This window comes from Triticum aestivum, chromosome 4A (genome assembly GCF_018294505.1).
Source record: "Triticum aestivum cultivar Chinese Spring chromosome 4A, IWGSC CS RefSeq v2.1, whole genome shotgun sequence".
Taxonomy (NCBI): domain Eukaryota; kingdom Viridiplantae; phylum Streptophyta; class Magnoliopsida; order Poales; family Poaceae; genus Triticum; species Triticum aestivum.
The window spans coordinates 114,489,214-114,561,302 of record NC_057803.1 but is presented as its reverse complement, the minus strand read 5'-3'; the positions used below and the strand labels follow the sequence as shown (position 1 = coordinate 114,561,302).

The 72,089-nt window shown below is 44.6% G+C and overlaps 3 protein-coding genes and 1 non-coding gene across 4 annotated transcripts; 1 reads left to right on the top strand and 3 right to left on the bottom strand.

The window, feature by feature from the left end:
• Positions 1 to 58,001: 58,001 nt before the first annotated feature.
• TRNAR-UCG (transfer RNA arginine (anticodon UCG)) lies at positions 58,002 to 58,075 on the bottom strand. Its single transcript has one exon. It is a non-coding gene; the product is annotated as a tRNA-Arg (tRNA).
• A 127-nt stretch (positions 58,076 to 58,202) lies between these two features.
• On the top strand, positions 58,203 to 61,173 carry LOC123085490 (UDP-glucuronic acid decarboxylase 1). The gene is made up of 7 exons (XM_044507125.1): positions 58,203 to 58,878; positions 59,091 to 59,238; positions 59,376 to 59,455; positions 60,142 to 60,225; positions 60,313 to 60,387; positions 60,514 to 60,606; positions 60,721 to 61,173. Exons 1-7 carry the CDS (start codon positions 58,309 to 58,311, stop codon positions 60,910 to 60,912), a joined length of 1,242 nt encoding a protein of 413 aa, XP_044363060.1. The 5' UTR covers positions 58,203 to 58,308; the 3' UTR covers positions 60,913 to 61,173.
• Positions 61,174 to 61,175: 2 nt separating this feature from the next.
• On the bottom strand, positions 61,176 to 62,409 carry LOC123085491 (dirigent protein 25-like). The gene has a single exon (XM_044507126.1). The coding sequence runs from the start codon at positions 62,378 to 62,380 to the stop codon at positions 61,532 to 61,534; it is 849 nt and encodes a 282-aa protein (XP_044363061.1). The 5' UTR covers positions 62,381 to 62,409; the 3' UTR covers positions 61,176 to 61,531.
• A 396-nt stretch (positions 62,410 to 62,805) lies between these two features.
• LOC123085489 (uncharacterized) lies at positions 62,806 to 69,954 on the bottom strand. The gene is made up of 5 exons (XM_044507124.1): positions 69,635 to 69,954; positions 67,570 to 67,625; positions 64,470 to 66,443; positions 63,789 to 64,053; positions 62,806 to 63,706 (listed from the first exon to the last, which is right to left on the bottom strand). Exons 1-5 carry the CDS (start codon positions 69,735 to 69,737, stop codon positions 63,072 to 63,074), a joined length of 3,033 nt encoding a protein of 1,010 aa, XP_044363059.1. The 5' UTR covers positions 69,738 to 69,954; the 3' UTR covers positions 62,806 to 63,071.
• Between the last annotated feature and the right edge of the window lie 2,135 nt (positions 69,955 to 72,089).

The window sequence follows — 72,089 nt, the reverse complement described above, 5'->3', positions numbered from 1 at the left end:
CATCAATAGATACCAATGTGATGGATGCACTAGAGCTATAAGTATATGAAAGCTCAAAAAGAAACTAAGTGGGTGTGCATCCAACTTGCTTGCTCACGAAGACCTAAGGCATTTTGAGGAAGCCCGTCATTGGAATATACAAGCCAAGTTCTATAATGAAAATTCCCACTAGTATATGAAAGTGGTAACAAAGGAGACTCTCTACTATGAAGATCATGGTGCTACTTTGAAGCACAAGTGTGGTAAAAGGATAGTAGCATTTTCCCTTCTCTCTTTTTCTCTTTTTTTATTTGGGCCTTTTCTATTTTTTATGGCCTCTTTTTTTCGTCTGGAGTCTCATCCCAACTTGTGGGGGGATCATAGTCTCCATCATCCTTTCCTCACCGGGACAATGCTCTAATAATGATAATCATCACACTTTTATTTTCTTACAACTCAAGAATTACAACTCGATACTTAGAACAAAATATGACTCTATGTGAATGCCTCCGGTGGTGTACCGGGATATGCAATGACTCATGAGTGACATGTATGAAAGAATTATGAACGGTGGCTTTGCCACAAATACAATGTCAACTACATGATCATGCAAAGAAATATGACAATGACGGTGCATGTCATAGTAAACAGAACGGTGGAAAGTTGCATGGCAATATATCTCGGAATGGCTATGGAAATGCCATGATAGGTAGGTATGGTGGCTGTTTTGAGGAAGGTATATGGTGGGTGTATGATACCGGCGAAAGGTGCGCGGTATTAGAGAGGCTGGCAATGGTGGAAGGGTGAGAGTGTGTATGATCCATGGACTCAACATTAGTCATAAAGAACTCATATACTTATTGCAAAAATCTACAAGTTTTCAAAGCAAAGTATTACACGCATGCTCCTAGGGGGATAGATTGGTAGGAAAAGACCATCGCTCGTCCCCGACCGCCACTCATAAGGAAGACAATCAATAAATAAATCATGCTCCAACTTCATCACATAACGGTTCACCATACGTGCATGCTACGGGAATCACAAACTTTAACACAAGTATTTCTCAAATTCACAACTACTCAACTAGCATGACTCTAATATCACCATCTCCATATCTCAAAACAATTATCAAGTATCAAACTTCTCATAGTATTCAACACACTCATAAGAGAATTTTATTATTAATCTTGTATACCTAGCATATTAGGATTATTTAAGCAATTTACCATGATATTTAAGACTCTCAAAATAATCTAAGTGAATCATGAGAGATCAATAGTTTCTATAAAACAAATCCACCACCGTGCTCTAAAAGATATAAGTGAAGCACCAGAGCAAAACTATACAACTCAAAAGATATAAGTGAAGCACATAGAGTATTCTAATAATTTCCGAATCATGAGTGTCTCTGTCAAAAGGTGTGTACAACAAAGATGATTGTTGTAAACTAAAAAGAAAAGACTCAAATCATACAAGACGCTCCAAGCAAAACACATATCATGTGGTGAATAAAAATATAGCTCCAAGTAAAGTTACCAATAGAAGTAGACGAAAGAGGGGATGCCATCCGGGGAATCCCCAAGCTTTGGCTTTTAGGTGTCCTTATATTATCTTGGGGGTGTCATGGGAATCTCCAAGCTTAGGCTCTTGCCACTCCTTGTTCCATAATCCATCAAATCCTTACCCAAAACTTGAAAACTTCACAACACAAAACTTAAAGTAGAAAATCTCGTGAGCTCCGTAGGCGAAAGAAAACAAAAGACCACTTCAAGGTACTGTAATAAACTCATTCTTTATTTATATTGGTGTTAAACCTAATGTATTACAACTTCTCTATGGTTTATAAACTATTTTACTAGCCATAGATTCATCAAAATAAGCAAACAACACACAAAAAACAGAATCTGTCAAAAACAGAACAGTTTGTAGTAATCTGAAGCTAGCGCAAGATCTGGAACCCCAAAAATTCTAAAATAAATTTCTGGACGTGAGGAATTTATCTATTAATAATCTTCAAAAATAATTAACTAAATATCACCTTCCAAATAAAAATGGAAGCAGTTCTCGTGAGCGCTAAAGTTTCTGTTTTTTACAGCAAGATTAACAAGACTTTCCCCAAGTCTTCCCAACGGTTCTACTTGGCACAAACACTAATTAAACACAAAAAACACAACCAAAACAGAGGCTAGATAAATTATTTATTACTAAATATGAGAAAAAAGCAAGGAATAAAAATAAAATTTGGTTGCCTCCCAACAAGCGCTATCATTTAACGCCCCTGGCTAGGCATAAAAAGCAAGGATAGATCTAGGTATTGCCATCTTTGGTAGGCAATCCATAAGTGGATATCATAATAGATTCATAAGGTAATTTAATTTTCTTTCTAGGAAAGTGTGATGATTATAAGGTAGATCTAGGTATTGCCATCTTTTGTGGGCAATCCATAGCTGGCTCTCATAATAGATTCATATGGTAATTTAATTTTCTTTCTAGGAAAGTGTTCCATGCCTTTCCTTAACAGAAATTGGAATCTAATATTTCCTTCCTTCGTATCAATAAGTGCACCAATCGTTCTAAGGAAAGGTCTACCAAGAATAATAGGACATGAAGGATTGGAATCTATATCAAGAACGATAAAATCTACGGGCACATAATTCCTATTTGAAACAATAAGAACATCATTAATTCTTCCCATAGGTTTGTTAATAGTGGAATCCGCAAGGTGCAAGTTTAAAGAGCAATCATCAAAATCACGGAAACCTAACAAATCACACAAAGTATTTGGAGTCGTGGAAACACTAGCACCCAAATCACAGAAAGCATAGCATTCATCATATTTAATTTTAATTTTAATAGTTGGTTCCCACTCATCATAAAGTTTTCTAGGGATAGAAACTTCCAACTCAAGTTTTTCTTCATAAGATTGCATCAAAGCATCAACGATATGTTTGGTAAAAGATTTATTTTGGCTATAAGCATGAGGAGAATTTAGCACGGATTGCAACAAGGAAATACAATCTATCAAAGAGAAATTATCATAATTAAATTCCTTGAAATCCAAAATAGTAGGTTCATTAACATCTAGAGTTTTGATCTCTTCAATCCCACTTTTATCAAATTTAGCATCATGATCTAAAAACTCCGAATTTTTGGAACGCGCTCTAGGTAAAGGTGGATCATATTCAGTCTCGTTATTATCAAGGTTCTTATTGCAAAACTAAGATTTAATAGGGGACACATCAATAACTTTTAGATCTTCATCTTTATTATCATGGAAACTAGAAGAACACGCTCTTATAAAGGAATCTTTCTTAGCATGTATCCTAGCGGTTCTTTCTTTGCACTCATCAACAGAAATTCTCATGGCTTTGAGAGACTCACTGATATCATGCTTAGGAGGAATAGATCTAAGTTTCAAAGAATCAACATCAAGAGAAATTCTATCAACGTTCCTAGCCAACTCATCAATCTTAAGCAATTTTTCTTCAATCAAAGCATTGAAATTATTTTGCGAAGTAATAAATTCTTTAATATTAGATTTAAAATCAGAGGGCATCTTATTAAAATTTCCATAAGAATTGTTGTAGGAGTTACCATAATTATTAGAGGAATTGCTAGGATAAGGCTAGGATTAAAGTTTCCTCTATACGCATTGTTACCAAAATTGTTCCTACCAACAAAATTCACATCCATAGATTTATTATTATTATTATCAATCAAAGTAGACAAAGGAATGTCATTAGGATCAGAAGAAACACTTGTATTAGCAAATAATTTCATAAGTTCATCCATCTTTCCACTCAAAACATTAATTTCTTCTATCACATGCACTTTTTTATTAGTAGATCTTTCAGTGTGCCATTGAGAATAATTAACCATAATATTATCTATGAGTTTAGTAGCTTCTCCTAAAGTGATTTCCATAAAAGTGCCTCCCGCGGCCGAATCTAAAAGATTTCTAGAAGCAAAATTCAATCCGGCATAAATTTTTTGTATAATCATCCACAAATTTAAACCATGAGTACGGCAATTACGTATCATTAATTTCATCCTCTCCCAAGCTTGTGCAACATGTTCATGATCAAGTTGCTTAAAATTCATAATATCGTTTCTAAGAGAGATGATCTTAGTGGGAGGAAAATACTTAGAGATAAAAGCATCTTTGCACTTATTCGATGAATCAATACTATTTTTAGGCAAGGACGAAAACCAAGCTTTAGCACAATCTCTAGGCAAAAAAGTAAATAGCTTCAATTTAACAATATCATTGTCCAGAACTTTCTTCTTTTCCATATCACACAAATCAATGAAGCTATTTAGATGGGTAGCGGCATCTTCACTAGGAAGGCCGGAAAACGGATCTTTCATGACAAGATTCAGCAAGGCAGCATTAATTTCACAAGATTCAGCATCGGTAAGAGGAGCAATCGGATTGCTAATAAAACCATTGTTTTTGGTATTGGTAAAGTCACACAATTTAGTGTTGTCTTGATCCATCATGATAAGCAAGCAATCCAACACACAAGCAAACAAGAAACGGGCAAAAAGAGGCAAACGGAAAAGAGAGGGAGGATAGAGAGAGGGGGGCGAATAAAACGGCAAGGGTGAAGTGGGAGAGAGGAAAACAAGAGGAAAATGGCAAATAATGTAATGCGGGAGATAAGGGTTTGTGATGGGTACTTGGTATGTTGACTTATGCGTAGACCTCCCCGGCAACGGCGCCAGAAATCCTTCTTGCTACCTCTTGAGCACTGCGTTGGTTTTCCCTTGAAGAGGAAAGGGTGATGCAGCAAAGTGGCGTAAGTATTTCCCTCAGTTTTTGAGAACCAAGGTATCAATCCAGTAGGAGGCTACGCGCGAGTCCCTCGCACCTGCACAAAACAAATAAATCCTCGCAACCAATGCAATAAGGGGTTGTCAATCCCTACACGGTCACTTACGAGAGTGAGATCTAATAGATATTTTAAGATAATATTTTTGGTATTTTTACGATAAAGATGCAAAGTAAAATAAAATCAATGAAAATAACTAAGTATTGGAAGATTTAATATGATGAAGATAGACCCGAGGGCCATAGGTTTCAGTAGTGGCTTCTCTCAAGAGCATAAGTATTTTATGGTGGGTGAACAAATTACTGTTGAGCAATTGACAGAATTGAGCATAGTTATGAGAATATCTAGGTATGATCATGTATATAGGCATCACGTCCAAGACAAGTACACCGACTCCTGCCTGCATCTACTACTATTACTCCACACATCAACCGCTATCCAGCATGCATCTAGAGTATTAAGTTCAAGAGAATAGAGTAATGTTTTAAGCAAGATGACATGATGTAGAGGGATAAACTCATGCAATATGATGAAAATCCCATCTTGTTATCCTCGATGGCAACAATACAATACGTGCCTTGTTGCCCTACTGTCACTGGGAAAGGACACCGCAAGATTGAACCCAAAGCTAAGCACTTCTCCCATTGCAAGAAAGATCAATCTAGTAGGGCAAACCAAACTGACAATTCAAAGAGACTTGCCAAGATAATCAATCATACATAAAAGAATTCACAGAAGATTCAAATAATGTTCATAGATAAACTTGATCATAAACCCACAATTCATCGGTCTCAACAAACACACCGCAAAAGAAGATTACATTGAATAGATCTCCACAAGAGAGGGGGAGAACTTTGTATTGAGATCCAAAAAGAGAGAAGAAGCCATCTAGCTAACAACTATGGACCCAAAGGTCTGAGGTAAACTACTCACACTTCATCAGAGAGGCTATGGTGTTGATGTAGAAGCCCTCCATGATCGATGCCCCCTCCGCCGGAGCTCCGGAATAGGCCCCAAGATGGGATCTCGTGGATACAAAAAGTTACGGCGGTGGAATTAGGGTTTTGGCTCCATATCTGATTGTTTGGGGGTACGTAGGTATATATAGGAGGAAGAAGTACGTCGGTGGAGTAACAGGGGGCCCACGAGGGTGGAGGGCGTGCCTGGGGGGGTAGGCGCGCCCCCCTACCTCGTGGCCTCCCTGTTGGTTGCTTGACGTAGGGTCCAAGTCTCCTGGGTCTTGTTCGTTCCAAAAATCACGTCCCCGAAGGTTTCATTCCGTTTGGACTTCGTTTGATATTCCTTTTCTTCGAAACCCTAAAATAGGCAAAAAAACAGCAATTCTGGGTTGGGCCCCCGGTTAGTAGGTTAGTCCCAAAAATAATATAAAAGTGTATAATAAAGCCCAATAATGTCCAAAACAGTAGATAATATAGCATGGAGCAATCAAAAATTATAGATACGTTGGAGACGTATCAATCATCATTATTAGAGCATTGTCCCGTGTGAGGAAAAAAAGAGAAAGGCCAAAAAAAGAGAAGGAAAAAAACAAAAAAATGAGAGAAAAAGAGAGAAGGGGCAATGCTACTATCCTTTTACCACACTTTTGCTTCAAAGTAGCACCGTGGTCTTCATGATAGAGAGTCTCTTATTCTGTCACTTTCATATACTAGTGGGAATTTTCATTATAGAACTTGGCTTGCATATTCCAACAATGGGCTTCCTCAAATGCCCTAGGTCTTCATGAGCAAGCAAGTTGGATGCACACCCACTTAGTTTCTTTTGTTGAGCTTGAAGGAAATATGCCCTAGAGGCAATAATAAAGTTATTATTTATTTCCTTATATCACGATAAATGTTTATTATTCGTGCTAGAATTGTATTAACCAGAAACATGATACATGTGTGAATACATAGACAAACATAGTGTCACTAGTATGCCTCTACTTGACTAGCTCGTTAATCAAAGATGGTTAAGTTTCCTAACCATAGATAGGAGAATGATGTGATTGACTTGACCTATTCCGTTAGCTTAGCACTTGATCATTTAGTATGTTGCTATTGCTTTCTTCATGACTTATACATGTTCCTATGACTATGAGATTATGCAACTCCCGTTTACCGGAGGAACACTTTGTGTGCTACCAAACGTCACAAAGTAACTGGGTGATTATAAAGGTCCTCTACAGGTGTCTCCAAAGGTACTTGTTGAGTTGGCGTATTTCGAGATTAGGATTTGTCACTCCGATTATCAGAGAGGTATCTCTGGGCCCTCTCAGTAATGCACATCACTATAAGCCTTGCAAGCAATGTGACTAATGAGTTAGTTGCGGGATGATGCATTACAGAACGAGTAAAGAGACTTGCCGGTAACGAGATTGAACTAGGTATTGAGATACCGACGATCGAATCTCGGGCAAGTAACATATCGTTGACAAAGGGAAGAACATATGTTGTTATGCGGTTTGACCGATAAAGATCTTCATAGAATATGTAGGAGCCAATATGAGCATCCAGGTTCCGCTATTAGTTATTGACCGGAGATGTGTCTCGGTCATGTCTACATAGTTCTCGAACCCGTAGGGTCCGCACGCTTAAAGTTTGGTGATGATCGGTATTATGAGTTGATACGTCTCCAACGTATCTATAATTTTTGATTGCTCCATGCTATATTATCTACTGTTTTGGACTATATTGGGCTTTATTTTCCACTTTCATATTATTTTTGGGACTAACCTATTAACCGGAGACCCAGCACAGAATTGCTGTTTTTTGCCTATTTCAGTGTTTCGGAGAAACATAATATCAAACGGAGTCCAAACGGAATGAAACCTTTGGAAACGTGATTTTCTCATCAGATAAGATCCAGGAGACTTGGACCCTCCGTCAAGAAAGCCACGAGGCAGCCACGAGGGTGGAGGGTGCCCCCCTAGGGCGCCCCCTGCCTCGTGGGCCCCTCGAAGCTCCACCGACGTACTTCTTCCTCCCATATATATCCACATACCCCCAAACGATTGGGGACGGAGCCAAAAACCTAATTCCACCGCCGCAACTTTCTGTATCCACGAGATCCCATCTTGGGGCCTGTTCCGGAGCTCCGCCGGAGGGGGCATCGATCATGAAAGGCTTCTACATCATTATCCAAGCCCCTTTGATGAAGTGTGAGTAGTTTATTTCAGACCTACGGGTCCATAGTTAGTAGCTAGATGGCTTCTTCTCTCTTTTTGGATCTCAATACAATGTTCTCCCCCTCTCTTGTGGTGATCTATTCGATGTAATCTTCTTTTTGCGGTGTGTTTGTTGAGACCGATGAATTGTGGGTTTATGATCCAGTCTATCTATGAATAATATTTGAATCTTCTCTGAATTCTTTTATGTATGATTGGTTATCTTTGCAAGTCTCTTCGAATTATCACTTTGGTTTGGCCTACTAGATTGGTTTTTCTTGCCATGGGAGAAGTTCTTAGCTTTGGGTTCGATCTTGCGGTGTCCTTTCCCAGTGACAGAAGGGGCAGCAAGGCACGTATTGTATCGTTTCCATCGAGGATAACAAGATGGAGTTTTTATCATATTGCATGAAACTATCCCTCTACATCATGTCATCTTGCTTAAGGCGTTACTTTGTTTTTTAACTTAATACTCTAGATGCATGCTGGATAGCGGTCGATGAGTGGAGTAATAGTAGTAGATGCAGGCAGGAGTCGGTCTACTTGTCTCGGACGTGATGCCTATATACATGATCATACCTAGATATTCGCATAACTATGCTCAATTCTGTCAATTGCTCAACAGTAATTTGTTCACCCACCGTAGAATACTTATGCTCTTTAGAGAAGCCACTAGTGAAACCTATGGCCCCCATGTCTCTTTCTCATCATATCAATCTCCATTACTTTATTATTGCTTTGCTTTTACTTTGCTTTTACTTTTTACTTTGCATCTTTATACCAAAAATACCAAAAATATTATTTATCATCTCTATCAGATCTCACTTTCGTAAGTGACCATGAAGGGATTGACAACCCCTAAGCGCATTGGTTGCGTTGAGCTATTGTTTCTGTGTAGGTATGAGGGACTCGCGCGTAGCCTCCTACTGTATTGATACCTTGGTTCTCAAAAACTGAGGGAAATACTTACGCTACTTTGCTGCATCATCCTCTCCTCTTCGGGGAAATCCAATGCAGTGCTCAAGAGGTAGCAAGAAGAATTTCTGGCGCCGTTGCCGGGGAGTCTACGCAAAAGTCAACATACCAAGTACCCATCACAATCCCTATCTCCCGCGTTACATTATTTTCCATTTGCCTCTTGTTTTCCTCTCCCCCAATTCACCCTTGCCGTTTTATTCGCCCTCTCTCTCTTTCTATCCTCCCTCTCTCTCTATTTTCCTCTTTTTGCTCGTTTGCTTATTGTTTGCTTGTGTGTTGGATTGCTTGTTTATCGCGATGGGTCAAGATAATACTAAATTGTGTGACTTCACCAATACCAACAATAATGATTTCCCTAGCACACCGATTGCTCCTCTTACCGATGCTGAATCTTGTGAAATTAATGTTGCTTTCCTGAATCTTGTCATGAAAGATCCGTTCTCCGGCCTTCCTAGTGAAGATGTCGCTACCCATCTAATAGCTTCGTTGATTTGTGTGACATGCAAAAGAAGAAAGATGTCGATAATGATATTGTTAAATTGAAGCTATTTCCTTTTTCGCTTAGAGATCTTGCTAAAGCTTGGTTTTCATCTTTGCCTAAAAATAGTATTGATTCATGGAACAAGTGCAAAGATGTTTTTATCTCTAAGTATTTTCCTCCCGCTAAGATCATCTCTCTTAGAAACGATATTATGAATTTTAAGCAACTTGATCATGAACATGTTGCACAAACTTGGGAGAGAATGAAATTAATGATACGTAATTGCCCTACTCATGGTTTGAATTTGTGGATGATTATTCAAAAAAATTATGCCGGATTGAATTTTGCTTCTAGAAATCTTTTAGATTCGGCTGCGGGAGGCACTTTTATGGAAATCACTTTAGGAGATGCTACTAAACTCCTAGATAATATTATGGTTAATTATTCTCAATGGCACACTAAAAGATCCACTAATAAAAAAGTGCATGCAATAGAAGAAATTAATGTTTTGAGTGGAAAGATGGATGAACTTATGAAATTATTTGCTACTAAGAGTGTTTCATCTGATCCTAATGATATGCCTTTGTCTACTTTGATTGAGAATAATAATGAATCTATGGATGTGAATTTTGTTGGTAGGAACAATTTTGGTAACAATGCATATAGAGGAAATTTCAATCCTAGGTCTTATCCTAGTAATCCCTCTAATAATTATGGTAATTCCTACAACAATTCTTATGGAAATTATAATAAGATGCCCTCTGATTTTGAATCTACTATTAAAGAATTTATTTCTTCGCAAAAGAATTTTAATGCTATTATTGAAGAAAAATTGCTTAAGATTGATGATTTGGCTAGGAACGTTGATAGAATTGCTCTTGATGTTGATTCCTTGAAACTTAGATCTATTCCACCTAAGCATGATATCAATGAGTCTCTCAAGGCCATGAGAATTTCCATTGATGAGTGCAAAGAAAGAACCGCTAGGACGCGTGCTATGAAAGATGCCTTTATTAAAGCGTGTTCTTCTTGTTCCTATGAAAATAATGATGAAGAACTAAAAGTTATTGATGTGTCCCCTATTAAATATTTGTTTTGTAATATTAATCTTGATAATGATGGGACTGAATATGATCCACCTTTACCTAGAAGGCGTTCTAAAATTTTGGAGTATGTAGATCTTGATGATGAAATCGATAAAAGTGGGATTAAAAGAAATAAAACCCTAGATGATGCTAAACCCACTATATTGGATTTCAAGGAATTTAATTATGAAAATTGCTCTTTAATTGATTGTATTTCCTTGTTGCAATCCTTGCTAAAATCTCCTCTTGCTTATAGTCAAAATAAAGCCTTTACCGAACATATCGTTGATGCCTTGATGCAATCTTATGAAGAAAAACTTGAGTTGAAAGTTTCTATCCCTAGAAAACTTTATGATGAGTGGGAACCTACTATTAAAATTAAAATTAAATATTATGAGTTTTATGCTTTGTGTGATTTGGGTGCTAGTGTCTCTACTATTCCCTAAACTTTGTGTGATTTGCTAGATTTCCGTGATTTTGATGATTGCTCTCTAAACTTGCATCTTGCGGATTCCACTATTAAGAAACCTATGGGAAGAATTAATGATGTTCTTATTGTTGCAAATAGGAATTATGTGCCCGTAGATTTTATCGTTCTTGATATAGATTGCAATCCTTCTTGCCCTATTATTCTTGGTAGACCTTTCCTTAGAACGGTTGGTGCGATTATTGATATGAAGGAAGGGAATATTAGATTTCAATTTCCATTAAAAAAGGGCACGAAACACTTCCCTAGAAAGAAAATAAAATTACCATATGAATCTATCATGAGAGCTACTTATGGATTGCCTACCAAAGATGTCAATGCCTAGATCTATTCTTGCTTGTTATGCCTAGCTAGGGGCGTTAAACGATAGCGCTTGTTGGGAGGCAACCCAATTTTATTTTTATTCCTTGCTTTTTGCTCCTGTTTAGTAATAAATAAATTATTTAGCCTCTGTTTTGGTAGTGTTTTTTGTGTTTAATTAGTGTTTGTGCCAAGTAGAACCGTTGGGAAGACTTGGGGAAAGTCTTGTTGAACTTGCTGTAAAAAACAGAAACTTTAGCGCTCACGAGAACTGCTGTAATTTTTATTTGGAAAGTGATATTTAGTTAATTCTTTTTGCATATAATTAATAGATAAATTCCTCACGTCCAGAAATTTATTTTAGAATTTTTGGAGTTCCAGATATTGCGCTAGATACAGATTATTACAGACTGTTCTGTTTTTGACAGATTCTGTTTTTCGTGTGTTGTTTGCTTATTTTGATGAATCTATGGCTAGTAAAATAGTTTATAAATCCACAAAGAAGTTGGAATACATTAGGTTTAACACCAATATAAATAAAAAATAAGTTCATTACAGTACCTTGAAGTGGTCTTTTGTTTTCTTTCGCTAACGGAGCTCACGGGATTTTCTACTTTAAGTTTTGTGTTGTGAAGTTTTCAAGTTTTGGGTAAAGATTTGATGGATTATGGAACAAGGAGTGGCAGGAGCCTAAGCTTGGGGATGCCCATGGCACCCCCAAGATAATCTAAGGACACCTAAAAGCCAAAGCTTGGGGATGCCCCGGAAGGCATCCGCTCTTTCGTCTACTTCTATCGGTACTTTACTTGGAGCTATATTTTTATTCACCACATGATATGTGTTTTGCTTGGAGCGTCTTTTATGATTTGAGTATTTGCTTGTTAGTCTACCACAATCATACTTGCTGTACATACCTTTTGAGAGAGCCATACATGATATGGAATTTGATAGAATACTCTATGTGCTTCACTTATATCTTTTGAGCTTTATAGTTTTGCTCTAGTGCTTCACTTATATCTTTTAGAGCATGGTGGTGGATTTGTTTTATAGAAACTATTGATCTCTCATGCTTCACTTAGATTATTTTGAGAGTCTTATTAGCATGGTAATTTGCTTAAAATCCTAATATGCTTGGTATGCAAGATTAATAATAAAACTTTCTTATGAGTGTGTTGAATACTAAGAGAAGTTTGATGCTTGATGATTGTTTTGAGATATGGAGGTAATAATATCAAAGTCATGCTAGTTGAGTAGTTGTGAAATTGAGAAATACTTGTGTTGAGGTTTGCAAGTCCCGTAGCATGCACATATGGTAAATGTTATGCAACAAATATGAAACATGAGGTGTTATTTGATTGTCTTCCTTATGAGTGGCGGTCAGGGACGAGCGATGGTCTTTTCCTGCCAATCTATCCCCCTAGGAGCATGCGCGTAGTGCCGAGGTTTTTGATGACTTGTAGATTTTTGCAATAAGTATGTGAGTTCTTTATGACTAATGTTGAGTCCATGGGCTATACGCACTCTCACCCTTCCATCCTTGCTAGCCTCTTCGGTACCGTGCATTGCCCTTTCTCACATTGAGAGTTGGCGCAAACTTCGCCAGTGCATCCAAACCCCGTGATATGATACGCTCTTTCACACATAAACCTCCTTATATCTTCCTCAAAACAGCCACCATACCTACCTATTATGGCATTTCCATAGCCATTCCAAGATATATTGCCATGCAACTTTCCATCATTCCGTTCATCATGACACATTCATCATTGTCATATTGCTTAGGATGATCATGTAGTTGACATAGTATTTGTGGCAAAGCCACCGTTCATAATTCTTTCATACATGTCACTCTTGGTTCATTGCATATCCCGGTACACCGCTGGAGGCATTCATATAGAGTCATCTTTGTTCTAGTATTGAGTTGTAATCATTGAGTTGTAAATAAATAGAAGTGTGATGACCATCATTATTAGAGCATTGTCCCAAGTGAGGAATATAAAAAGGGAAAGTCCATAAAAAAAGAGAAGGCCCAAAAAAAGAGAAGGCCCAAAAAAAGAGAAAGGCCATAAAAAAAGAAAAGGCCCAATAAATGAGAGAAAAATAGAGAAGGGACAATGTTACTATACTTTTATTACACTTGTGCTTCAAAGTAGCACCATGATCTTCATAGCAGAGGGTCTCTCATGTTATCACTTTCATATAGTAGTGGGAATTTTTCATTATAGAACTTGGCTTGTATATTCCAACAATGGGCCTCCTCAAGTGCCCTAGGTCTTCGTGAGAAAGCAAGTTGGATGCACACCCACTAGTTTCTTTTGTTGAGCTTTCGTACATTTATAGCTCTAGTGCATCCGTTGCATGGCAATCCCTACTCCTTTGTAGCGACCAGACCTCAAACGATCTGATCTCTGTGCTCCAGTGTCATCCCTGGATCAGTAATGCTGACACCACACAGTACTCAAAGGATTTATAGCAGAGTAGCAATCACACACTTATTACATCGAGAGTCTCAATAGAGAACTTATTACAATAAATATGGCTTAAGGCCATCTAATAACGATAACAGCGGAAGGCTTGGAAGATAAGTGAGTCCATCAACTCCAACGGCATCACTGAGTATAGAACCACGACCTAAAACTCCTTAATCATCGTCTGAAAATTCTACAACATTAACGTTGCAGCCCGAAAACGGGTCAGCACATGGAGTATGCTGGCAAGGTAACACATAGAGAGTAATGGAATGCAACAGCTATACTACATGCATATTTGGCTGGTGGAAAGCTCTATGGTTACAGTTTTGTGTAAAGCCAATTTTTCCCTACTTCAAAGGAATAAAATTTATTTAACTATCATGGTAGTTGTTAAACATTGAGAATGGTTGACAGCATTCTCAATCCCAATTAAGCATCATCATTAAACATAACCCAACAAAATTAATTTAGAGTAACATGTTGAGATTCACATGATAATCCAAGTACTAGATACTAAAGATGTCCATAACCGGGGACACGGCTAATCATGATTAGTTTGTTACACTCTGCAGAGGTTTGCGCACTTTTCCCCACAAGACTCGATCGCCTCCGTTTGATTTCTTGCACTACATGATGTTTGAGAAGACGGATGACCGAGACATAGTCTTTCAGAAGCGCTAGCACCTTACGATCGGGTAGACCGTACCACCTACATCCCCTACATCTGCTAGTCTACCACTGTAAGAGTTCGCACAACTTAGTCAACTATGCTAGAGCCCATAATAGCTTGTGGATGCACACGGAAGTTTCTAGTATGAATAGTCTCATGATCCCTTTGAGCCTGGGTGGCGGTCCAAAAGAAAACAGGCAAGTCCTGGAAATACCCAGGTGCCTCAATCCACCCAGATGTGTGTTTAAGTAGCCACCTTAGATAAACCATTAAATTAACAAAACTCACATCTGTCATGGATATCACTCACCCAATCCACATCTACTAGCATACCATGGCATAATAAGAAAACGTAGAAGTAACTCCCAAAGGTTTGACAATAACAGGTAATAGGTACTACCTCATCTACTTCCCATCCCACAATTTAATTAGATCCTAATCATGCAATGTGTGAGGATTGATCTAATGCAATAAAACTGGGTAGTAGAAAAGGTATGATCAAAGTGTTACTTGCCTTGTTGATGATCCGCGAAACCTAACGATTCGAAGTAACACGCGGCGCACTCCGGGTACTCTATCACAGACAAACAAACAAGCATACAATAAGTACTCATCTAATGCACAGGTAAAACTCGAATAAGAGATCTAACCACAAGGTTCAACTTAAGAACTCCGGTTGGCAAAAAGAATCAAATCGAACGAAGCAACGGAAGTCAAACGGCGAAAGAAAACAACTTCGTTCTAGTAATCTGGATCTAGGGCAAGTTTTACAGTAGCAAAATCTTGTTTAAGTTGGTTAAACGGATAGAGGGTTTCGAGACGAAACTCTAGGCGCTTGAATCGCCTGGTTCCGATAAACGAGCGAAAAGTTATACTAAAACGAAAATCGGATCTGGAATCGCGATCAGAAAAATCGTGGATTTAATCCGAGAAAAAGAAAACGATGAACGGATTAACGAACGAACGTTCGTTATCCAGATCTAAACAATGAACGTGTTCGTTTAAACGAACAAACGAGCGAACGCTCGCTATTTAACCTAAACCGAAAAAAACCGATCTAATAAAAAAATGAAAACTAAAAAAACGAAAAAAAAACGATGGAAAACCAATCGGTTTTCTAAAAAAACAAGCGGCGCGGATTACAAGGCGGCGGCGAACCTCGGCTGCGCGGAGGGGCGGCGGCGGGGCGGCGGCGGCGCGGCGCGAGCGGCGGCGGCGGCGCTGGCGGCGGCGGGCGCGGGCTGCTGGGGCGGCTCGGGGCTGGGGCTAGGGTTCCTCCCCGGGGGCTGGGCCAGCTTTTAAAGCCTGCCGGGCCAGAGTCCTATCCGGACACGGCCCGGTTAGGTCGGTTCCCTTTTTTTTTAAATATTTCGCTCGAAAGAAAAATAAAAAGAAATACTAAACGGACTCCAAAAATCCCGAAATAAGTTTTCCCGAGCTTCTAAAATCAAGCCCGACAAAGTGAACATTTATTTGGGCCCTAAATGAAATTTGGAAAAACGCACATTTTTCCTAAATTCAAATAAAACACCGAAAAACTCCAAAATAAAATCTTATTTGATTTTATTATTAAATCCTCAATATTTCTTTATTTTGGGAAAGTCATTTTATTCCCTCTCTCATATTTTTGTAATAGAAATAATTGATGATAAAATAAATAAAATCAAATGATCCTATTTTCAAAATTTGAGAAAACTCAAATATGAAAATAACGAAATCCCCAACTCTCTCCGTGCGTCATTGAGTTGTGTAGAATTTTCTAGGATCAACCAAAATGCAAAATAAAATATGATATGCAATGATGATCTAATGTATAACATTCTAAATTGAAATTTTGGGATGTTACGTCCTTGCATTAACATCAATCGGTGGGCATCTCCATAGCCCATTGATTAGCCTCGTTGACGTGAGACTTTCTCTTTTTTTATCTTCTCCACATAACCCCCTCATTATATTCTATTCCACCCATAGTGCTTTGTCCATGGCTCGCGCTCATATATTGCGTGAAAGTTTATAGGTTTGAGATTAATAAAGTATGAAACAATTGCTTGGCTTGTCATCGGGGTTGTGCATGATGAGAGCATTCTTGTGTGACAAAAATGAAACATGACTAAACCATATGATTTTGTAGGGATGAACTTCCTTTGGCCATGTTATTTTGAGAAGACATAATTGCTTAGTTAGTATGCTTGAAGTATTATCATTTTTATGTCAATATGAACTTTTGTCTTGAATCTTTCGGATCTGAATATTTATACCACAATTTAGAAGAATTACATTAGAATTATGCCAAGTAGCACTCCGCATCAAAAATTCTGTTTTCATCATTTACCTACGCGAGGACGAGCAGGAATTAAGCTTGGGGATGCTTGATACGTCTCCAACGTATCTATAATTTTTGATTGCTCCATGCGATATTATCTACTGTTTTGGACTATATTGGGCTTTATTTTCCACTTTTATATTATTTTTGGCACTAACCTATTAACCGGAGGCCCAACACAGAATTGTTGTTTTTTTGCCTATTTCAGTGTTTGGAGAAACAAAAAATCAAACGGAGTCCAAACGGAATGGAACATTCGGAAACGTGATTTTCTCATCACATAAGATCCAGGAGACTTGGACCCTCCGTCAAGAAGGCCACGAGGCGGCCACGAGGGTGGAGGGCGCCCCCCTAGGGTGCGCCCCCTGCCTCATGGGCCCCTCGAAGCTCCACCGACGTACTTCTTCCTCCCATATATATCCACGTACCCCCAAACGATCGGGGACGGAGCCAAAAACCTAATTCCACCGCCGCAACTTTCTGTATCCACGAGATCCCATCTTGGGGCCTGTTCTGGAGCTCCGTCGAAGGGGGCATCAATCACAGAGGGCTTCTACATCATCATCCAAGCCCCTCCGATGATGTGTGAGTAGTTTATTTCAGACCTACGGGTCCATAGTTAGTAGCTAGATGGCTTCTTCTCTCTTTTTGAATCTCAATACAATGTTCTCCCCCTCTCTTGTGGAGATCTATTCGATGTAATCTTCTTTTTGCGGTGTGTTTGTTGAGACTGATGAATTGTGGGTTTATGATCCAGTCTATCTATGAATAATATTTGAATCTTCTTTGAATTCTTTTATGTATGATTGGTTACCATTGCAAGTCTCTTCGAATTATCAGTTTGGTTTGGCCTACTAGATTGGTTTTTCTTGCCATGGGAGAAGTGCGTAGCTTTGGGTTCGATCTTGCGGTGTCCTTTCCCAGTGACAGAAGGGGCAGCAAGGCACGTATTGTATCGTTGCCATCGAGGATGACAAGATGGGGTATTTATCATATTGCATGAAACTATCCCTCTACATCATGTCATCTTGCTTAAGGCGTTACTCTGTTTTTAACTTAATACTCTAGATGCATGCTGGATAGTGGTCGATGAGTGGAGTAATAGTTGTAGATGCAGGCAGGAGTCGGTCTACTTGTCTCGGATGTGATGCCTATATACATGATCATACCTAGATATTCTCATAACTATGCTCAATTCTGTCAATTGCTCAACGGTAATTTGTTCACCCATCGTAGAATACTTATGCTCTTGAGAGAAGCCACTAGTGAAACCTATGGCCCCGAGTCTCCTTCTCATCATATCAATCTCCATTACTTTATTATTGCTTTGCTTTTACTTTGCTTTTACTTTTTACTTTGCATCTCTATACCAAAAATACCAAAAATATTATGTATCATCTCTATCAGATCTCACTTTCGTAAGTGACCGTGAAGGGATTGACAACCCCTAAGCGCGTTGGTTGCGTTGAGCTATTGTTTTTGTATAGGTATGAGGGACTCGCGCATAGCCTCCTACTGGATTGATACCTTGGTCTCAAAAACTGAGGGAAATACTTACGCTACTTTGCTGCATCATCCTCTCCTCTTCGGGGAAATCCAACGCAGTGCTCAAGAGGTAGCATGAGTATTTGTGTTTTGATGTACCGAAGGTAGTTCGGAGTCCCGGATATGATCACGGACATGACGAGGAGTCTCGAAATGGTCGAGACGTAAAGATCGATATATTGGACGACTATATTCGGACACCGGAAGTGTTCCGAGTGGTTTCGGATAAAAACCGGAGTACCGGGAGGTTACCGGAACCCCCCAGGGAGTTAATTGGGCCTCATGGGCCTTAGTGGGAGAAGAGGAGGGGCGGCCAGGGCAGCCGCGCGCCCCCTCCCCCTCTAGTCCGAATTGGACAAGGAGGGGGGTGGCGCCCCCTTTTTCCTTCTCCTCCTCTCTCCCTTCCTTCCCTCTCCTACTCCAACAAGGAAAAGGAGGAGTCCTACTCCCGGTGGGAGTAGGACTCCCCCCTTGGCGCGCCCTCCTCCTGGCCAGCCGCCTCCCCCCTTGCTCCTTTATATACGGGGGCAGGGGTCACCCTAGAACACACAAGTTGATCTGTTGATCTATTCCAGCCATGTGCGGTGCCCCCCTCCATCATATTCCACCTCGGATATATCGTAGCGGTGCTTAGGCGAAGCCTTGCGTCGGTAGCAACATCATCACCGTCATCACGCCGTCGTGCTGAAGGAACTCTCCCGTGAAGCTCTGCTGGATCGGAGTTCGTGGGACGTCATCGAGCTGAACGTGTGCTGAACTCGGAGGTGTTGTATGTTCGATACTTGGATCGGTCGGATCGTGAAGACGTACGACTACATCAACCGCGTTGTGATAACGCTTCCGCTTTCGGTCTATGATGGTACATGGACACACTCTCCCCTCTCGTTGCTATGCATCACCATGATCCTGATTGTGCGTAGGAAAATTTTGAAATTACCATGTTCCCCAATAGTGGTATCAGAGCCAGGTTTATGCGTAGATGTTATATGCACGAGTAGAACACAAGTGAGTTGTGGGCGATACAAGTCATACTGCTTACCAGCATGTCATACTTTGGTTCGGCGGTATTGTTGGATGAAGCGGCCCGGACCGACATCACGCGTACGCTTACGCGAGACTGGTTCTACCGATGTGCTTTGCACACAAGTGGCTGGCGGGTGACAGTTTCTCCAACTTTAGTTGAACCGAGTGTGGCTACGCCCGGTCCTTGAGAAGGTTAAAACAGCACTAACTTGACGAACTACCGTTGTGGTTTTGATGCATAGGTAAGAACGGTTCTTGCTCAGCCCGTAGCAGCCACGTAAAACTTGCAACAACAAAGTAGAGGACGTCTAACTTGTTTTTGCAAGGCTTGTTGTGATGTTATATGGTCAAGACGTGATGAGATATAAGTTGTTGTATGAGATGACCATGTTTTGTTGAAGTTATCGGCAACTGGCAGAAGCCTTATGGTTGTCTCTTTATTGCATAAGATGCAAGTGCCATGTAATTGCTTTACTTTATCGCTATGCGATAGCAATAGTTGCGAAAGAAATAGCTGGTGAGACAACCATGTGACGACACATTGATAAAAGATCAAGATGATGGAGATCATGGTGTCATGCCGGTAACAATGGAGATCATTACAATACTTTGGAGATGGAGATCAAAAGCACAAGATGATGATGGCCATATCATGTCACATATTTGGATTGCATGTGATGTTTATCTTTTATACATCTTGTATTTACTTAGTTCGGTAGTAGCATTATAAGATGATCTCTCACTAAATTTCGAGGTAAAAGTGTTCTCCCTGAGTATGCATTGTTGCGAAATTTCGTCGTGCTGAGACACCACGTGATAATCGGGTGTGATAAGCTCAACGTTCATCTGCAACGGGTATAAGACAGTTTTGCACACGCAGAAATACTCGGGATAAACTTGACGAGCCTAGCATATGCAGATATGGCCTCGGAACACTGGAGACCGAAAGGTCGAGCGTGAATAATGTAGTAGATGTGATCAACATAGTGATGTTCACCATTGAAAACTACTCCATCTCACGTGATGATCGGACATGGTTTAGTTGATTTGGATCACGTGATCATTTAGATGACTAGAGGGATGTCTATCTAAGTGGGAGTTTTTAAGTAATATGATTAATTGAACTTTAATTTATCATGAACTTAGTCCTGATAGTATTTGCATAACTATGTTGTAGATCAATAGCTCGAGATGTTGCTCCCCGTTTATTTTGATATGTTCCTAGAGAAAAACTATGTTGAAAAATGTTAGTAGCGATGATGCGGACTAGCTCCGTAATCTGAGGATTATCCTCATTGCTGCACAGAGAATTATGTCCTTGATGCACCGCTAGATGACAGACTAATTGCAGGAGCAAAAGCAGACGTTATGAACGTTTGGCAAGCTCAATATGATGACTACTTGATAGTTTAGTGCACCATGCTTTACGGCTTAGAATCGGGGCTTCAAAGACGTTTTTGAAACGACACAGAGCATATGAGATGTTCCAAGAGTTTAAATTAGTATTTCAGACTCATGCCCATGTCGAAAGGCTTAAGACCTTTGACAAGTACTTTGCCTACAAGATGGAGGAGAATAACTCAAGTAGTGAGCATGTGTTCAGAATGTCTGAGTACTACAATCGCTTGAATCAAGTGGGAGTTAATCTTCCAGATAAGATAGTGATTGACAAAGTTCTCTAGTCACTATCACCAAGTTACTAGAACTTCGTGATGAACTATAACATGCAAGGGATAACGGAAAACGATTCCCAAGCTCTTCGTGATGCTGAAATCGACGAAGGTAGAAATCAAGAAAGAGCATCAAGTGTTGATGGTTAACAAGACCACTAGTTTCAAGACCACTTCAAGAAGAACGGCACGCAAGTTGCTGCTCAAGTGAAGAAACCCAAGTCTGGACCTAAGCCTGAGACTGAGTGCTTCTACTGCAAAGGGATTGGTCGCTGGAAGCGGAACTTCCCCAAGTATTTGGCGGATAAGAAGGATGGCAAGGTGAACAAAGGCATATTGGATATACATGTTATTGATATGTACTTAACTAGTGTTTATAGCAACCCCTCGGTATTTGATACTAGTTCAGTTGCTAAGAGTAGTAACTTGAAACGGGAGTTGCAGAATGAACAGAGACTAGTTAAGGGTGAAGTAATGATGTGTGTTGGAAGTAGTTCCAAGAATGATATGATCATCATCGCACACTCCCTATACTTTTGGGATTAGTGCTGAACCTAAATAAATGTTATATGGTGTTTGAGTTGAGCATGAATATGATTTGATCATGTTCATTGCAATACGGTTATTCATTTAAGTTAGAGAATAATTGTTATTCTGTTTACATGAATAAAACCTTCTATGATTATACACCCAATGAAAATGGTTTGTTGAGTCTCGATCGTAGTGATACACATATTCATAATATTGAAGCCAAAAGATGCAAAGTTAATAATGATAGTGCAACTTATTTGTGGCACTGCCGTTTAGGTCATATTGGTGTAAAGCGCATGAAGAAAATCCATGCTGATAGGCTTTTGGAATCACTTGATTATGAATCAGTTGATGCTTGCGAACCATGCCTCATGGGCAAAGATGACTACGACTCCATTCTCCAAAACAATGGAGCGAGCAACTGACTTATTGGATATAATACATACTGATGTATGAGGTTCGATGAGTGTTGAGGCTCGCGGTGGGTATTGTTATTTTCTAACCTTCAGAGATGATTTGAGCAGATATGGGTATATCTACTTGAAGAAACATAAGTCTGAAACATTTGAAAAGTTCAAAGAATTTCAGAGTGAAAGTGGAAAATCATCGTAACAAGAAAATAAAGTTTCTATGATCTGATCGCAGAGGCGAATATTTGAGTTACGAGTTTGGCCTTCAATTAAAACAATGTGGAATAGTTTCACAAACTCATGCCACCTGGAACACCACAGCGTAATGGTGTGTCCGAACATCATAACCGTACTTTATTTGATATAGTGCAATCTATGATGTCTCTTACCGATTTACCACTATCATTTTGGGGTTATGCATTAGAGACAGCTGCATTCACATTAGAAAGGGCACCATCTAAATCCGTTGAGATGACACCGTATGAACTATGGTTTAGCAAGAAACCTAAGCTGTCGTTTCTTAAAGTTTGGGGTTGCGATGCTTATGTGAAAAAGTTTCATATTGATAAGCTCAAACCCAAGTCGGAGAAGTGCGTCTTCATAGGATACCCAAAAGTAACTGTTGGGTAAACCTTCTATCACAGATCCGAAGGCAAGATATTTGTTGCCGAGAATGGATCCTTTATAGAGAAGGAGTTTCTCTCAAAAGAAGTGAGTGGGAGGAAAGTAGAACTTGATGAGGTAATTGTACCTGCTCCCTTATTGGAAAATAGTTCAACACAGAAATCTGTTTCTGTGACTCCTACACCAATTAGTGAGGAAGCTAATGATGATGATCATGTTACTTCAGATCAAGTTACTAAGGGCACCATCTAAATCAGTTGAGATGACACCGTATGAACTATGGTTTAGCAAGAAACCTAAGTTGTCGTTTCTTAAAGTTTGGGGTTGCGATGCTTATGTGAAAAAGTTTCATATTGATAAGCTCAAACCCAAGTCGGAGAAGTGCGTCTTCATAGGATACCCAAAAGTAACTATTGGGTAAACCTTCTATCACAGATCCGAAGGTAAGATATTTGTTGCCGAGAATGGATCCTTTCTAGAGAAGGAGTTTCTCTCAAAAGAAGTGAGTGGGAGGAAAGTAGAACTTGATGAGGTAATTGTACCTGCTCCCTTATTGGAAAGTAGTTCAACATAGAAATCTGTTTCTGTGACTCCTACACCAATTAGTGAGGAAGCTAATGATGATGATCATGTTACTTCGTAGGTCAACTAGAGTGAGATCCGCACTAGAGTGGTATGGTAATCCTATTCTGGAAGTCATGTTAATTGACCATGAGGAACCTATGAACTATGAGGAAGCGATGATTAGCCCAGATTCCGCGAAATGGCTTGAGGCCATGAAATTTGAGATGGGATCCATGTATGAGAACAAAGTGTGGACTTTGGTTGACTTGCCCGATGATTGGCAAGCCATAGAAAATAAATGGATCTTCAAGAGGAAGATGGACGCTGATAGTAGTGTTACTATCTACAAAGCTAGACTTGTCGAAAAAGGTTTTGACAAAGTTCAAGGTGTTGACTATGATGAGATTTTCTCACTCGTAGCGATGCTTAAGTCTGTCCGAATCATATTAGCAAATTGCCACATTTTATGAAATCTGGCAAATGGATGTCAAAACTACATTCCTTAATGGATTTCTTAAAGAAGAGTTGTATATGATGCAACCAGAAGGTTTTGTCGATCCTAAAGGTGCTAACAAAATGTGCAAACTCCAGCGATCCATCTATGGACTGGTGCAAGCATCTCAGAGTTGGAATATATGCTTTGATGAGTTGATCAAAGCATATAGTTTTATACAGACTTGTGGTGAAACCTGTATTTACAAGAAAGTGAGTGGGAGCACTACAGCATTTCTGATAAATATATGTGAATGACATATTGTTGATTGGAAATAATGTAGAATTTTCTAGAAAGCATAAAGGAGTATTTGAAAGGAGTTTTTCAAATAAAGACCTCGGTGAAGTTACTTACATATTCAGCATCAAGATCTATAGAGATAGATCAAGACGCTTGATAAGTTTTTTCAATGAGTACATACCTTGACAAGATTTTGAAGTAGCTCAAAATAGAACAGTCAAAGAAAGAGTTCTTACCTATGTTACAAGGTGTGAAATTGAGTAAGACTCAAAGCCCAACCACGGCAGAAGATAGAAAGAGAATGAAAGTCATTCCCTATGCCTCAGCCATAGTTTCTATAAAGTATGCCATGCTGTGTACCAGATCTATTGTATACCCTACACTGAGTTTAGCAAGGGAGTACAATAGTAATCTAGGAGTAGATCACTGGACATCGTCAAAATTATCCTTAGTGGAATAAGGATATGTTTCTCGATTATGGGGGTGACAAAAGGTTCGTCGTAAAGGGTTACATTGATGCAAATTTTGACACTGATCCAAATGACTCTAAGTCTCAATCTGGATACATTTTGAAAGTGGGAGCAATTAGCTAGAGTAGCTCCATGCAGAGCATTGTTAACATAGAAATTTGCAAAATACGTACGGATCTGAATGTGGCAGACCCGTAGACTAAACTTCTCTCACAAGCAAAACATGATCACACCTTAGTACTCTTTGGGTGTTAATCACATAACAATGTGAACTAGATTATTGACTCTAGTAAACCCTTTGGGTGTTGGTCACATGATGATGTGAACTATGGGTGTTAATCACATGGTGATGTGAACTATTGGTGATAAATCACATGGCGATGTGAACTAGATTATTGACTCTAGTGCAAGTGGGAGGCTGAAGGAAATATGCCCTAGAGGCAATAATAAAGTTATTATTTATTTCCTTATATCATGATAAATGTTTATTATTCATGCTAGAATTGTATTAACCGGAAACATAATACATGTGTGAATACATAGACAAACATAGTGTCACTAGTATGCCTCTACTTGACTAGCTCGTTAATCAAAGATGGTTAAGTTTCCTAATCATAGATGTGAGTTGTCATTTGATTAACGGGATCACATCATTAGGAGAATGATGTGATTGACTTGACCTATTCCATTAGCTTAGCACTTGATCGTTTAGTATGTTGCTATTGCTTTCTTCATGACTTATACATGTTTCTATGACTATGAGATTATGCAACTCCCGTTTACCGGAGGAACACTTTGTGTGCTATCAAACGTCACAACGTAACTGGGTTATTATAAAGGTGCTCTACAGGTGTCTCCGAAGGTACTTGTTGAGTTGGCGTATTTCGAGATTAGGATTTGTCACTCCGATTGTCGGAGAGGTATCTCTGGGCCCTCTCGGTAATGCACATCACTATAAGCCTTGCAAGGAATGTGACTAATGAGTTAGTTGCAGGATGATGCATTACGGAACGAGTAAAGAGACTTGCCGGTAACGAGATTGAACTAGGTATTGAGATGCCGATGATCGAATCTCGGGCAAGTAACATACCGATGACAAAGGGAACAACATATGTTGTTATGCGGTTTGACCGATAAAAATATTCGTCGAATATGTAGGAGCCAATATGAGCATCCAGGTTCCGCTATTAGTTATTGACCGGAGACGTGTCTCGGTCATGTCTACATAGTTCTCCAACCCGTAGGGTCCGCACGCTTAAAGTTTGGTGACGATCGGTATTATGAGTTTTTGTGTTTTGATGTACCGAAGGTAGTTCAGAGTCCCGGATATGATCACGTACATGATGAGGAGTCTCGAAATGGTCGAGACGTAAAGATCGATATATTGGACGACTATATTCGGACACCAGAAGTGTTCCGAGTGGTTTCGGATAAAAACCGGAGTACCGGGAGGTTACCGGAACCCCCCAGGGAGTTAATTGGGCCTCATGGGCCTTAGTGGGAGAAGAGGAGGGGTGGCTAGGTGTAACATCCCCAGCATCACAATACAGTAATCTCCCCCTAATGAAGGTCATGTCATCATGATCATCATGCCAAAAGGCCACTTGTCCAAAATCTGTTTCAAAGTCAAATTCAAATTGCATGTCAAATATTTGCTTCTTCTTTCATGAAAACTAAATGTTCATCAGGTAGCAAATAATCATTTGTTAATATTGGTGGTGAACCAACATTTTTGTAAAAGGTTTGAGTGGCCTAAACTACTTAAAACAGTGACCTAAGCAATAAATTAAATGCCTTTTTAATTTATAAAATTGGCAACTATTCCAAAAGCCTCCCAACCTTTTTGTGGCAGTGCACAATAATTCCTTGAAATTATCTTGCCCAATGACATAATTTTGCAAAGTCCTAATGGCTAAAAGGAAAAGGCAAATTGCTGCTGGAAATTAAAAAAACAAAGAAAAAGGAAAAGCCCCCCCCCCTCAACTGGGCCGACTGGCCCAGCTGGCCACCGTGCCCCCCCCATGGGCCTCGGCCCACCTCAACCAGCCGGCCCAGCTCCCCGCACCGCGCCCCCTTCCTGTTCCCCCGGTGCGCGCCGCTACAGGGGCGCCGTCCCCGCCGGACCCGCCTCGCCGGCGACGCCCGGGCGAGGGGATAAGGCTTGCGCCTCCCCGACGCCTCGGCCTCCTCGCCTCCCACTCGCCCACTTGCCACTCTCCCTCCCTCTCCCTTGCTCGCTCCGCCCTCCTCTCCTCCAGATCCGTGGCCCGAGCGCCATCGCCGCCGTCCTCCATCGTTGTCACGTCCACCGGTGGCCCCGCGCCCGCTGACCTTGTCGGTGACCTCCGACATCGCCCTCTCCATCGACTGGTGGCCTTAGCGGGGGATGGGGAGCACCGAAGCGTCGGATCCCCTTCTTCCTCCTCCGCGGGTCGTCGGCCATCGTCGTCGTTGATTCGACCTCCCTCTGCGCTCCCGTTCACTCACGGGGCCTCCTTGCGCCCGCACGGTGAGCACCGCACGTCCTCCCCCTGCCTTCCCCTCGTTCTGCTGCGAATAACATCGCCGCCATGGACGACCGAGCTCAGCTCCGCCGTGCCGCTCATCGTCGTCGCTTCCATCGATGCCAAGGCCGTCCGAGCACACCATCGTGCTCGGGGCACTCTAGCGGTGCGGCCTAACGCTTTAGATCGCTTGTGAGCGCGCTAGTTCTTCGTTTTCGCCGAGCTACCGTAGACCGCCGCCGTCGGCGACCTTGCAGCTCCCTGTTCCGGCCATCTCTGATCGGTCCAGTGGCACCACTCGATGCGCGACAGTGTCAGCGTTCGAACGCAAGTGAAAACGCGTGATTTGGTGTTCTGTAGCGAAGATCCGAGCCTCTCCGGCGGACTCGCCGCCGCGGAGAGCTCGCTGGCGCAACTCCGGCGCCGGCCGCCGACGTGGCCGACCTGGGGCCACCCCCAGGGTCGCTGCCAGCGGGCCCCACGGGCCCCAGTTGACCGGGTTGACCCAGTCAACTGCTGACTGGGCAGCCCCAGCCACTAACGTGCGGGCCCCACCGCTTAATTAAGCTAATTAAAATGTTTTTATAAGTTAAAAGTAATTAGTAATCTAATCTGCCACTGCCATAAGGGGCCCAGCTGTTAATTTAACCTCTTTTTAGTTAGTTTAAAGTTCTGTTAGTCCACTGTCTATGACAGGTGGGACCCACTAGTCAGTTTGACCAGTCAGCAGGTCTGTTGACTTGCTGATGTCAGCATGGCGTCATGCTGACGTCATATTCCTTTTCTGTTAATTTAAATAATTTCCGAATATTAATAAAACTTTAAAAATTCATAGAAAATAAACCGTAACTCGGATGAAAATGTTTTCTATATGTAAGTTGCTCAGAAAAATCCAACGAATCCGAATACGTGGTCCGTTCATCTGTCACATGCCCCTAGCATGCTGAACATGGAACTTTCCCCCTCTTTTCCTTTGTCCGGAATCCACCTAACGTCGGGAATTCACCCTCGGATGTTTCCCCCCTTCGTCTGCAACGTGTAGTACCGCGTTAGAGCACGCTTAGCGCTACGTATCGTCATGTCATGCTTAGTGTTACCTCTGTTTGCTATGTATTTACTGTTTCTTCCCCCTCTTCTCTCCGGTAGACCCCGAGGCCGCTGATGCCCCGGTGATCGACTACGTCGTCGACAACGACCCCTCCTTGCCAGAGCAACCAGGCAAGCCCCCCCTTTGATCATCCCGATATCGCCCATTCCATTCTCTCATGCTTGCATTAGATTTTACTACTGTTATTGTTTGCTCCTATTCTGATGCATAGCCTGCTTTTGTATCTACTGTTGTACCTTACCTGCTTATCCTAAACTGCTTAGTATAGGTTGGTTAGTGATCCATCAGTGACCCCCACCTTGTCCTTGTTGCCCCTGCTTCATCATTGAAGACCCGATCAACGGGATTGAAGACCAGGCCCCGGCACCGCACATCACTTTCCCCTTAGTTGTTCGACACTGCTGGGTTACTATCGAGTGCCGAGGGTGAGACCTCTACAGCACTTCTGATGTTAACCCTGTAGTGTAGCTATTCGGTCGTGGTCATCGAGGGTGATTCCACCTTAACCACTTCCGATATGACTCTGTCGTGCAACCCCTCAAGTGTGAACCTCGGGGGTGATTCCTCTTACGTTCACCTTGATGATTACATTGAGTGGAATTCACCGGGGGTGATTCCTCGGGTTTTCCCCTTGATGTTTAAACACACAGTTACTATGGTTACTATGACTTTACACTGAACCATGTTACTAAAGACGGGTCGACCCTGAGGGGTGCCCGCGCGAGCATAATTGCGAGTGATGAGGAGTCGGGTTGACCTGGAAGGTGCCCGTGAGATAATTACGAGGCGTGGCCGGGCATTCTTAGCCCTTGCCGCAAGTCCTCGAGACGGGGCAACGGGGTCACATCTTTCGTGAGTCTCTGCTTGTTACCGCGCGTTCCTAATCCACTACGATTTGGATATTTGATCCGAGGGGCCTCTGGCCTGATAGCACTAACCATCACGTGGGCATAGTATGGGCGTTCTGCGTCGTATGCATCAGCCGAAGCTTAATAGACGTCAGCGACTGAGCGGCGCGCGCCGGGTTGGACTGGTAAGCACCTACCTTTTTAAGGAGGTAGCTAGGTCTGCTCACCGGCCGCGTTCGCAACGTGCAGGAGTTTCCGGGGAGATGGCCCATGACCCCTGGGGGCATAGGTTTAGTCCGGCGTGCTGGCCTCTCTATTAAGCCTAGGTCGGGTTGCGGCGTATTGTTTGGCCGAGGCCGGGCATGACCCTGGAAAGTGTGTCCGGCCGGAGTTAAGCGAGCGTGGTGGGTAAGTTGGTGCACCCCTGCAGGGAAGAAAACATCTATCGATAGCCTGTCCTACGGTAACGGACACTTGGAGTTGTATCCCGATCGATACAACTAGAACTGGATACTCATGATGAGAAATGGATTGAGATGAGAAATGGATGGTGATGAGAATTGGATTGTGTTGATAATTGGATAGTACGGCTCTGGGATTTCTTTCTCGCAGGGAGTCGAGAAAGGATCTTTGGCCGAGGTTGATAACGCTACTACTACTTTACTTTATGCTACTCTACTCCCTCCTGTTTGCTGCAAGAGGGTGGTTTCCAGAAGATGCTAGTCTTCGATAGGACTAGGCCTTCTCTCTATTCTGGCATTTCTGCAGCCCAGTCCACATATACAGCCTTCCTTTGATAATGTTGCATCTGTAGTGTAGATCCTTGCTTGCGAGTACTTTGGATGAGTACTCACGGGTGCTTTGCTCCCTCTTTTTCCCCTTTTCCATTCTTCTCGGATGACGCAACCAGATGATGGAGTCCAGGAGCCAGATGACACCTTTGACGACTGCTACTACACCGAGGGCGTCTACTACCTCGTGACGAAGACCGCCGATGACCAGGAGTAGTTAGGAGGCTCCCAGCCAGGAGGCCTTGCCTTTTCGATCGTAGATGCTTTTGTGCTAGCCTTCTTAAGGCAAGCTTGTTTAACTTATGTCTGTACTCAGATATTGTTGCTTCCGCTGACTCGTTTGTATTCAAGCTGATGTATTCGAGCCCTCGAGGCCCCTGGCTTGTAATATAAAGCTTGTATTATTTTAATTTGTGTCTAGAGTTGTGTTGTGATATCTTCCCATGAGTCCTTGATCTTGATCGTACACATTTGCGTGTATGATTAGTGTACGATTGAATCGAGGGCGTTACACTAGGGCAGCCGCGCGCCCCCTCCCCCTCTTGTCCGAATTGGATAAGGAGGGTAGCGGCGTCCCCTGATGAAGCTATGTACCTAGGGTAGGGTCATGGATCTGTCCAACATACCCTCCCCAAGGACATCTCTACAAAGAACCAGAAGCAGTCGAAGAAAAACCATCATCCACTCGACCATGAAGATGTGTTCACTAGACCACCTTGAAGACACTCGACCATGCTAACAACCACTCGACCACCAGAAGATGTGAAGCCTTTCACTCCGCAGCGGTCGGGGTTTAAGTCATAGCTTTATGGACATTTATAGCACTTTACTTCGAACGTTACCAGTAACGCTCCTCCTTTATGAACATTGAACCCTGTGTAACGGAGGGGAGTTGGGGTCCTAGCGCACTCTATATAAGCCACACCCCTCCTCTAGGACAAGGGTTCGCACCTTCTGTAATTCACACGCATATATCCAGTCGACCGCCTCCGGGCTCCGAGACGTAGGGCTGTTACTTCCTCCGAGAAGGGGCCGAACTCATAAAACTCGCGTGTACAACTCCTCCATAGCTAGGATCTTGCCTCTACATTCCTACCCCCCTATTCTACTGTCAGTCTTAGAACCACGACAGTTGGCGCCCACCGTGGGGCCGGTGTCTTAGCGACTTTTTGGAGAAGTTGCAATTTTTCCGATCCCCTTCATCATGGTTTCAGGCAGAGGTTTTGCTGAGGGCCGCGAGATCCATCTCGGCGCGCTCGTGTTTGTCGCCGACGACTCCGCTTGGCTTCAGGAGGCTCCACTCGACGTCGACGCACTCCCCGCCCGTGGGGTGACGCACTTTCGCGCGTGTGTCCACGGCATCCTCCTGCGGCAGCCGTCGACCTAGTATCAGTCGGCTTCAGCAACTTTCACCCTCCCTGTGGCCCACCAGAGCAAACGTTCCGGTCGGTCGAGGCTTCAACGGTGGGTGAGGCATGCGGCGGCTCGCCAGTCTGCCACCCCTCAAGTCGCGGCGATCGAGCCCGACGAAACTCTCTACGGCCTGTTCGATCTGTCGACTGGCTCTATAGAGATTGCATCCGAGTGCGACAGCAGCGACCCAGCGGCAGAAGTTTTGATGGTCAATGGACCACGCAGTCCTCCTGGCTTCACCCATGAAGACAGAGGCGACGGGAACGGTGATCCGTCGCACGTTCATGAAGAGTACCGCCCCGAACCCCTCTCTTCACAGTAGAGGGAGGAACTTCACCGCCGGAACATGGATGCACTACATACTCCTATAGTTGGAGAAACCCCTGAGGCCCAGGCCTTGGAGCAGGCGCGCTTGGCCAACTTGGCTGAGCGCACTCGACTGGAGAACCTCCAGCGTGCACTCGACGATCGAGCTCGGCAGCGTGCTCCCGAATCCAGTCGACGCCAACTTTTTCCACCTCCGACTCAGGTATACCGAACCCCGATCCAGAATCTAGCAGATGCTGCCCGGATAGCGGAGTCGATCCAACCTTCCCAGTCAGAAGCTGGCCGAGGTCTGGTGCAGATTCGAGCCTTGCTCCGAGTGGCGTGAGAACAGAATACGGTTGTATCTCAGTCGCAGAATAGGATCCATAGCAGATCCGTGGTTGCAGACACAGTTCAGTCGGCCCATAGCCCAAGATCGCCCCCGAGGCGTGAGGGATGTGGGGATCGATGAGATCAGTACAGAAACCGTGAGCAGTATGATCACCGAGTCGATCGCGATGATCATCGTCGAGTGCCCACGCCTCCCCCAAGGAGTGGGTCGTACGTGCCTCGGCAACATGAGGACAGATGCCCTCACAGTGTTGGGCGAGGAATTCCAATCAACCCCAGGGAGCCAGGCTTTGATGCGAGATCTATTATCGTTCAGGGCTTGGTCGAAAGAAACAGAGCTCACCGAGAGGGCCATGACAGGGATCTGCAAACCAGCAACAGGGTGCATGTCTCAGGTCCAGAGTGCTTCAGCGGAGCTATCAGAGCTGCAGTGATTCCCCCCAACTTCAGGTTGGCGACTGGAGTTAGTAAGTTCACTGGTGAGTCCAAGCCTGACACTTGGCTTGAAGACTACCGAGTGGCTGTCCAGATTGGTGGCGGCAATGATGAAGTGGCCATGAAACACCTTCCTCTGATGTTGGAGGGCTCGGCTAGAGCATGGCTGAATCAGTTGGCACCTGGCAGTATTTATACTTGGAAAGATCTCGCCCGAGTGTTTGTCAGAACATTCGAGGGCACTTGCAAATGGCCGGCAGGTTTGACGGAATTACAGTGTTGTGTTCAGAAACCGAATGAAACTTTGAGGGATTATATCCAAATATGGATCACCCTACACCACACGGTGGAGGATGTGTCTGATCATTAGGCAATTTGTGCCTTTAAGGAAGGTGTTAGGTATCGGGAGTTGAATCTGAAATTCGGCCGGACAGGAAATATGACTCTGACTCGGATGATGGAGATTGCCACCAAGTATGCCAATGGTGAAGAAGAAGAAGAACGACTCCGGAGTGGAAAGCACAAAGCAGTCGCCCACGAAGCCGGAGGAGGAAACTCCAGTCGGAAACAGAAGCACAAGGCCGAGCCAGCTGCTCCTGGTGAAGCCTTGGCTGTGGTTCAAGGAAATTTCAAGGGGAAGCCCAAAGGGCCATGGAACCCCAAGAAAGTAAAAGATCAAGATGGAAATGACGTGTTGGATCTGCCGTGCCACATCCACACCAAAAAAGATGAAGAGGGTAATTTCATTTACCCGAAGCACACCACTCGGCAGTGTCGGCTCCTAATCCAGCAATTCTGAGAGAAACGGCCCAAGGAAAAGGAGAAGGAAGCAGACAAGGCTGAGGATGAGGAAGGGGATGATGATGGTTATCCCCACGTGAGAGCAAAAGTCGATTGAAAGTCATCAACAGAGAAGTGAACATGGTCGCTCTGGTGACACCCAGTTATTTGAAGTGGTCACAGACTGCCATTACATTCGACCAATCTGATTATCCAGCGCACATAGCCACCCCTGGGAGGAAAGCACTGGTGGTCGACCCGGTGGTCGAAGGCAGTCGACTGACAGAAGTCCTGATGGACGGTGGCAGTGGCCTGAACATACTATATGTAGAGACGTTGAAGGGAATGGGCATTCTGATGTCCAGGCTCAGCGAGAGCAATATGAGTTTCCATGGGGTCATTCCAGGCAAGAAGGCTGCATCACTCGGCCAGATTGCTCTCGACGTGGTTTTCGGTGATTCCAAGAATTACCGCAAAGAAAAGTTGACATTTGAAGTTGTGGATTTCCAGAGTGCCTATCATGCCATTCTGGGCAGGCCAGCTTATGCACGTTTTATGGCTCGACCATGTTATGTGTACCTCAAATTGAAGATGCCTAGTCCCAAAGGGGTGATCACTATCTCTGGTAATCGGAAGAAGGCAGAAGAGTGCTTTCAGAAGGGTTCAAAGATCGCCGATGCTTAGATGGCCGTGGTAGAATTGCAAGAATACCAGAAAAATGCAGATCCGAGTGATTTGTTGCGAGCCAAGAAGCCAGCCACAGATTCAGCATTCCAGTCGTTTGGTGAAACGAAGTCGATTCACATTCACCCGACAGACTCCAATGCTGCTCCGACTCACATTTCAGCCACACTCGACTCCAAATAGGAAGAAGCACTCATCCAGTTCCTCCGTGAGAACTGGGACATCTTTGCATGGAAGCCTTCTGACATGCTGGGTGTTCCCAGGGGACTGGCTGAGCATCGTTTGCGAGTCGACCCAAAAGTGAAACCAGTCAAAGAACATCTTCGACGGTCCGCCGTACAGAAGAGAAAGGCAATTGGTGAAGAGGTGGCTCGGCTTTTGGCAGCTGAGTTTATCCGAGAGATTTACCACTCCGAGTGGTTAGCCAATGTTGTCATGGTCCCAAAGAAGGACGACTCACTTCACATGTGCATTGACTTCAAGCATATCAATCGGGCCTGCCCGAAAGATCACTTTCCTCTCCCTTGCATCGACCAGATAGTCGACTCGACTGCGGGGTGCGAGCGTTTGTCCTTTTTGGACGCCTACTCCGGGTACCACCAGATCCGTCTGTACGGACCCGACAAGATAAAGACGGCTTTCATCACCCCGTTTGGGTGCTTCTGTTATGTCACAATGCCATTCAGTTTGAAGAACGCTGGAGTTCATGCGGATGATTCAGAAGTGCCTGCTCACTTAGATTAGTCAGAATGTAGAAGCATACATGGATGACATTATGGTCAAGTCACGTAAAGGTTCCGACCTACTGACTGACCTTGCTGAAACCTTTGCCAGCCTCAGAAGGTATGATATCAAGCTCAATCCATCAAAGTGCACGTTTGGAGTTCCGGGCGGAAAATTACTCGGTTTCCTAGTTTCCGAACAAGGGATCGATGCTAACCCAGAGAAAGTGGGTGCTATACTCCGAATGAAACGCCCTGTGCATGTGCATGATGTCCAGAAGCTTACTGGTTGCTTGGCCGCCCTAAGTCGATTCATTTCTCGCCTTGGTGAAAAGGCGTTGCCTCTTTACCGACTGATGAAGAAATCAGATAAGTTCGAGTGGACCCCAGAAGCTGATGCATCATTTGCAGAGCTAAAAGCCCTGTTTCCACCCAGCCGGTGCTTGCTGCTCCAATCAGCAAAGAGCCTTTACTGCTTTATATAGCAGCCATTGGACAAGTCGTCAGTACAGTGCTTACGGTCGAGCGGGAAGAAGGAGGAAAAGCTTATAAAGTTCAGCGCCCAGTTTATTATATTTCTGAAGTCCTGACTCCGTCAAAGCAGAGATATCCGCACTACCAGAAGCTCGTCTATGGGATTTACATGACCACGAAGAAGGTTGCACACTATTTCTCTGATCACTCTGTTATAGTCGTCAGCGACGCTCCATTGTCAGAGATTCTGCACAACAGAGATGCAACTGGTCGAGTGGCAAAATGGGCGATTGAACTCCTTCCCTTAGATATCAAGTTTGAGGCAAAGAAAGCTATCAAGTCCCAAGCAATAGCAGATTTCCTCGCCGAGTGGATCGAACAACAACTGCCGACTCAAGTTCACTCGGAGCACTGGACCATGTTCTTTGACGGATCCAAAATGATGAATGGTTCTGGTGCTGGGGTAGTACTGGTATTCCCCCAAGGAGACAGGCTCAGATATGTCCTCCACATTCACTTTGATTCCTCCAACAGTGAAGCAGAATATGAAGCACTCTTGTATGGGTTGCACATGGCCATCTCACTCGGCGTCCGTCGCCTCATGGTCTACGGCGACTCAGATTTGGTAGTCAATCAAGTGATGAAGGAGTGGGACGTCAGAAGCCCAGCCATGACTGGTTACTGCAACGCGGTGAGGAAGCTGGAAAAGAAGTTTGAGGGGTTAGAGCTCCATCACATACCCCGACTGAAAAATCAAGCAGCCGGTGACTTGGCAAAGATAGGTTCCAAGAGAGAAGCCATTCCCAGAAATGTGTTTTTGGAGCATATTCACACGCCGACAGTTCAGGAAGATCCTTTTACTGAAGAGCCCTCGCAGCCTAAGAGCGCCACAGACCCGACTGAAGTCGAGGTCCCAGCCATGGTCGACCTAATCATGGAGGTTCTGGCCATTACTCCCGACTGGACAGTGCCGTACATTGCGTACATCCTCAGGAAAGAACTCCCAGAGGATGAGGAAGAGGCTCGACAGATCATCCGTCGATCCAAGGCCTTTACTATGATAAGAGGACAACTGTTCAGGGAAAGCGTGACTGGAGTCGGTCAGAAATGCATAACACCAGAAGAAGGTCGAATGATCCTCAATGACATCCACTCGGGGAACTATGGTCACCATGCGTCCTCTCGGGCCATCGTGGCTAAAGCATACCAAGCTGGATTCTATTGGCCACGAGCAAATGAAATGGCGAAAGATATAGTCGACACATGTGAAGGCTGCCAGTTTTACTCCGACATGTCTCACAAGCCAGCGTCAGCCCTGAAGACCATCCCCCTCATCTAGCCCTTTGTTGTTTGGGGACTGGATATGGTTGGACCACTGAGAACTAGCAGGAGCGGCTTCACTCATGTGCTCGTTGCATTCGACAAGTTTACCAAATGGATCGAAGCTAAACCTATCAAGAACCTTGAGGCCAGCACCGCTGTTAGTTTTATCAGAGAATTGACATTCAGATATGGAGTTCCACATAGCATCATCACGGACAACGGGTCGAACTTCGATTCTGATGAGTTTAGAGCTTTCTGCGCTTCTCAAGGCACACGAGTCGACTATGCTTTAGTCGCTCACCCGCAGTCGAACGGACAAGCAGAAAGAGCTAATGGCCTAATTCTCAAAGGACTGAAACCCTGACTGATGTGTGATCTCAAACACGCAGCCGGCGCTTGGGTTGATGAACTTCCGTCAGTTCTGTGGGGTTTAAGGACAACTCCTAATCGGTCGACCGGACGAACTCCTTTCTTCTTAGTCTATGGAGCCGAAACTGTTCTGCCAAGTGAACTGCTCCACAACGCACCCCGAGTCGAGCTCTTCTCCGAAGAGGAAGCAGAGCAGGCCCGGCTGAAGGAAATATGCCCTAGAGGAAATAATAAAGTTATTATTTATTTCCTTATTTCATGATAAATGTTTATTATTCATGCTAGAATTGTATTAACCGGAAACATAATACATGTGTGAATACATAGACAAACAGAGTGTCACTAGTATGCCTCTACTTGACTAGCTCGTTAATCAAAGATGGTTATGTTTCCTAACCATAGACAAAGAGTTGTTATTTGATTAACGGGTTCACATCATTAGGAGAATGATGTGATTGACTTGACCCATTCCGTTAGCTTAGCACTCGATCGTCTAGTATGTTGCTATTGCTTTCTTCATGACTTATACATGTTCCTATGACTATGAGATTATGCAACTCCCGTTTACCGGAGGAACACTTTGTGTGCTACCAAACATCACAACGTAACTGGGTGATTATAAAGGAGTTCTACAGGTGTCTCCAAAGGTACATGTTGGGTTGGCGTATTTCGAGATTAGGATTTGTCACTCTGATTGTCGGAGAGGTATCTCTGGTACCTCTCGGTAATACACATCACATAAAGCCTTGCAAGCATTGCAACTAATGAGTTACTTGCGAGATGATGTATTACAGAACGAGTATAGAGACTTGCCGGTAACGAGATTGAACTAGGTATTGAGATACCGACGATCGAATCTCGGGCAAGTAACATACCGATGACAAAGGGAACAACGTATGTTGTTATGCGGTCTGACCGATAAAGATCTTCGTAGAATATGTAGGAGCCAATATGAGCATCCAGGTTCCGCTATTGGTTATTGACCAGAGACGTGTCTCGGTCATGTCTACACTGTTCTCGAACCCGTAGGGTCCGCACGCTTAAGGTTTCGATGACAGTTATATTATGAGTTTATGAGTTTTGATGTACCGAAGGAGTTCGGAGTCCCGGATGAGATCGGGGACATGACGAGGAGTCTCGAAATGGTCGAGACGTAAAGATCGATATATTGGACGACTATATTCGGACATCGGAAAGGTTCCGAGTGGTTCGGGTATTTTTCGGAGTACCGGGGAGTTACGGGAATACGGGAGAAGAAGTATATGGGCCTTATTGGGCTTTAGGGGAGAGGGAGAGGCAGGCCGAGCGCCCCCCCAAGGCCTAGTCCGAATTGGACTAGGGGGAGGGGCTGCGCCCCCTCCTTCCTTCTCTTCCCTCTTCCCCTTCCTTGTCTCCTACTCCTACTACATGGAAGGACTCCTAGTTGGACTAGGAAAGGGGGAATCCTACTCCCGGTGGGAGTAGGACTCCCCTAGGGCGCGCCATAGAGAGGGCCGGCCCTCCCCTCCTCCACTCCTTTATATACGGGGGCAGGGGCACCCCATAGACACACAAGTTGATCCACGTGATCGTTTTCTTAGCCGTGTGCGGTGCCCCCTTCCACCATAATCCTCGATAATATTGTAGCGGTGCTTAGGCGAAGCCCTGCGACGGTAGAACATCAAGATCGTCACCACGCCGTCGTGCTGACGGAACTTTTCCCCGACACTTTGCTGGATCGGAGTCCGGGGATCGTCATCGAGCTAAACGTGTGCTAAAACTCGGAGGTGCCGTAGTTTCGGTGCTTGATCAGTTAGGCCGTGAAGACGTACGACTACATCAACCGCGTTGTGCTAACGCTTCCGCTGTCGGTCTACAAGGGTACGTAGATCACACTCTCCCCTCTCGTTGCTATGCATCACCATGATCTTGCGTGTGCGTAGGAAATTTTTGAAATTACTACGTTCCCCAACAGTGGTATCAGAGCCTAGGTTTTATGTGTTGATGTTATATGCACGAGTAGAACACAAGTGAGTTGTGGGCGATATAAGTCATACTGCTTACCAGCATGTCATACTTTGGTTCGGCGGTATTGTTGGGCGAAGCGGCCCGGACCGACATTACGCGTACGCTTACGCAAGACCGATTCTCCCGACGTGCTTTGCACAAAGGTGGCTAGCGGGTGTCAGTTTCTCCAACTTTAGTTGAACCGAGTGTGGCTACGCCCGGTGCTTGCGAAGGTTAAAACAGCACCAACTTGACAAACTATTGTTGTGGTTTTGATGCGTAGGTAAGATTGGTTCTTACTTAAGCCCGTAGCAGCCACGTAAAACTTGCAACAACAAAGTAGAAGACGTCTAACTTGTTTTTGCAGGGCATGTTGTGATGTGATATGGTCAAGACGTGATGCTAAATTTTATTATATGAGATGATCATGTTTTGTAACCAAGTTATCGGCAACTGGCAGGAGCCATATGGTTGTCGCTTTATTGTATGCAATGCAATCGCGCTGTAATGCTTTACTTTATCACTAAGCGGTAGTGATAGTCGTGGAAGCATAAGATTGGCGAGACGACAACGATGCTACGTTGGTGATCAAGGTGTCGCGCCGGTGATGATGGTGATCATGATGATGCTTCGAAGATGGAGATCACAAGCACAAGATGATGATGGCCATATCATATCACTTATATTGATTGCATGTGATGTTTATCTTTTATGCATCTTATCTTGCTTTGTTTGACGGTAGCATTTTAAGATGATCTCTCACTAATTATCAAGAAGTGTTCTCCCTGAGTATGCACCATTGCGAAAGTTCTTCGTGCTGAGACACCACGTGATGATCGGGTGTGATAGGCTCTACGTTCAAATACAACGGGTGCAAAACAGTTGCACACGCGGAATACTCAGGTTATACTTGACGAGCCAAGCATATACAGATATGGCCTCGGAACACGGAGACCGAAAGGTCGAGCGTGAATCATATAGTAGATATGATCAACATAGTGATGTTCACCAATGAAACTGCTCCATCTCACGTGATGATCGGACATGGTTTAGTTGATTTGGATCACGTGATCACTTAGAGGATTAGAGGGATGTCTATCTAAGTGGGAGTTCTTAAGTAATATGATTAATTGAACTTAAATTTATTATGAACTTAGTCCTGGTAGTATGTTGCAAATTATGTTGTAGATCAATAGCTCGCGTTGTTGCTTTCAAATGTTTATTTTGATATGTTCCTAGAGAAAATTGTCTTGAAAGATATTAGTACCAATGATGCGGATTGGATCCGTTATCTGAGGTTTATCCTCATTGCTGCATAGAAGAATTATGTCCTTGATGCACCGCTAGGTGACATACCTATTGCAGGAGCAGATGCAGACGTTATGAATGTTTGGCTAGCTCAATATGATGACTACTTGATAGTTTAGTGCACCATGCTTAATGGCTTACAAACGGGACTTCAAAGACGTTTTGAACGTCATGGACCATATGAGATGTTCCAGGAGTTGAAGTTAATATTTCAAGCAAATACCCGAGTTGAGAGATATGAAGTATCCAACAAGTTCTATAGCTAAAAGATGGAGGAGAATCGCTCAACTAGTGAGCATGTGCTCAAATTGTCTGGGTACTACAATCGCTTGAATCAAGTGGGAGTTAATCTTCCAGATAAGATAGTGATTGACAGAATTCTCTAGTCACCATCACCAAGTTAGTAGAACTTCGTGATGAACTATAATATTCAAGGGATAACGGAAACAACTCCCAAGCTCTTCGTGATGCTGAAATCAACGAAGGTAGAAATCAAGAAAAACATCAAGTGTTGATGGTTGACAAGACCGCTAGTTTCAAGAAAAGGGCAAAGGGAAGAAGGGGAACTTCAAGAAGAACGGCAAGCAAGTTGCTGCTCAAGTAAAGAAGCCCAAGTCTGATCCTAAGCCTGAGACTAAGTGCTTCTACTGCAAAGGGACTGGTCATTGGAAGTGGAACTGCCCCAAGTATTTGGCGGATAAGAAGGATGGCAAGGTAAACAAAGGTATATTGGATATACGTGCTATTGATGTGTACTTTACTAGTGTTTATAGCAACCCCTCGGCATTTGATACTGGTTCAGTTGCTAAGAGTAGTAACTCAAAACGGGAGTTACAGAATAAACAAAAACTAGTAAAGGGTGAGGTGACGATGTGTGTTGGAAGTAGTTCCAAGATTGATATGATCATCGTCGCACACTCCCTATACTTTCGGGATTAGTGTTGAAACTAAATAAGTGTTATATGGTGTTTGCGTTGAGCATGAATATGATTTGATCATGTTTATTGCAATATGGTTATTCATTAAAGTCAGAGAATAATTGTTGTCCTGTTTACATGAATAAAACCTTCGATGGTCATACACCCAATGAAAATAGTTCGTTGGATCTCGATCGTAGTGTTACACATATTCATAATATTGAAGCCAAAAATGCAAAGTTAATAATGATAGTGCAACTTATTTGTGGCACTACCGTTTAGGTCATATCGGTGTAAAGCGCATGAAGAAACTCCATACTGATGGGCTTTTGGAATCACTTGATTATGAATCAGTTGATGCTTGCGAACCATGCCTCATGGGCAAGATGACTAAGACTCCATTTTTCGGAACAATGGAGCGAGCAACAGATTTGTTGGAAATCATACATACTAATGTATGTGGTCCGATGAATATTGAGGCTCGCGACAGGTATCATTATTTTCTGACCTTCACAGATGATTTAAGCAGATGTGAGTATATCTACTTGATGAAACATAAGTCTGAAAAGTTCGAAGTATTTCAGAGTGAAGTGGAAAATCATCGTGACAAGAAAATAAAGTTTCTACGATCTGATCGCAGAGACGAATATTTGAGTTACGAGTTTGGTCTTCAATTAAAACAATGTGGAATAGTTTCACAAACTCATGCCACCTGGAACACCGCAACATAATGGTGTATCCGAACGTCATAACCGTACTTTATTGGATATAGTACAATCTATGATGTTTCTTACCAATTTACTAATATCGTTTTGGGATCATGCATTAGAGACAGCTGCATTCACGAAAAAAAAGGGGCACCATCTAAACCTTTGAGACGACACTGTATGAACTGTGGTTTAGCAAGAAACCAAAGTTGTCGTTTCTTAAAGTTTGGGGTTGCAATGCTTATAAGAAAAAGTTTCATCCTGATAGGCTCAAACCCAAATCGGAGAAATGTGTCTTCATAGGATACCCAAAGAAGACAGTTGGGTACACCTTCTATCACAGATCCGAAGGCAAGAAATTCATTGCTAAGAATGGATCCTTTCTAGAGAAGGAGTTTCTCTCGAAAAAAGTGAGTGGGAGGAAAGTAGAACTTGATGAGGTAACTGTACCTGCTCCCTTATTGGAAAGTAGTTCATCATAGAAAACGGTTTCTGTGACACCTACACCAATTAGTGAGGAAGTTAATGATGATGATCATGAAACTTCAGATCAAGTTATTACTGAACCTCGTAGATCAACCAGAGTAAGATCCGCACCAGAGTGGTACGGTAATCCTGTTCTGGAAATCATGCTACTAGATCATGATGAACCTACGAACTATGAAGAAGCAATGGTGAGCCCAGATTCCGTAAAATGGCTTGAAGCCATGAAATCTGAGATGGGATCCATGTATGAAAACAAAGTATGGACTTTGGTTGACTTGCCCGATGATCGGCAAGCAATTGAAAATAAATGGATCTTCAAGAGGAAGACGGACGCTGGTAGTAGTGTTACTATCTACAAAGCTAGAATTGTCGCAAAAAGGTTTTCGACAAGTTCAAGATGTTGACTACGATGAGAGTTTCTCACTCGTATCTATGCTTAAGTCTATCCGAATCATGTTAGCAATTGCCGCATTTTATGAAATCTGGCAAATGGATAAACAAAGCTGCGTTCCTTAATGGATTTCTTAAAGAAGAGTTGTATATGATGCAACCAGAAGGTTTTGTCAATCCTAAAAATGTTAACAAAATATGCAATCTCCAGCGATCCATCTATGGACTGGTGCAAGCATCTCGGAGTTGGAATATGCGCTTTGATGAGATGATCAAAGTATATAGTTTTATACAGACTTGTGGTGAAGCCTGTATTTACAAGAAAGTGAGTGAGAGCACTACAGCATTTCTGACAAGTATATGTGAATAAAATATTAATGATCGGAAATAATGTAGAATTATTTTGCAAAGCACAAAGGAGTGTTTGAAAGAAGTTTTTCAAAGAAAGACCTCGGCGAAGCTGCTTACATATTAAGCATCAAGATCTATAGAGATAGATCAAGACGCTTGATAAGTTTTTTCAATGAGTACATACCTTGACAATATTTTGAAGTAGTTCAAAATGGAACGGTCAAAGAAAAGAGTTCTTGGCTGTGTTACAAGGTGTGAAGTTGAGTAAGACTCAAAGCCCGACCACGGCAGAAGATAGAAAGAGAATGAAAGTCACTCCCTATGCCTCAGTCATAGGTTCTATAAAGTATGCCATGCTATGTACCAGATCTATTGTATACCCTACACTGTGTTAAGCAAGGGAGTACAATAGTGATCTAGGAGTAGATCACTGGACATCGGTCAAAATTATCCTTAGTGGAATAAGGATATGTTTCTCGATTATGGAGGTGACAGAAGGTTCATCGTAAAAGCGTTACGTCGATACAAGTTTTGGCACTGATCCGGATGACTCTTAGTCTCAATATGGATGCATATTGAAAGTGGGAGTAATTAGCTAGAGTAGCTCCATGCAGAGCAATGTTGACATGGAAATTTGCAAAATACATACGGACCTGAATATGGCAGACCCGTTGACTAAACTTCTCTCAGAGGCAAAACATGATCACACCTTAGTACTCTTTGGGTGTTAATCACATAGCGATGTGAACTAGATTATTGACTCTAGTAAACCCTTTGAGTGTTGGTCACATAATGATGTGAACTATTGGTGTTAAATCACATGGCAATGTGAACTAGATTATTGACTCTAGTGCAAGTGGGAGACTGAAGGAAATATGCCCTAGAGGCAATAATAAAGTTATTATTTATTTCCTTATTTCATGATAAATGTTTATTATTCATGCTAGAATTGTATTAACCGAAAACATAATACATGTGTGAATACATAGACAAACAGAGTGTCACTAGTATGCCTCTACTTGACTAGCTCGTTAATCAAAGATGGTTATGTTTCCTAACCATAGACAAAGAGTTGTTATTTGATTAATGGGATCACATCATTAGGAGAATGATGTGATTGACTTGACCCATTCCGTTAGCTTAGCACTCGATCGTTTAGTATGTTGCTATTGCTTTTTTCATGACTTATACATGTTCCTATGACTATGAGATTATGCAACTCCCATTTACCGGAGGAACACTTTGTGTGCTACCAAACGTCACAACGTAACTGGGTGATTATAAAGGAGCTCTATAGGTGTCTCCAAAGGTACATGTTGGGTTGGCGTATTTCGAGATTAGGATTTGTCACTCTGATTGTCGGAGAGGTATCTCTGGGCCCTCTCGGTAATGCACATCACATAAAGCCTTGCAAGCATTGCAACTAATGAGTTACTTGCGAGATGATGTATTACAGAACGAGTATAGAGACTTGCCGGTAACGAGATTGAACTAGGTATTGAGATACCGACGATCGAATCTCGGGCAAGTAACATACCGATGACAAAGGGAATAACGTATGTTATTATGCGGTCTGACCGATAAAGATCTTCATAGAATATGTAGGAGCCAATATGAGCATCCAGATTCCGCTATTGGTTATTGACCGGAGATGTGTCTCGGTCATGTCTACATTGTTCTCGAACCCGTAGGGTCCGCACGCTTAAGGTTTCGATGATAGTTATATTATGAGTTTATGAGTTTTGATGTACCGAAGGAGTTCGGAGTCCCGGATGAGATCGGGGACATGACGAGGAGTCTCGAAATGGTCGAGACGTAAAGATCGATATATTGGACGAATATATTCGGACATCGTAAAGGTTTCGAGTGGTTCGGGTATTTTTCGGAGTACCGGGGAGTTACGGGAATACGGGAGAAGAAGTATATGAGCCTTATTGGGCTTTAGGGGAGAGGGAGAGGCAGCCCCCCCCCCAAGGCCTAGTCCGAATTGGACTAGGGGGAGGGGCTGCGCCCCCTCCTTCCTTCTCTTCCCTCTTCCCCTTCCTTGTCTCCTACTCCTACTACATGGAAGGACTCCTAGTTGGACTAGGAAAGGGGGAATCCTACTCCCGGTGGGAGTAGGACTCCCCTAGGGCGCACCATAGAGAGGGCCGGCCCTCCCCTCCTCCACTCCTTTATATACGGGGGCAGGGGCACCCCATAGACACACAAGTTGATCCACGTGATCGTTTTCTTAGTCGTGTGCAGTGCCCCCTTCCACCATAATCCTCGATAATATTGTAGCGGTGCTTAGGCGAAGCCCTGCGACGGTAGAACATCAAGATCGTCACCACGCCGTCGTGCTGACGGAACTTTTCCCCGACACTTTGCTGGATCAGAGTCTGGGGATCGTCATCGAGCTGAACGTGTGCTAAAACTCGGAGGTGTCGTAGTTTCGGTGCTTGATCGGTTGGGCCGTGAAGACGTACGACTACATCAACCGCGTTGTGCTAACGCTTCCGCTGTCGGTCTACAAGGGTACGTAGATCACACTCTCCCCTCTCGTTGCTATGCATCACCATGATCTTGCGTGTGCGTAGGAAATTTTTGAAATTACTACGTTCCCCAACACCGGCAAGATTCAGTCAATCTCTTAGAGGATGAAAAAGAGATGGCCTTGATCCGGTTGACCATTTATCAGCAAGACTTGCGTCGATTCCACGCCAGAAATGTGAGGGGTCGAGCCTTTCAAGAAGGAGACCTGTTTCTTCGAGTGGATCAACAGAAATCGCACAAGCTCGCCCCGGCTTGGGAAGGCCCCTTCATCATCACCAAAGTCCTCCACAATGGAGCATATCATCTTTACAGTGTTGAGCATCAGAAAGACGAGCCACGGGCTTGGAACGCGGAGCTGCTCCGCCCCTTTTATACTTAAGCACTCATTCGAATAAAATGTAATAAGAAGTACCTTTGTAATTTGTTCATCAAAGACAAGAGCTTTTCAGTCTTCTCGCATGATTGTTGTTGCTTTTATTTACCTCTAAAATCCCCTAGTGGGTGGGCTTAGCCGCGAATCTGTTTCGCCTAAGTTTGAAAGAAAATCCTACCGAGTGGTGAGCAATCCTCCCACTCGGGGGCTTAACTGCAGTCCAGTACTCGCCTAAGTTCTCTCACTCGGAGACTTAGCTCCAGTCCGGTACTCGCCTAAGTTTGAAAAAATCCCACTGAGTGGAGAGCAATCCCCCCACTCGGGGGCTTAGCTGCAGTCCAGTACTCGCCTAAGTTCTCTCACTCGGAGACTTAGCTGCAGTCCGGTACTCGCCTAAGTTTGAAAAAATCCCACCGAGTGGAGAGAAATCCTCCCACTCGGGGGCTTAGCTGCAGTCCAGTACTCACCTAAGTTCTCTCACTTGGAAACTTAGCCGCAGTCCGGTACTCGCCTAAGTTTGAAAATATCCCACCAAGTGGAGAGCAATCCTCCCACTTGGGGGCTTAGCTGCAGTCCAGTACTCCCCTAAGTTCTCTCACTTGGAAACTTAGTTGTAGTCCGGTACTCGCCTAAGTTTGAAAAAATCCCACCGAGTGGAGAGCAATCCTCCCACTCGGGGGCTTAGCTGCAGTCCAGTACTCGCCTAAGTTCTCTCACTTGGAAACTTAGTTGCAGTCCGGTACTCGCCTAAGTTTGAAAAAATCCCACCGAGTGGAGAGCAATCCTCCCACTCGGGGGTTTAGTTGCAGTCCAGTACCCGCCTAAATTCTCTCACTTGGAGACTTAACTGCAGTCCGGTACTCGCCTAAGTTTGAAAAAATCTCACCGAGTGGAGAGCAATCCTCCCACTCGGGGGCTTAGCTGCAGTCTAGTACTCGCCTAAGTTCTCTCACTTGGAAACTTAGCTGCAGTCCGGTACTCGCCTAAGTTTGAAAAAAATCCCACCGAGTGGAGAGCAATCCTCCCACTCGGGGGCTTAGCTACAGTCCAGTACTCGCCTAAGTTCTCTCACTTGCAGACTTAGCTGAAGTCCGGTACTCGCCTAAGTTTGAAAAAATCCCATCGAGTGGAGAACAATCCTCCCACTCGGGGGCTTAGCTGCAGTCCAGTACTCGCCTAAGTTTAAAAAATCCTACCGACTGGAGAGCAACTCTCCCACTCGGGAGCTTAACTACAGCCCAGTACTCGCCTAAGTTTAAAAATCCTACCGAGTGGAGAGCAACCCTCCCACTCGGGGCCTTAGCTGCAGTCTGGTACTCGCCTAGGCTCTCCCACTCGGGGGCTTAGCTGCAGTCCAATACCCACCTAAGTTTAAAAAAATCCTACCGAGTGGAGTGCAACCCTCCCACTCCGGGGCTTAGCTACAGTCTAGTACTCGCCTAAGTTTGTAAAATCCTACCGAGTGGGGAGCGACCCTCCCACTCGGAGGTTCGGAGCTACACCACAAGTACAACGTGCACTCCATCCCTATCTGCAAGGACGACAAGGTGCAGGTCGACTGCGACCTTCTCCTTCGGAGCTACGCCACAAGTACGACGTGCACTCCATCCCTATTCGCAAGGACAACGAGGTGCAGGTCGACTGCAACCTTCTCCTTCGGAGCTACGACACAAGTACAACGTGCGCTCCATCCCTATCTGTAAGGACGACGAGGTGCAGGTCGACTGCAACCTTCTCCTTCGGAGCTACAACACAAGTACAACGTGCGCTCCATCCCTATCCGCAAGGACGACGAGGTGCAGGTCGACTGGAGCCACCACTTCAGAGTTGCATCTCCAGCGCAAAGACTATTCCGAGCAGTGAACAAAGCCCATTCAAAGGCAAAACACAAGCGTATTCGGAGATAAACCAAATTCGGATAAATCCTAAAGTTCCAAGCAGCAAACCAAAAGTATTCGAGCATCAAACCCGAAGGAGTTTAACGGTTATAGCAACCACTCGGCATTCTGAGGCAAATTTAAAGCAGATTCAAGTCTCATAAGTTTGTTCACTCGGCAGGAGGAGGGCTGGCAGGCTCGACGAATTCGTCCAAGTCGATCCCATCCGCGATCTGAGTAGCAGCAGCGATGAAAGTTTCCATGAAGGACTGTAAGTCATGCTTTTTGGTGTTAGCGACCTTGATCGCAGCCAGCTTGTCTTCACGAGCCTCCTTGCAGTGGACTCACACCAAGGACAGCGCCACGTCAGCACCACACCGGGCGGAGGACTTCTTCCATTCTTGCACTCGGTCAGGGATCTCATTCAGTCGAGCCATCAGGGATTCCAGGTCATTTTGAAGTGTCGCCCTTGGTCAAAGCAATGAGTCGATTCGGGAGACTACCTCCTTCAGGCGCACGAGGTAGCTTGTGGCGCTGGCGATACGGGACTCTAGTCGGAGCATGTTCATTGCAGTTTCGTCGCAAACTAGAGAAGCGATAGGGTCCAGACCCGTCTCGACCTTTCTAGTTTCCTCGTCAAAGTCTTGGCAGGATTCTGCAGCCAAAAATTAGTGAGTCGACCGGGCAGGATCCGTTCACAAGCATCAACACAGTCGGTTTAAAAGAAATACCTTCCAGCATGAGATAGAGCTTCTTGGCAAGAGTCCTCAGATAAGCTTCTGTGTCATTCCTCTTGCGGATCGCGGACTCCAAATTTTCATTCAGGGCAACCTTGTCCTTCTTCAGACTAGTCACTTCACGGTTAGATTCATTGAGGCAAGATTTCAGCCTGTTCACCTCCCCTTCCAGCGTTCCAACTGAAGCCAGCTTCTGGTCTGCGAGAGCAGTTTTATCTTAGGCTGCTTTTTGCGCAGCGGCGAGGTCTGAGTCCTTCTTCTCCAGAGCTAACTTCATTTTCTCTACAAAAGAAGCAATCGGATCAGACAAGAGCTCGAAGAAATGTTTAAAAAAAAAGACAGTCGACAGGCAGTTACCTTCCATACCAGCAGCTTCGTCTTGAGCTTTCTTCAGATTCTGCTGGGCCAACTCCAAGTCGAGGTTGAGTTGCCTCTGCTTCTCCTCAAGTTCAGCAAACTTGGAAATGAGAGTACAAGACTTCTGCAGAAGGCGAAAGACGTGTCAATCGACAAGATCAAAGGTTGTTCACTTCCAAGTGGATAAAACTTAAAGAAGTTCGCTTAGACCCCAGCCGACTGCAAACAGTCGACTGTGGTCTCGGGGGCTACACCCAGCGGGTGCACTTGGCGTGCCCCCGCTGATTAAGACCCAACTCGACCGGTCCGCCCGGGTCAAGTCAAAAAAAAGTTGTTCAGACCCCAGTCGACTGCGGTCTCGGGGACTACACCCAGTGGGTGCACTTGGCGTGCCCCCACCAGTTCAGATCCTACTCGACCGGTCCGCCCGAGTCGAGTAGAAGAAAATAAAGGAAGGTAGAACTCAGACCCCAGTAGACTGCCAGTAGTCGATCGCGGTCTCGGGGACTACACCCAGTGGGTGCACTTAGCGTGCCCCCACCGGTTCAGATCCTACTCGCCCAGACCTAGTGGAAGAACGCAACTACCAAAGACAATAAAACACCCAGTGGGTGCACTGATTCTACGCAAACAACAGGAGATTGTGTAGAAGAAAAAAATTCGGGTAGCATATCCTGATAGAACAAGAGCAGTCGAAAAGTCTACTTACCTGGACATTGGCCCGGAGAGCAGCGCTGGCGTCGTAGGCAGCCTGGCTATTCTCATGCACCACCTTCATCCGCTCCATCATCACGTCAGCCTGTCGGATGGCTTCCGCAGCCGCTTCCGACTGGTTGTCCGAGACGGGGTAGCTGGTGAAGAAGAGAGCAGTCGACCCAGGTGTGGCAGCTTGGAGCTCCGTGGCGTGGAGTTGGACGACTGAAGGAATCACCGGTGCACTCGACGGCGCGGGGGGCTCACTCGACAAGGGTGCAACGAAGGTTACAGAGGCCCTGCCTGCGTCTTCAGGTTGACGAACGGGTGGTGTTGTTGTTGGCCCTTGCCGAGACATCTTGCCAGCTGCTACCTTCTTGCTCTTCCTGGGCTTAAGAGCCACATCTTCATCGTCATCTGGAAGATCGATGACATTGGGTGGAGCTGCAAGACAGATCATTCGACCCCAAGTGAACCGCTAGAATGCAATCGACCAAGGAATCAAGAACAAGATCATAAGAGTTTCTACCTGGGTTAGAGGTAACCGCATCTTCCATCTCCTCGTCTCGATACTGGAGGGAAGAGGTTCCCGATGTAGCAGCTCTGCAAGTGTCCGTACTCAGTCGGTTACGTTCTGTTGCTCGAGTCGATGAAAAGAACAAGTCAGACGATTACCCGGAGATGGTAGGGACAGTCACTTTGATCTTGGGCAAAGCCTTGGGCAGTTTGGAGGAGGTGGCCTTCGGTTCTTTTGGAGCTGGAGGCGGCACAACCTTGGGCTGCTTTGAGGCCTTCTCAATCGGTGCTGGAGAAGACGTCCGGGGGCGCTTCGAAGACTTCCCAGTCGGCGCGGTCGCCAGGTCCAGGGTGCTCGCCGGGTCGTGTGCGTGCTTGGATCTCCTCTCTCTGCGAGGAGGAGAGTCGACTTCTTGGTCATCGCTCGAGTTGTCGCTCTCCTCGTCCTCCTCTGCATCCGAGTGCCACTCGCCGCTCTCGCCCTCGCTCGCTCCCTCCTCGACGTCTTGCTCCTGCACTTTGTTGGGCATCGAGTACATGTCAATGAGAGCCTGAAAGAACAATGAGCAAAAGTAGTACAGTCGACCGTCAACAAGGTGTCACACAGTAAATCGGAAAGATACTTGACAAAACAGAATCATACCTGCTCCGGCTGACGCCAGTGGTCGAACGGAATCACCCTCCTAGACCCCCGAGGGTTGTCTTTGTTGCTGGTGATTCCCATCAGCCACTTCTCCAAGATGTCCTCGCTGACGTCCTCCGGGTGGATCCGAGTGGAGTCCTCGAGCCTAGAGTACATCCACATCGGATGATCGCATGCCTGAAGCGGTTGGATGCATCGACCGAGAAAGACCTCCAGCAGGTCCATCCGAGTCACCCCGTCGCGGACGAGTTGGACGACCCGCTCGACCAGCACCTTGACATGCGCCTTCTCTTCTGGGACCACCTTCAGGGAGGAGGGCTTCTTCACTCGAGCCAAAGAGAAGGGAGGAAGTCCAATCGACTGACCCAGGGTCGGCTGGTCCTTACAGTAAAACCAAGTCGACTGCCAACCCCGGACCGAGTTGGGAAGGATCATTGCTGGGAAGGTGCTCTTGTTCCTCATCTGGATCCCTAGGCCCTCGCACATCTGGATCACGTGCGTCCTCTCATCACTCGGATTGGCCTTTTTGACCGACTGGGAGCGGCAGGTGAAGATGTGTTTGAAAAGACCCCAGTGCGGTCGACAACCCAAGAATTTTTCACACATTGACACAAAAGCAGCCAGATAGACTATGGTGTTTGGAGTGAAATGGTGGAGCTGAGCCCCAAAGAAGTTCAAAACGCCCCAGAAGAAAGGATGGGGAGGCAGTGAGAATTCGCGATCGACGTGGGTGGCGAGGAGAACGCACTCACCCTCCCTTGGCTGCGGCTCGGTCTCGTTCCTCGGGAGCCGCGCCGACTTGTGGGGGATCAGTCCCCCCTCCACCAGGTCATCGAGGTCGTCCTGGCTGATCATCGAGCGGATCCAGTTGCCTTGGATCCAGCCCGGCGGCAGGCCGGATCTCGACGAGGATCCACCCCGGCTGGTCCACTTGCCCTTCGCCTTCGCGGTCGCCTTCTTCGCGCGCTCCAGCGCCACCGTCTTCTCTTTCCCCATGGCAACGGATCGAGTTCGAGCAAGGGTCCGGCGACGAGAGCAAAAGCGAGCGTGGCGGAGAGGTCGGAGGAAGAAGAAAAGTGAATGGGAGCGCACGGGGCAGAGGCCTGGTCCGGTGCCTTTTATAAGGTCGTTCCCCGAGTGACTGACTGGTGGACCCGGACGATCTAAACAAATCCCGCAACAGTCGCGCTCGCAGTACGTGGCGAAAAAGGTGGTGCGGAGATTGAGGAGACTTGCCTAATCCGTCCCGATTACCACGGTCTTGCCCGTCTGGCGCGCTTCCCGATATTCGAATCCCGCGAAATCCGTGGAGAGCAGAGCAACCCGCCAGACCGAAAACATCCTCCACATTATCATTCGGAATTCTACCGTGAAAGTTCACTCGACAAAAAAAAACTAAGAATGGACCAAGGCAACTGAAAAAGAAGTTGATGTTGTCTCCTCGGTTCATTGTTCCAGAACGAGTTATACTCACAGCACAAAGAATGAGTCGGAAGCGTTCCCAACTCCTTCCTCACTCAAACCCTGATCCATTCGGGGGCTAGTGATGAAGCTATGTACCTAGGGTAGGGTCATGGATCTGTCCAACATACCCTCCCCAAGGACATCTCTACAAAGAACCAGAAGCAGTCGAAGAAAAACCATCATCCACTCGACCATGAAGATGTGTTCACTCGACCACCTTGAAGACACTCGACCATGCTAACAACCACTCGACCACCAGAAGATGTGAAGCCTTTCACTCCGCAACGGTCGGGGTTTAAGTCATAGCTTTATGGACATTTATAGCACTTTACTACGCACGTTACCAGTAACGCTCCTCCTTTATGAACATTGAACCCTATGTAACGGAGGGGAGCTGGGGTCCTGGCACACTCTATATAAGCCACCCCTCCTCTAGGACAAGGGTTCGTACCTTCTGTAATTCACACGCATATATCCAGTCGACCGCCTTCGGGCTCCGAGACGTAGGGCTGTTACTTCCTCCGAGAAGGGCCTGAACTCGTAAAACTCGCGTGTACAACTCCTTCATAGCTAGGATCTTGCCTCTACATTCCTACCCCCCCTATTCTACTGTCAGTCTTAGAACCACGACATCCCCCTTTTTCCTTCTCCTCCTCTATCCCTTCCTTCCCTCTCCTACTCCAACAAGGAAAAGGAGGAGTCCTACTCCCGGTGGGAGTAGGACTCCCCCCTTGGCACGCCCTCCTCCTGGCCGGCCACCTCCCCCTTGATCCTTTATATACAGGGGCAGGGGCGCCCTAGAACACACAAGTTGATCTGATGATCTATTCCAGCCGTGTGCGGTGCCCCCCTCCACCATATTCCACCTCGGTTATATCGTAGCGGTGCTTAGGCAAAGCCCTGCGTCAGTAGCAACATCATCACCGTCATCATGCCGTCGTGCTGACGGAACTCTCCCGTGAAGCTCTGCTGGATCGGAGTTCGTGGGACGTCATCGAGCTGAACGTGTGCTGAAGTCGGAGGTGTCGTACGTTCGGTACTTGGATCGGTCGGATCGTGAAGACATACGACTACATCAACCGTGTTGTGATAACGCTTCCGCTTTCGGTCTACGAGGGTACATGGACACACTCTCCCCTCTCGTTGCTATGCATCACCATGATCGTGAGTGTTCGTAGGAAAATTTTGAAATTACTTCATTCCCCAACAGAGCTTTCATAAATTTATAGCTCTAGTGCATCCGTTGCATGGCAATTCCTACTCCTTGCATCGACATCAATTTATGGGCATCTCCATAGCCCATTGATTAGCCGCGTCGATGTGAGAAATTCTCCTTTTTTGTCTTCTCCACACAACCTCCATCATCATATTCTATTCCACCCATAGTGCTATGTCCATGGCTCGCGCTCATGTATTGCGTGAAAGTTGAAAAAGTTTGAGAATACTAAAGTATGAAACAATTGCTTGGCTTGTCATTGGGGTTGTGCATGATGGGAGCATTTTGTGTGACGAAAATGAAGCATGGCCAAACTATATGATTTTATAGGGATGAGCTTTCTTTGCTATGTTATTTTGAGAAGACATAATTGCTTGGTTAGTATGCTTGAAGTATTATTATTTTTATGTCAATATTAAACTTTTGTCTTGAATCTTGCGGATCTGAACATTCATGCCACAATAAAGAAAATTACATTGATAATTATGCTAGGTAGCATTCCACATCAAAAATTATATTTTTATCATTTACCTACTCGAGGACGAGCAGGAATTAAGCTTGGGGATGCTTGATACGTCTCCAATGTATCTATAATTTTTGGTTGTTCCATGCTATTATATTATCCATCTAGGATGTTTTATAGGCATTTATATGCTATTTTATATGATTTTTGGGACTAACCTATTAACCTAGAGCCCAGTGTCAGTTTCTGTTTTTTCCTTGTTTTTGAGTTTTACAGAAAAGGAATACCAAACGGAGTCTGATTGACGTGCCAATTTTTGATGATTTTTTATGGACTAAAAGAAGCCCCGGAGTAAAAGAGTTTGGCCAGAAGAGTCTCGGGCCGTCCACGAGGGTGAGGGGCGCGCCCTATCCCCCGGGAATGCCGCCCTATCTCGTGGACGACTCGGGCACCTCCCTGACTTGTTCCCGATGCCAAAAATTCCTATAAATACTGAAACCTCAAGAAAATAACCTAGATCAGGAGTTCCGCCGCCGCAAGCCTCCGTAGCCACCGAAAAACAATCTAGACCCATTCTGGCACCCTGCCGGAGGGGGAAATCCCTCTCCGGTGGCCATCTTCATCATCCTGGCGCTCTCCATGACGAGGAGGGAGTAGTTCACCCTCAGGGCTGAGAGATGTACCAATAGCTATGTGTTTGATCTCTCTCTCTCGCGCGCGCGTTCTTGATTCGGCACGATCTTGATGTATCGCGAGCTTTGCTATTATAGTTGGATCTTATGATGTTTCTCCCCCTCTACTCTCTTGTGATGGATTGAGTTTTCCCTTTGAAGTTATCTTATCAGATTGAGTCTTTAAGGATTTGAGAACACTTGATGTATGTCTTTCATATGCTTATTTGTGGTGACAATGGCATGTTCATGTGATCCACTTGATGTATGTTTTGGTGATCAACTTGCGAGTTCCGTGACCTTGTGAACTTATGCATAGGGGTTGGCACACATTTTCGTCTTGACTCTCCGGTAGAAACTTTGGGGCACCCTTTGAAATTCTTTGTGTTGGTTGAATAGATGAATCTGAGATTGTGTGATGCATATCGTATAATCATACTCATGGATACTTGAGGTGACATTGGAGTATCTAGGTGACATTAGGGTTTTGGTTGATTTGCGTCTTAAGGTGTTATTCTAGTACGAACTCTAGGATAGATCGAACGGAAAGAATAGCTTCATGTTATTTTACTACGGACTCTTGAATAGATCGACCAGAAAGGATAACTTTGAGATGGTTTCGTACCCTACAATAATCTCTTCGTTTGTTCTTCGCTATTAGTGACTTTGGAGTGACTCTTTGTTGCATGTTGAGGGATAGTTATATGATCCAATTATGTTATTATTGTTGAGAGAACTTGCACTAGTGAAAGTATGAACCCTAGGCCTTGTTTGAATGCATTGCAATACCGTTTTCGCTCAGTTTTATCATTAGTTACCTTGCTATTTTTATATTTTCAGATTACAAAAACCTATATCTACCATCCATATTGCACTTGTATCACCATCTCTTCGCCGAACTAGTGCACCTATACAATTTACCATTGTATTGGGTGTGTTGAGGACACAAGAGACTCTTTATTGTTTGGTTGCAGGATTGCTTGAGAGCGACCATCTTCATCCTACGCCTCTCACGGATTGATAAACCTTAGGTCATCCATTTAAGGGAAATTTGCTACTGTCCTACAAACCTCTGCATTTGGAGGCCTAACAACGTCTACAAGAAGAAGGTTGTGTAGTAGATATCATTTGTCTGTGTATCCACACATGTACTAAGTTTCTGGTTAATACAATTCTAGCATGAATAATAAACATTTATCATGATATAAGGAAATATAAATAACAACTTTATTATTGCCTCTAGGGCATATTTCCTTCAATAGCACACAAGGTGTTCCTCCGATATTCGGGAGTTGCATAATCTCATAGTCAGAGAAATATGTATAAGTCATGAAGAAAGCAATAGCAATACAACTAAACGGTCATTATGCTAAGCTAACGGATGGGTCTTGTTCATCACATTATTCTCCTAATGATGTGATCCCATTCATCAAATGACAACACATGTCTATGGTCAGGAAACTTAACCATCTTTGATTAACGAGCTAGTTAAGCAGAGGCATACTAGGGGCACTTTATTTTGTCTATGTATCCACACATGTATCAAGTTTCCGGTTAATACAATTCTAGCATGAATAATAAACATTTATCATGATATAGGGAAATATAAATAATAACTTTATTATTGCCTCTAGGGCATATTTCCTTCATTTAGGAACTTGAATCAACTCAACCGGATTTGAAATGAATGTTATATGAATTCCTAAAATTGACTAGAAATGAAAAAAGTTATTCGACACTATTCAGACAGCTGAATAGGCCGACCCAATTACTTAAAACACTCATCGAGCGGTACTTAAGCAGATACGCACACAGGCCACACTGGCTTGACCCAGCTTCGCGTCCATGGGCTGGGATGCGACATCGATGGAGCACCAAATTATCTTGCATGCAGAAAAAATTCAGATTTTTTTGAATCTTTTAGTATTTTTTGTGAATTTTCTCTTCACTGGGTGTAGACGAGCCTACGCTAAAAATGAATATTCATGAAGATATGATGAATTTAGGAACTTGAATTAAATTAACTGGATTTGAAATGAATGTTATATGAATTCCTAAAATTGACTAGAAATAAAAAAAGGTTATTCGACACTGTTCACACAGGCTGAACAGGCCAACCCAATTACTTAAAACACCCATCGAGCGGCGCTTAAGCAGATACGCACACAGGCTGCATTGGCTGGCTGGGCCTAGCTTTGTGTCCATGACCCGAGATGCGATGTCAATGGAGCATTTTTTAGGTGGTCCCACTTGTCAGGATGTTATCCAAGTAACGATAAATGGGCTTTGACCCCACATTCAGGCATTTACGAGGCTGGGACTGTGAGAGGATAGAAAAAAAGAGAACGTTGGAGTGGCGGGGCAAAACTAAGTAGAATTAAGTAACCACGAAAATAGAAATCTCGTGTCCATGGGCTGGGATGCGACGAGCACTTTTGAGGTGGTCCCACTTGTGAGGACGTCATCTAAGTAACGATAAATGTGCTTTGACCCCATATTCGGGCATTTGCGAGGCTGGGACTATAAGAGGATAGATAAAAAATGAGAACGTTAGAGTGGCGGGGCAAAACTAAGTAGAATTAAGTAACCACAGAAATAGAAATCGCGTGTCCATGGGCTGGGATGCGACGTCGATGGAGCACTTTTGAGGTGGTCCCACTCGTCAAGACGTCATCCAAGTAACGATAAATATTCTTTGACTCCGCATTCGGGCATTTGCGAGGTTGGGACTATGAGAGGATAGAAAAAAATGAGAAAGTTAGTGACGGGGTAAAACTAAGTAGAATTAAGTAACCACGGAAATAGAAATCCCGTGTCCATGGGCTGGGATGCGACGTCGATGGAGCACTTTGGAGGTGGTCCCGTAATGATAAATATGCTTTGACTCCGCATTCGGGCATTTGCGAGGCTGGGACTATGAGAGGATAGAAGAAAAAAATGAGAACGTTAGAGTGACGGGGTAAAACTAAGTAGAATTAAGTAACCACGGAAATAGAAATCCCGTGTCCATGGGCTGGGATGCGATGTTGATGGAGCACTTTTGAGGTGGTCCCACTCGTCAAGACGTCATCAAAGTAACGATAAATATGCTTTGCCCCCGTATTCGGGCATTTGTGAGGCTGGGACCATGAGAGGATAGAAAAAAAATTGTTAAGGTGACAGGGCGAAAGTAAGTAACCACAAAAATAGAAATCCCATTTCAAAAAATATCGACCGTGTCCATGGGCTGGGATGCGACGTCGATGGGGCACTTTTGAGGTGGTCCCACTCGTCAAGACATCATCAAAGTAACGATAAATATGCTTTGACTCCGCATTCGGGCATTTGCGAGGCTGGGACTATGAGAGGATAAAAGAAAAAAATGAGAACGTTAGAGTGACGGGGTAAAACTAAGTAGAATTAAGTAACCACGGAAATAGAAATCCCGTGTCCATGGGCTGGGATGCGAGGTTGATGGAGCATTTTTGAGGTGGTCCCACTCGTCAAGACGTCATCAAAGTAACGATAAATATGCTTTGACCCCGTATTCGGGCATTTGCGAGGCTGGGACTATGAGAGGATAAAAGAAAAAAATAAGAACGTTAGAGTGACGGGGTAAAACTAAGTAGAATTAAGTAACCACGGAAATAGAAATCCCGTGTCCATGGGCTGGGATGCGAGGTTGATGGAGCATTTTTGAGGTGGTCCCACTCGTCAAGACGTCATCAAAGTAACGATAAATATGCTTTGCCCCCGAATAGCTTTGCCCCCGTATTCGGGTATTTGTGAGGCTGGGACCATGAGAGGATAGAAAAAAAAATGTTAAGATGACAGGACGAAAATAAGTAACCACAAAAATAGAAATCCCATTTAAAAAAATATCGACCACAGTGGGAGTCGAACCCACGACCTTCTGATCCGAAGTCAGACGCGCTAATCCACTGCGCTATGCGGTCTTGAATGATATCTTCCACACTATACTGCTCTAGTAATGGAATATTAATGAATGAGTCGCTAATGTGCACAGGAGAAAGGGCAAAGAACGTTTCCACGCACGTGCGGCATCTGCGGGGAGCAGGCCACCACAGCTTTCCACGCCCGCATCACGTGCCGCCTCCTCAGTCCGCCCCCCTCACTCTCGCCTACTCCCTCCGCGCCCGCCGGCGAGCGGATCCGCCGCCGTCTGACCATGAAGCAGCTCCACCGCCAGCCCAGCCTCAGCAAGCAGCACCGCCCGCACCACCGCGCCTCCCTCTCCCGCTCCCTCGCCTCCTACCTCCTCCGCGAGCACCGCCTCCTCTTCGTCCTCCTCGGCTTCCTCCTCGCCTCCTCCTTCTTCCTCCTCTACCCCGCCCTCGCCCCGCACCCTATCTCCCTCTCCTCCGCCGCATACGCTGCCACCGCCACTTCTGCCATCAGAAACCCCCGCGTCTTCTCCTTCTCCACCGCCAACGCGTCGCCGCGCCGCCTCCCCGTCGGCGTCCGCAAAAAGCCCCTGCGGGTGGTTGTCACCGGCGGCGCCGGCTTCGTCGGCAGCCACCTCGTGGACAAGCTCCTCGCCCGCGGGGACAGCGTCATCGTCGTCGACAACTTCTTCACGGGCCGCAAGGAAAACGTCGCGCACCACCTCGCCAACCCTCGCTTCGAGCTCATCCGCCACGATGTCGTCGAGCCCATCCTCCTCGAGGTCGACCAGATCTACCACCTCGCCTGCCCCGCCTCCCCCGTCCACTACAAATTCAACCCAATCAAGACCATCATAACCTTTTTTTCCATTTCCACTGTAAATGTTCGAGTTTGTTTGCTTTTATGTATTCAGTTGCGTATATAGAAAGGATTGCTTAAATACTAGTAGGTCAATAATGGCATAGGAAAATTGAAATGTTGTGCCTGCATTGCCAGAAAACCTAGAGTTTTCTGTAGTTTTTGTTTCGATACTGTTCCTAATAGGTTCCTTAACTAATAATGCACAAGACAAATGTGATGGGGACGTTGAACATGCTGGGACTGGCGAAGAGGGTCGGTGCCCGGTTCTTGCTCACCAGTACCAGTGAGGTGTATGGTGATCCTCTAGAGCATCCTCAGAAGGAGAGTTACTGGGGCCATGTCAATCCCATAGGTGTGCTCATTTTATCTGGAGGAGATAACATCTCTCATGCGCAACAAGCCAAATAGTACTATATTTCAACCACTGCCCGTTTCTGTCTGCCCACTCCACTGCATTTTGATATGTGCCATTTTTGTGGCAATGTGTAGGTGTAAGGAGTTGTTACGACGAGGGAAAGAGAACAGCAGAAACTCTGACCATGGATTACCATCGTGGTGCTGGCGTTGAGGTAAAGCTGCAGTTGCTGAATTGTGGTCTTAGTCAAACTGTAGACTTCCTTGTTGGCAATGTCATGTGTTGCCTAAAATTAACTGCATGGCGCCCCTCAGCATATATTAGTAGTGTGGCTCGAAGCTTGTTTTACGATCTGGTAAGATGTGCAATTAAACCAGGCAAAAATCATTATGTATCTACCCGCAAAAAAAATCATTATGTATCTGAGATGGTATTTATAGGTGATGTTTCAGTAATTTCCTTTTTGAGTAAGTGAACTTGAGAGGGCTCAAATGCCAAATATTGGACCCATGTGCTTCATGCTGTCTGTGTATGTTTATATGTACTACATTTTGGGCAATCATGAGCAGGAGAGATTGTGCCATGTGTTTGTCTCAAAATATATTTTTTGCCAGAAAAAAGTACCTTTGTGATGTTGGGAACTCATTACATGTAGCCGTTTTGAAGTAAAAACATACAGTAATGAGCGTAAAATTGACTGCTCTTAGTTTGAGTAGAAGGTCTTCTCTTGAGTTTTTAAAATGAATATTCAAGGTATTGCTTACATATTTTTAACTGGACGGAGTGAATCAAAGAGGGACAGTACATTTGGCAAGATTCTGCTTATGATCTGCTTTATCTGTGTTCCATTACTGTCTTACATATCTTAAAGATCAAATTTGACAAGGGAACTTTCTTCAGGTTAGAATTGCTCGCATATTCAACACGTACGGCCCTCGTATGTGTTTAGATGATGGCCGGGTTGTTAGCAACTTTGTTGCACAGGTTTGTCTTAATTCATAGCTCTTATTCAAAAGGAGGACTACCATAGAAATTTGGCATTACCCAATATCCATTGTCTCTCATTTCCAGACTTTGCGAGAGCAGCCAATGACGGTTTATGGTGATGGAAAGCAAACAAGAAGCTTTCAATATGTTTCAGATTTGGTACTTGACTTGTTCATTTTTCCTTGTCTAAATGTGGAAGCAGCGATTTCTGTTTTGTTGTTCAAAACTGCATCAATGCCTTATGCATTCGAATCTTAAAAACTTTAACCATCTGTTAATTTGTAGGTTGATGGGTTGATAACTCTGATGGAAAATAAGTACATTGGACCTTTCAACTTGGGAAACCCTGGGGAGTTTACCATGTTGGAGCTTGCTCAGGTCTGACCTTGATACCGAAACTGAGTGACCTCCACTTCTTGTTTAAACATAAAGTGGATATTTTTATACATTTTTTGCCTATGAGGAATAACGTTTCCGCACTATATTCCACAGGTAGTGAAAGAGACAATTGACCCAAGTGCGCGTGTTGAATTTAAACCCAACACCGCCGATGATCCGCACATGAGAAAACCTGACATCTCAAAGGCCAAATCTCTTCTCAATTGGGAGCCAAAAGTCTCTCTGAAGCAAGGCCTGCCACGCATGGTTTCGGACTTCCAGAAACGCATCTTGGATGAGAAATGAGGGGCAGGAGTTACCGAAGTCGGATCTGTATTATACTTCACACGGAGCGTTCTTTAGTGCCTTGGCAAGCTCGGCTGCAGGCGTATAGATTACAGATAGCTTACCCAGGATTCTTCTTCCATGCAACTCTTTAGTGACATGACATGCGTTACCTGATTTTAGTTTCATTGATACATAAGTTTTGTCTCGGAAATCAGAATCATGTGATCATGTTCTTGTCAACTCCTTAGCCTTTCAAAGTACATGAATAGAGAGTTTTTTATTATTTCTTTTTTGCTTAAATTCTAGTATCCTGGCACCCATTTGTTTTCTGTTTGTAGGAGCTCATGACACTCTGCTTTTCGTGTGGTTTATGTTCTGTAAGCTCATCCAAACAGTTAAGTTTTTCAGGATTTCATTTCATGTGACCCAGGAGGCCAGGACATCACAAATATACTTAGTTTTCTTCATAAAATATGCATAAATATACACTTAGTTCGCATTACATATAGGAGTATTATGGTAGTAAAATGCACAGGCCGTGAAATTCAGATTACAAATGTTGAGCGCGACGGCAGAGCATCATATAACCTGGAAGGACAAACACTTGGAATGTGGTAGCACTAGTTAGGGAAGCAGCTCAGGAGAGGTGAATGTCGAACTGGAGGAGGCCCTCGACGCCGTCGGCGGCGTGCTGGTCGCCGGGGTGCAGCGTGCGGATGGCGGCGAAGCCCTTGGCGGTCTCGTACTTCCCTGTGCCGCCAATGACGGCGATGCGGGACTCCGGCGCCGCCAACTGGTGCACCCCGAAGAAGCTGAGCGTGTCGCCGTGCACTTCGCCGCCGAACATGGCCGTCAGCACGACCGTCTTGCTGCTGCCGTCCTGCGAGCTCGCGACGTAGAACCCCTGCGCCCTGCCGACGGCCGCGGCGCCGAGCTCATGGCCCCCGGCGAGCTCCTCGTCCACGACGGTGGTCATGCCGAGGAGGAGGTTCTGGGTCTGGGGCGTGTCGCCACCGCCAGAACCGTTGACGGAGGGGATGGTGTTCTTGTAGCCGCCGTTGACGGCGTTTCCGTTGCTCTGGACGAGGCTGTCGTAGGGGACGACGTTGTTGCCGCTGGCCAGGCCGTCGGCGCTCGCCACCACCCCGGTCACCATGAGCGCCGACGTCTGCGACGAGGTGCCGAGGATGTCATGCATGAAGAACGTCAGGGGGCTGTCGCCGGCTCCTACGTTGGCCGTTGCACCAACGCCAGCGGCCGGAGCTACGCCAGCGGCGCCCGCGGCATTGGATGGCAAAGGCAACGCCGCCGTGGGCGCGGGGACCGGCACTACCTCTGGGTCGACAGGCGGGTCGGTCGGCCCCGGCAATGGATCGGTCTCTACCGGAGGCGCCGCGGGATGGTCGTTGAGGACGCGGCCCGCGAGTGCGCAGCTCGTCAGTGCAAGCGCGAACATCATGTAGATGTAGAGCGCCCCCTTGGCCATCTTGGCGCGTGCGCGGAGGAGACCGGGGAGTGCTGCTGGTGTGCATCGTTACGTGCATGTTAGCCAGATTTATATAGGGTTTTGGGTGTGCAAATCAAACGCACTGATCGACGTTGCAGGTGCAGGCCGCGACACACGGGTGGTGTGGAGTTGTTGCTCCGTACCTGAACCACTTGTGATATTGCCGTAGTTGCATAAGATTGCGTCCAAGGTGTCTAAAAGCTTGTCGGACAAACGAGGGATAGTTGGGGGGAGTGGGATGACTTCTACTCCCTCCGTTCCAAAATAGATGACTCAACTTTGTACTAAAATTAGTATAAAATTGAGTCATCTATTTTGGAACGGAGGGAGTATGCAATTTCCACATCCTAAGCCGCTGAAGAGCAACGACTAACATAAGCATCATTTCATGTAACACACATTCAAAACATACCAAACAAGGCAACTGCATGATTATCAACCAGTTCATACCAAAAATTCACATTTATACTCCATCTCCGCGCCGAAAATCCACTGGTTTTTCTCCAGTTGGGAGGGGAACCCTAGGCCACAGTTATTACAACTAATAGTTACAACCACATCCCTTCACCTGTCTCTGTCTGTATGATGATCCACTACAACGAACCTACGGCATCTCAGCTGCTCAAATGGCAATCGCTGCAAACCATGGAGCAACAAAAGCTACACCAGATTATCCTGTCCCCAGGAACTCAGCAATGGTTTCCACCACAAGATCCTTAAGCAACATCCTCTCCATCTCCCTCCCGACAAGATCGACGCCATCCTCAGAGCCATGCCGCTCGAAGTCCATCATCAGCGGGTCGCCCTGGTTACCGTCCATCTCTTGCCGTATCTCGAACACCCTCTGCCACACATCAACGACAAACCCCTCCTGATCCCACCTGGATGAGAACCTTCGCAGCAACCCCTTTGACCCATGATGCACCAGAGAGGCTATCAGATCTGCAATCACGGTGTTTGTGAGCTCAAACAGGAGCATCCTCTCCGACGCCGGCCATAGAATGAGGCTGCTGTACTTGTTCTCAAGTATATCGTATATATCAGGGCCAGCAGGATATTCCGAAAAGCAGCGCACGTCGAGTAGCCTGTCCTGGAAAGCGTCATCAATGCCCAATAAGGTGAGCATATCAAGCACATACGAGAAATCTCGTTCTTCCTCATCCACGAAAGCATGGGGTAGTATCTCCATTTCAGCAAGTGGCTCATCTGCCGAGGCAACCTCGTCGTCGCTCGCTGTAAGATGATCGGTGTCGTCTGCATCGTCTGTGGTCTCCGTCTTGAGAAGCTGAAGTTGCATTCGCAGTCCTGTAATATTACGGAAAGTCAAACTCAAGAGCTGAGAATTTAAAGGGAAGGTGAATAGGCAAAGAAAAACTCGACCACTTGCCTTGAAGATCGGCACTAATTTTCTCGAAATCTCCTGAGTAAACTTCTTCAGCATCCAAGGAAGATTCAAGAACAGACACTGGACTTGGCTGCTCATCATTGTTGAAGCTCACCGGAGATTCTGATCCTGTCGGGTGAATCCACGAGGCTTGATTGTCATTGTCAACACCATGATGGTGGTCAATCCCCACAGGAGATTCTGTTTCTGTTGGCGGATTAAACAGAGCTGCGTAAACATCATCCACATGATTTTCAATCCCCTCGGCCTGCAATAGAATACAATCAGAAGTTGGTAAACATGGCAATCGATAAATCAATTGAGCTTCCAGAATTATCAAAGAGCTGAAAGACCTGGTTGAGGGAAACAAGAGGGGAGAAAAATGGGATGTACATGTAGTAATGTATAAAAAAAAGGGCAGCCCGGTGCATGTAGCTCCCGCTTGCGCAGGGTCCGGGGAAGGGTCCGACCACTTTGGGTCTATAGTACGCAGCCTTTCCCTACATTTCTGTAAGAGGTTGTTTCCAGGACTTGAACCCGTGACCTCATGGTCACAAGGCAGCAGCTTTACCACTGCGCCAAGGCTCCCCTTCATATAAATTAATGTATATCCACAGGAATTTATTAAGGATACAAGAAAAAAACTGCATAATAAGCTAAAATTAGATGGTACATGCGATATACCTGAGCCAGCAGATTGTCAAAATTAGGAACATGAAGGCAGAAATCAAATGCTGTCGATGGCTGTTGATGCATGTGCTGATTCAGTTTAGCAGGAGAAAGTGGTTCTTTATTCTGTTGAAAAACTGCAGAACTGGTATCCAGATGACGCACTCCATCTAATTCATGGCCAGAATTCACGGTATGTGCAAGTGTCTGTTCAGATGAATCTGGCATGTCAATAACATCTGGTGCTTCCTGAGAACTCACATGTATCTCATGGTCAATCATGGTTCTTCCCTCATCATCTGGGAGCACTTGATCTTCATCACCACGAAAAGGTGAACCTCCGACCAGGGATTTTCTTTGTCTACTATGACATGCGTACTCAGAATCATGGGGTCCTATTTTGAGAACATCTTTAAGCATAGAAAACTCATTTTGCCTACCCGTTCTTTTTCTGTTGCTCGACTTTTGAACTCCATGGTTAGAGAATGATGGAAGAGATTTAGACCTTGCTGAATTGCTTGGAGCTACACCTCTCCAACCATCCTTGCTGCTGATGCCAAGAGGATTGCTACACGAGACTGGCACTCTGTTTCGCTGCAGTTCTCCCTTTGGACATTTCTGGTATGACATTGTTTGGGTAGCAACTTCTGATGTTTCCTCGTCAGAGAGAACAAACATGTCTCCAAGCACGCCGAAGCCATTATTCTCAGGTTCTTGATGCTGAAATTGATGCGCTATCTTCCATCTGCTAGAGAGCTGTTTCTTTGCTTCATTTATGACTGATGTGTCATTTGAATATGCTGGCGAAGTGTTGAAGGTGGGAGAAGCCCAACCGTCACATAATTCAGAAGACCTATGGACTCTCTCCGAATTCTTGACCTTAGCAAGAGATGACACAAACTGTGAGCTTTCATCTGACAAAATTGTGCTGGTGTCTGGTTGGAGAACACGGCCCCTAGCAGCTCTCATTTGTTTTGCAACCTCTCTAGCAATTTCTCTAGATCCCTTTTTTATATGGCCTGACGTTTCAGGATCGCCAGGGGATACTTGACACATGGACTCATCAGTATATGGACTCCACATGCCAGCACACTGGCATGCTGTGTGCCTTCTGTAATCAGAATGAGGGATTTCATGTGGTAGGCCGAAGGATCCTTCAAGGTCCTGAGCTTTCTCAAAGCATGGCTTCAGGACAACAATCCGTGTGGGACAAGCTCGTTTATCACTGATTTCCTGACTTGACCTTGATAGTTTCTGCCTCGATGAACCAGAGTCTTCTCTTGGGGATTGACTGGATAACTTAGTATGTGGTTTCCTCGTGGGGTATTTCACTTCATTTTGCTTGCGGAAAAAGCTTTCTGTATCATTATCATGTGAACAGATGTTGTCTGCATCAATAAATTGATTTCTTTTAGATGGCTTCAATATTGTAATGCAGTTTCCATTAGAGGAGGCAGAACCCAGATCGCGTTTTTCAAGAAATTCCAAAAGAAGATCCTTATTAGATACCAATGCATCAAGTGTCTCATTCAACTCTTCTGACATCTGAAGGGATTCATCTGTAGAAAGACGTTTTGCATCCATAAATTTGTGCCTTATGAAATCTAGATTAGCCTTCTCAGCTGCATCAAATCTGGAAGTTGTATTTCCATTTCTACCTCTTGGGCTTCGGTGTGCCTTTACTCCCATCACATCCATAACCTCAAAAACATCTTTGACCTCTGGCATCTCATCATTCTTTCTCCTCTGTGGAACATATCTATCATGAGAAATAAAAGATGGCGTCTTGTGTGCATGACTTCTGCTACTTCTGTGCTGGCTATGGGTCCCAGACGAGGTAGGGAGTGAATCAAGACCCATTAGTCTTCCTACAGCACCTGGTGAAGTATGCCTGGCATTGACATCTTTCAAGAACTCTTCATCTATTAGCTTTTTCATCGGTACACAGCTGGACTGTCTTGGTTTACTTTTCCTGATTTCCTCGTCAAACTGAAAAAAAGTTAAACAATCAAATAACTGGGGCAAAAAAGTTTGATAGCAGAGGATAACTACAAAATTTTAGTGGATTTCTAAGGAGTTAAGCCACTTCTTTTGCAGATAGAAAGTTATGGCTAGCTATCTCCAAGCTATTCCAAGATAAGTCACATATGGTAAAAATAGAAAAGGAACAAAATATGCACCCAAGATAGGTCACATAAGGTAAGCATATTTATCTTTATCTATACTCTTATAAACATCTGAGTTCGTAGAGATCCGTTCACATTCACTGGCATTACCTCTTAATTCATTTGAAAATTATCACAGTTGTCATCCATTAAGTAGAGGTTATAAGTTATGTTTTGTTATATTGCAACAGTTGTTTAAATGATTGCTCCATCAGTCCCTTACATTGCAAGGCACAAGCATTTTGCTCTGGATAAAGAAAATACTAATACAGGTTGAAAGGATCATAAAATGATAGGTTTAGTAATTTTCACAAAATCAAGTACTTAATCCTTGAAAAATATGAATGTTGGGGTATTAAAAAGGAGAAAGATTAAGTCTCTTGGTAGGGATTTCTCATAGTTAAACGTTATAAATCGTGTATCTTGGCTTTCTAGAACAGTTGAATTTCTAACTTACCATGCTATTTTGTCACAAGTATACCTACATGGAATAGCAGAGCTATCGCTAGCTATAAGCTAAGGCAAATAAGGAGTCCATTTGCAGCCATAGCGCCCGTCACTACTACAACAGAATAATCCTGCTATGGCCAACAGAATAACATGCACACATTTGAAGTAAACTCGATACTGCAGAGCGCACATCAATTGTTGATATTAGAGCAACACATGTAAACCAATTTAAGCTCTCCAGTTTCATATCAGAGGGTTATAGTTAGGCCCTGTTCGGAGTCACTCCAGCTCCTAAAAATACGAGGAGCTGCGGAGCATCTCTTTCCCAGGTCCGTACTTTTTAACTCCAGCTCCGGGAGCGGAGTGGTGGAGTGGCGGGTCTCCAAACAGGGCCTTAGTATCACAGAAGAGAAAAGTGTGCATGTTTTAAGCTTTCTAGGTTAAATTGCGAACATACGTATCATATGATATAGCTCTTTAGCTAAACACGGGTCACTCACCAGAGTGTGGGAGAGTATCCCAGAGTTACTTGCTTGTTTCCTCGATGACCCAGCCCCTGGTTTAAAGAGAAAAGAGACAGTAAATAATTTGTATAGCAACGAAAATTGGCAGAAGAAGCAATATGATATCATGGCAAGAAGAAGAAACTTCATGTCAAACTAAATTTTCTGTGGGGAAAGGGAAAAACAAAGGCCACATAGAGAGGAGTCTTCAGCTCCAGTTCACTGTTTTACTAGATCCGGGAAACGATGGCATAGTAGGATGGAAATATACCTAGCACAAAATTACAAGCAAATATCTGGTAGAACAACAGCTCTTGAAAGAAAAGTACAAAGAGCTTCACCATGATGTCATTTCTTCGAATAGCTTCATGCAGTTTAATTTTTAAAAATATAAGAAAATAAAAAATCAGAAGAACCTGCTTGTGTAGAAACATCATCATAGTAAGTGTTGAACCCTGAGTAAAAATGTCTATGTGTGATGGGAGTCCATCAGAACTCAATGTAGAAACATAGCATGGAGTTTTCGGATTACCTTCAACTTAAATAAAATGATTGTGTCTGGACTATGTAGGATTCAGTGTCTACTGGTGAAACCTGGGGGTTACATACCGTGTAACTGTGCTGAATAGCTAGTACTATGAAGTACTACCTCTGTTTCTAAATGTAATTGAACTGTCAAAGCGTCTTACATCAGGAAACAGAGGGTGTAACAATTAGTGCCTTAAAAAAGTACTCCCACCGTCCCATAATATAAGAGCATTTTTGACACTACACTGGTGTAAAAACGCTCTTATATTATGGGACGGAGGGAGTAAAAATTAGTGTTTCATCGTATGGAGCACACAATATTTACTTTGATTCAAGAGTGGCAGATTGAATTTGTACCAACCTTACTACTACTTCTTTTAGAACAAACGGTCAATTCATTCAGCATCAGGTAACCAACACAGAATAAGTTACGGCTCTTCTACAGGCTCAGACAAATTCAAACAAAGATTCTCTTGGTGATAGAATAAGAAGGCCAGTGGTTAGAATAAGAAGGCCACTTGGCCATGAACCTGCACGGCGTCCGTCCAGCTGACATGGGGACACAAAAGACCATAATTTAATGCTTTTGCTTACAATAAATATCCAGCAAATTACGGGCAAATGAGGTTTCTTTGCGTGATCTGGTGGGAATTGTCACATTTCCTCTACATGCCTCTAGGCTAGGGTGTAGGATCTTTAGGACCCACGCAGTCTACTACAGTTCATTCCAAAACAGTGAAGGACGGGGGAAACTGCATTTATCACACGTCTAGTTTAGGGGGTAGCTTTTGTCCTAGAACTCCCACGGAACATCAGTGTAACTTCAAATTAAAGAACAAGGAAGAAAGGAAGCAAGGAAAGATCTGTCCGCTACAGCCATTTGAAATTCGAAACAAGAATCTTCTCTCTCCCAATAAAGGCTTGACTAAGACCTAAAGTACATGAGAAAGTTATTATGTCCCCGTCCGTTTGCTTAAAACAACAGGGATGTATGTAAAAAAGAAAAGTGCACAATATTTTACTGATTGCTTTAAGGTATATCTCTCTACGAGCATACACTAATGGGAACCTACTCTTAATTATAAATTCTTCTGATTAGACAGCGAGCGCAGCCAAAGAAACGTCATTTTCAGTAATGATTAATCCGCGAAATCCTTTTAAATAAAACAAGAAAAAAGTGGGTAAAAACAGGGAATTTAATTCCGAAATATAAGCAAAACCTAAAGGAAATGGAGGATGCTAAATGTGCAAGCAAGCCCGAAGGTGCGGACGGAAGCACGAAAGAAGTAAAGCAATCCCCAATCTCTCTCTCGACGCGATAACACACGAGAGAGAACCAAAACCCCCTCAAAAACCTTCACCGTCAAGGATCAAACAAGGGACGCCCTGAACAAAATCAAGTACGGGATCTCTACCGTATGGCCTCCAAACGAAAAGAAAAGGCCAAAGAATTACGCACCCAGAAAAAAAAGAAGGAACGATTACAAGAAACTACTACTAGTACGGAACGAGGCTGGACCAGGCAAGCACGGACCATGGTGATCGGCGGAGTAGTCCCCCGAAGGGGCCGCGTCCCACTCGAACGGCCCGCCGACCTCTCCCCTGCGCCTCGATCTGCTGCGGCCGACGCTCGCCATGGCCGGAGCGGCCCTGGAGCCCGGACTCGGACGGTGCGGCGGCGGCGGCGGCGACGGGGCAGCCGCTCATCCACCGCGGCTAGGGGCGCGGAGGCACGGAGCGCCGGCGTGAGCCACGCCGGCGAAGCGATCTGCGTGCTCGTGCGCGTGGGAGGGAGGGAGGGAGGGAGGGCGAGGTGTGGGGGGAAACGCAACGGGCTTCCCTGTTTTTGTTTTTGCTCTGTGCCGCCGCTGCTCGCTAGCTGGAGTCTAACCACACGACCTGTTCCACTGGCTGTTGTTTGTATCTTGCGGTTTCAGTTTCTGCTACAGCTCTCACACGCCTTCTCTCTCTCTCTCTCTCTCTCTCTCTCTCTCTCTCTCTCTCTCTCTCTCTCTCTCTCTCTCTCTCTCTCTCTCTCTCTCTCTCTGGTCACGGCAGTTCTATCTCTATCTATCTCCGGGAATTAATTTCTGCATATTTTCACCCTTTTGAGATATTTGGCCCGTATTAATTATCGTATATCCTCCCCTTTATACACGATATTTGCCCGTATTAATTATCGTATATCTTCCCCTTTACGCGATATTTGCGTATCTTCGGTTGTGTCGGTTGAACCCTTCTTATCGTATTTTTTTCGCGACTACGCAAAGGTTGCGTATCTTTTCATTGATACTCCCTTCGTCCGAAAAATCTTGTCCCTCAAACGGATGTATCTAGCACCAAGTTAGTGCTAGATACATCCATTTGAGAAACTGCCTTGGGACAATTTTTTTCGAACAAAAGGAGTAGAAAGGAGAGTTTTACAGCATAAGATTGCATACACTCGCTAACGATGTGCATGTTAAGGCATGGTAGAGAGTGCGGAGCAAACAAATGGATTTCTCATCCCCAACTAACTTTAGTCAACTCTCCAGGATGATGTTCTTGATCCCGGTGGCGCCCGCCCTAGCCCAAAGGAGATGTTGGTCTAAAATTTGAAAAACAGTGACAAGGCCGAAGTCATGCGATGTAACCCTGGACAAAGCCAAAAAAAATGCACCAAGACCTCGAGGACCGTCTTGCAAAAGGAGTGTCAGAACACATGTGCCGAACGAGAACATCGACAATGATATTAGGGGTGACAGGCGTTCGCAACAACAGGTCTTTAGGGAAAACCTCAACATTCCAACTTCTTCAAGTATTTGTGGCGGTGGCGCGCACACAGTCGATGCAAGCAAACCTATGGCCGGCCGAGGTTGCATCAAGGTCACTCACTGCGAGGGAGAACGGCCTCCCAAGAGCCAATAAGTGCATGCACATTCATAATCATAGTTGCCCAATAAACGAATTTGTTAAGATTATTAGTGGTTGATGATGATAGATAGTTATACGATGTTGTATTACTCGGCTTTCAATTGCTGCCAAAATGCCGCTTGAGAAATGACATAATAACGATTTTCTTTAATTCACTAAATATTTAATATCACATATAGGGTTTCACCGTTACTCCATACGATCCTCGCGCTTCTTCTAGCTTTCTAACTCTCCGGGATGATGCTCTTGATCCCGGTGGCGCCGGCCCTAGCCCAAAGGCTCGCCTTGGGTGTCACTATGGATCAAGTTCTTCAGGTGGCTAACGATGCAAGACCAATGTTGGACGGCTGATCGCCTAGCCCGCCACGGCCTCCCCCACGAGCCCATGTGCGCCTTATGCGATCAGGAAGAAGGAACGATGCAGCATTTGTTGGTGCTCTACTATTTCTCGCAAGAAATTTGGCTCGAGATCCTGGGATGGGTTCGCTCCACGGCCAACCTACCCATTGGCGGCATGGATTTCCAATCCTGGTGCATTACGTTATGTGATCGCGCACCAACTGGCCTCCCTCATCATCATCACCACCGGGTGGCTCTGGAAACACCGGAATGGTTGCATCTTCGACGGCAATTGACCTTCGGTTACCCGCCTCTCCACCATCATCTTATTGTATATAGATATGTAAGTTTGTTGTTATTTACATATTTTCATTGGATACCTGGATGTGATGAACTTCATTCTAGAAAATTAGAAGGCTCTATATGCATTCATATCTCTTTTTTTGAGGTCTGGCGAAAAAGCCCACCTTAACAAAGTGCTACGATAGTATCATATTATAGGGGGTATATGCTAACAGCATTGGCAGACGAAAAATGCAAGCTCATGTAATGTAACCCTAGACAAAGCCAAAAAAATTACACCAAGACCTTGAGAATCGTCTTACAAAAGTAGTGTGAGAACATATTGTTGGAAATATGCCCTAGAGGCAATAATAAATTAGTTATTATTATATTTCCTTGTTCATGATAATCGTTTATTATCCATGCTAGAATTGTATTGATAGGAAACTCAGATA

Bases quoted from the DNA above. Each gene is read 5' to 3' on its own strand.
- LOC123085490 (XM_044507125.1), top strand. From the start codon at position 58,309: ATGAAGCAGCTCCACCGCCAGCCCAGCCTCAGCAAGCAGCACCGCCCG. The intron at 59,239-59,375 runs GTGTGCTCATTT...GGCAATGTGTAG, and splicing joins GGGCCATGTCAATCCCATAG to GTGTAAGGAGTTGTTACGAC. The intron at 60,388-60,513 runs GTACTTGACTTG...GTTAATTTGTAG, and splicing joins TTCAATATGTTTCAGATTTG to GTTGATGGGTTGATAACTCT.
- LOC123085491 (XM_044507126.1), bottom strand. From the start codon at position 62,380: ATGGCCAAGGGGGCGCTCTACATCTACATGATGTTCGCGCTTGCACTG.
- LOC123085489 (XM_044507124.1), bottom strand. From the start codon at position 69,737: ATGGCGAGCGTCGGCCGCAGCAGATCGAGGCGCAGGGGAGAGGTCGGC. The intron at 67,626-69,634 runs GTCCGTGCTTGC...TCTTTAAACCAG, and splicing joins CTACTCCGCCGATCACCATG to GGGCTGGGTCATCGAGGAAA. The intron at 63,707-63,788 runs GCAAGTGGTCGA...GTAATATTACAG, and splicing joins AATTAGTGCCGATCTTCAAG to GACTGCGAATGCAACTTCAG.